The sequence below is a fragment of the Schistocerca serialis genome, chromosome 1, assembly GCF_023864345.2.
Source record: "Schistocerca serialis cubense isolate TAMUIC-IGC-003099 chromosome 1, iqSchSeri2.2, whole genome shotgun sequence".
Classification (NCBI taxonomy): Eukaryota; Metazoa; Arthropoda; class Insecta; order Orthoptera; family Acrididae; genus Schistocerca; species Schistocerca serialis.
Window position 1 is genome coordinate 1,272,550,425 of NC_064638.1, and position 72,089 is coordinate 1,272,622,513.

Here is a 72,089-nt window from a genome sequence, read left to right on the forward strand (position 1 = left end):
CACGACAGTTTGATAGCTAAGTTTTTTATCTCCGACGAGGATCGCCTCTGCCGGTCACGTGTAAACTTATACCTCGCTCCTCTTTCCGTGGTATTTCTGTCCTCTCTGACGACCGACCTGTTAGCCTATAAGACTCAGCGCAATTACAGTCAGCTCTGAAAATGTCCAACGCACCTCTGGACGAAACGTCAAAAACGAAAAAGTTTCTTGGACTACAACCATAAAACGTGGATGATTCCCAGCATTTAAAGTAATGTTTATTTTCTGAAGTTCTCGAACAGATTTGTAAGGTTAGCGCTATAAGCGAGCTAATGGAAGTGCTGCACAGAACACCGAAAAGCTTTTCTTTGATTGTGGTGGAGTAACTGGAAATTTACGTCCACCAGGTGAAAGACGGAGACAATCTACTTAATGAGCAAAGCAACTTTACACATAGTAACTATTACAAAATTTTCAAAGACTTTTTATAGCTTTGCTTTGGGATGAGGTGTAGCGCTCTACCAAAAATAAGCTGCGCCTCTCAGCCCTCTGGTGGCGGCGAGTATACAGGGCACTGCAGTGGGACCTTGAGCGTGGCGCGGTGTTCGGCCTGCCGCAGTAGTAACTCAAATTTTCTGTGTTTCATTTAAAGTTTAATGATATTTAAGCCCACTCCCTGATAGCCAAATGAAAGGAAGAGATGTTTTTGGAATATCTTAAAATTCTTTTGAAGTTTTTAATAATAATAATGCCCTCATTGATGTTTCATTTGTTACATTTAAGAACATATGTTATATATGGGTCTAAGTACACAGTTTAGAGCACTACAGACTTTGAACCAGTTAGGATCATTATAAAATAATTTTGTTGATTGTTTTATAAAGTTCTCTTAAAATATTTTAATGCTATTAAGTCACACATCAGTGGCTTCTGTAATATTTCTGGTTTTACAGCTGTCATATTCAGGTACAAGAAGCTCTTCTTAGAGCAGCTGAGAAGGCAGAGATGCCAGGATGGCGTATGTGCTGTGAGGCAGCGGTGACAGATGGTTTATTCGGTATGGGTATCGTGAGAAAGACCACCTAAATTGTGGTCCTTCTCCGCAGTTGGCTGCTTCGTTCGGAAGCTGCGCACCAATATGATAATCTTCTGTTATTAATATTAGGCAAAAAATGGTTCCAATGGCTCTGAGCACTATGGGACTTAACTTCCGAGGTCATCAGTCCCCTAGAACTACTTAAACCTAACTAACCTAAGGACGTGATACACATCCATGTCCGACGCAGGATTCGAACCTGCGACCGTAGTGGGCGCGTGGTTCCAGACTGTAGCACCTAGAACTGCTCGGCCACCACGGCCGGCAATATTAGAGAAATTAAACAGCGTATTAATTTACATTTCAAATTAAAGCATCTCTCAATAGTGTGCTATCATTCCATTATTTCACAAATATTTATAACCAGTAGAATAATAAACAACTGCTAAACAAAAAGACCGTCAAACCACTTCGGACATCTACGGATCGCGCCTAACTTGGATGGCGGGCGAAGTGGTTCGGCTGTTAAGATCAGAGCTCGTCCGCCAGTGTCGGAGTACAAACATGTTGTCTATCGCGGTCGGTGCCAGTTAAGATTTTATTAGCACTATATGGATATTTGGACATATAGTTGACAACAATGTGATAGTAATTACGGAAGTACGCAGTTCATTATTTTATTGAAGAATGGAAACTGTGACTCTAAACTGGAATGTAATTGTGCAGTCTCTCGTGTTCTGCCAATAAAAAGCGAATGGCATTCCATACAAACACACTAACTTGAAGTTTAATCATCCACATGATATCAATTCTTAACTAGGAGTTTCTTACAGCCTCAAGATAACTTGTTCACGACCTCGTGCTGTTTTCCGCTCAGGGGACAACAACTGTAGAAGACTGCAGGTTGGCGAACATTTAACAGAGCTTACGCATTCCACTCAGGGCGGTGGAAGCAAATAGGCACCTCACGTGTGCTGCTATCTTAGTACAAATGAGACCAGTGGCACGTCATATATATATATATATATATATACGAGGGGCGTTCAGAAAGTAAGCTCCGATCGGTCGCGAAATGGAAACGACTATGAAAATCCGATAAAGCTTTGCACAGATGTGTTGGGTAGTGTCTCTAGTATAACCCCAGTTAGCATCAGGTCGCTCTTCTCATTTTTGAGCTCGCAGTGAGTGCGTAAAGATGTCTAGAAAATAGTGTCTGCCGCCAAGTACGAGGGCCTGGTGAGAAATTTCGCCTGAAGCTATGCAGCTAACATTACATAACTGTCGTGCTGTTTCTTCTTCAAGACAATTCTCAGACGCATTCTGCAGGGGCAATGAAGATGCTCCTGCATCGTTTTCAAATGGAAATGTGAGATTACCCACAATACAGTCCGCAATTGTCTCCCCCTGATTTTCATCTCTGGTCACATGAACTGCTGTCTTTGAAGACAACATGTTGACACAGACAACGAGGTGTAGGCCAGCGTGGAGAATTGGCGGAAAGCACTGGCGGCTGCCTTCTATGATGAGGCTATTGAAAAGTTGGTACAACGCTATGACAAAAATCTAAGTCAGAACGGCGACTACTTAGAGAAGTAGCTGAAAGGTGTAGCTAATTGTTACAAGAAAAACATTTCTGATGTTCACTGTGGTTTCAATTTGGCAATCAATCGGAGCTTATTTTCTGAACAGGCCTCGTATATCCCTCTCTCTGTTTCAACTTGCCATCAAGTTTCTTAATTTTTTTTAACGCAACATGCTAGTTTACCACTAGTTATGAAAGTGAACATTCATTTTCACATTAGACTGGTTACACTGTAACTGTAACGAATGGTACGTTGCACAAATTTGTATTATGGCTAATTCTTAGGAATATTCAAGCTTTCTAAACTTAAAACCATTTCTAATTTTGCACCAACTGTAACTATAAACTAATTTTTTGTAAGATTTGTGAAGCTGGGCACCTGGCCCGAGACTGGTCATATATAAATAAATGAAAGCGTGAAACTTCTTTGTGTTTACTTAAAATGCTGAGTGCAACTGAACCTACTGTCTCGTTATTTAATTTTATCATTTCAATACTGACCTACGGAATTTTCCCTGACAAACGCAACATAAACTTATCCTATTCATTTATTAACCACAATATACAAGCCCAGCGCAATCTCACTGCTCTACAATGACAACATGACTTCAAATAACTAACACAAAAGAATGGCCCTGAATTGGAAGAAATCCTAACGATAACCCATACTTTTCATAAGTCACTTACCTCACAGGAAATCTTTATAACATGGGCTACAGCAATTACAGCAAGCAGCAGCTACAGCCAGCTAAATAAAAAGATTCTAACTACTATAGGCTCTAACTCCTAGGGGGCATATGGTCAGCAAGAGAAAGATTTTGTTGAAGAGCAAACAATGTATTTAGCAGATTTTTACCTTATTCATGTGACATCCAGTAACAAAAATTGTATAGTTGTCAATAATTCTGCTACCCAAAAATTACCAACTGCATCCATCATCATGTTCTACCAACACTGAGTCTCCAAGCAGGACACACGTCAAAGCCGTCCGCTCGCTAGCTGCTAACTGCTAGTCCGTCCAACCACAGAGTCTCTTGCCTACGTCGGATAGTGCTGTCAGCGATATTAATACAATCTATAGTTCTGCCAACATACAAATATACACTCCTGGAAATGGAAAAAAGAACACATTGACACCGGTGTGTCAGACCCACCATACTTGCTCCGGACACTGCGAGAGGGCTGTACAAGCAATGATCACACGCACGGCACAGTGGACACACCAGGAACCGCGGTGTTGGCCGTCGAATGGCGCTAGCTGCGCAGCATTTGTGCACCGCCGCCGTCAGTGTCAGCCAGTTTGCCGTGGCATACGGAGCTCCATCGCAGTCTTTAACACTGGCAGCATGCCGCGACAGCGTGGACGTGAACCGTATGTGCAGTTGACGGACTTTGAGCGAGGGCGTATAGTGGGCATGCGGGAGGCCGGGTGTACGTACCGCCGAATTGCTCAACACGTGGGGCGTGAGGTCTCCACAGTACATCGATGTTGTCGCCAGTGGTCGGCGGAAGGTGCACGTGCCCGTCGACCTGGGACCGGACCGCAGCGACGCACGGATGCACGCCAAGACCGTAGGATCCTACGCAGTGCCGTAGGGGACCGCACCGCCACTTCCCAGCAAATTAGGGACACTGTTGCTCCTGGGGTATCGGCGAGGACCATTCGCAACCGTCTCCATGAAGCTGGGCTACGGTCCCGCACACCGTTAGGCCGTCTTCCGCTCACGCCCCAACATCGTGCAGCCCGCCTCCAGTGGTGTCGCGACAGGCGTGAATGGAGGGACGAATGGAGACGTGTCATCTTCAGCGATGAGAGTCGCTTCTGCCTTGGTGCCAATGATGGTCGTATGCGTGTTTGGCGCCGTGCAGGTGAGCGCCACAATCAGGACTGCATACGACCGAGGCACACAGGGCCAACACCCGGCATCATGGTGTGGGGAGCGACCTCCTACACTGGCCGTACACCACTGGTGATCGTCGAGGGGACACTGAATAGTGCACGGTACATCCAAACCGTCATCGAACCCATCGTTCTACCATTCCTAGACCGGCAAGGGAACTTGCTGTTCCAACAGGACAATGCACGTCCGCATGTATCCCGTGCCACCCAACGTGCTCTAGAAGGTGTAAGTCAACTACCCTGGCCAGCAAGATCTCCGGATCTGTCCCCCATTGAGCATGTTTGGGACTGGATGAAGCGTCGTTTCACGCGGTCTGCACGTCCAGCACGAACGCTGGTCCAACTGAGGCGCCAGGTGGAAATGGCATGGCAAGCCGTTCCACAGGACTACATCCAGCATCTCTACGATCGTCTCCATGGGAGAATAGCAGCCTGCATTGCTGCGAAAGGTGGATATACACTGTACCCAGTGCCGACATTGTGCATGCTCTGTTGCCTGTGTCTATGTGCCTGTGGTTCTGTCAGTGTGATCATGTGATGTATCTGACCCCAGGAATTTGTCAATAAAGCTTCCCCTTCCTGGGACAATGAATTCACGGTGTTCTTATTTCAATTTCCAGGAGTGTATAAACGGGCTACTTACAAGCGATCTGGAGGCCTAATTTGGACTTGTTTTTTAAATCTTTAACCCGCAAATACTGAAGGTATGAGTGGACCTGAGTCAGACAAACGTAAGTTTCGCTTTAACCTGCCAATGAAACAATGCATTATCTACAATGGACTCTATGAGATCTTTTCACTACATACCTTCAGACATTATCACTTTGTATGGCAAGACTGGCTCCAGCCGTGTCTCACTTGTCCTTTACTCATAGGTCACTACGGATTTACCGTTCAAGAAGCACAGAACTATGCATTTCACTGCATTTATATCTAGTTACCTAGTTGAAAATCCCCAAGACTTGGCGGAAGGCAAATATAGTAGCTATACCAAAACCTGGAAAAAACCCCACAGACCCTAAAAATTTTCGGCCTATCTCCCTGCTTTGTCAGCTCTATAAGGTCTTAGAAAGAATGATCCTTAACCGCATCTCAGAACATTAGACAAGAATATAATTAAAGAGCAAGCACGATTCCGCCCAGGAAGGTCATGCTGTGGACAAATCCTCAACCTTACACAGTACATAGAAGATGGATACGAGCGGAAACAAATTACAGGTGCAGCCTTTATCGACCTTACAGCAGCTTACGACACCATAAACCACGGTAAGTTAATATCAAAAATATATAACACCACAAAAGACTACCGACTGGCGCAATTCATCCAGTGCCTGTTGCAGAATAGACGGTATTTTGTCACGCTGCAGTCGAAGAAGAGCCGATGGCGGACCCAGAGAAACGGCCTACCTCGAGGTAGCGTCCTCGCCCCATTGCTGTATAATATTTATACCAATGACCAACCGATCAGCATGGACGCTCGCTCCTTCATCTATGCAGACGATACAGTCGTTGCCACCCAGGGAAAAACCTTTGAAGAGGTAGAAAGTAAATTAACTTTAGCGATTGAAAAGCTGGGTGACTATTATGATAATAACCACCTCAAGCCAAACCCAGCAAAAACCCAGGTCTGTGCTTTTCACCTACGTAATAAGGAAGCAAGGAGGAAATTCAACATAAGCTGGAAGGGACAACATCTATCTCACTGCGACACACCAAAATATCTTGGGATTAAACTTGACCGTGCTCTCACCTACAAGGAACACTGTTTGGCCACAAGGATGAAAGTGAGTGCCAGGAACAACATCACCCGCAAGCTAACAAATAGCAGATGGGGAGCGCAACCTACAGTTCTCCGCACGTCAGCTTTAGCTTTATGTTTCTCCACTGCGGAGTACTCGGCACCCGTTTGGCAAAATTCCACCCACGCTGAACAAGTAAATATAGCATTGAATGACACTGGACGCATCGTGACAGGATGCCTCCGCCCAACTCCCACAAAGCAGCTGTACCACCTCATGGGCATAGCCCCGCCAGACATTAGAAGGACTGCCGCAGAAATCGAGAAACATAAACAGGAGACAGATCCCAGGCATTAAATGTTGGATACAATCTTCAACCTCGCCGACTTAAATCAAGGAAGAGTTTCCTACGAACAACTGAAGCAACTCTTTTATCGCCTAGAGCACGACGAGAAGAGCTGTGGTACAATGTGGACCCAGGAAGACCAGGGAATAGCCGCAGGGAAGAACCCACAGCTGGCTCTGAACTCCCATATACGACCTGGAAAGCCCTGAATAGACTACGAACAGGCGTATCAAGATGGAGAGCAAACTTGGAAAAATGGGGCTACATCAGTGCAGACGAGCCCTGCGAGCGTGGAGAACAGCAAGACCCACAACACCTACTGGTCTGCAGGAAACTAAACAACCCGTGTTCGACTCAAGACCTATTTGTTGAAGCTAATGACAAGGGTATTCAAGCTGCAGTGTATTGGGCTGCACGGGGGATATGAAAATCGCTCTGTTTCGCATCCTTAGCGCTTATCATTATATGTTACATACTTTTCTATATTATTGTAGTTAATTTACCTTATAACCATGTATTATTGTATTATAACTGCTTCTCTTGCATTGTAATATAATCTTTTTTGTAAAATGGTGATGTCTTGGATACGATAAATAAATAAAACCAGTGTTTGCAGTAATTCGATATGTTATTGACATCTAACTGGATACTAATGCAATTTTTACTGGATAAAATCTCATCATAGGTAAGTCTGCAAGAAGAAAAAGATTGCAACTTCCAAACTGATATTTTAATGGGTACTGTGAACAGCAACGGTGCTGCTACAATCTCCTGGGACACAGCAAACATTACTCGAGCGTTATAGAAGAATATAGACTAGGCATATATTAAGAAATGAAGGAATGCCAAAGAGAGATTTGGAAGGAACAAGGAACAGTGGAAGGAGAAAATAGCAGAGGACGGCCTAGGCTTAGGTGCATCGCCCAAGTAGTAAAGGACAAAGGCTGCAATAGCAGCTGAAGGCACTGCCCCCCGACAGATCACGCTGGAGAACGGCTACAGCGAAGCTACCTGCGGGATGATGAGGAGCAAGGTTTTGGGGGACTCGCTCTCAGGAACGTAAAGGGTGCGCATCGTACGTCATGTAAACAAAGGCTTCGTCAGTAGGCCAAACAGAGAACTCACTCACAAGAGTCGAGCGAAGCTGACTGATGGGAAGAGCGGAAGGCAGCCACGTGTGTCCGGCCAGCAAGCATCTGGAAGCAGAAGCAGGTGAGCGTAGCACGGTCTGCTTGCCGCGGCAGATGGAGGCCCTCTTTAGGCCTCGTGTGTGCAGCCTGCAGCCTCAGCTGGAGTCGGCTGCACTGCACGCGTGGCTAGACCCGCGCGCTGTTCTCTAGCTCAGGCGGCGAGTTGTCTATGCCTACGCGTATCACACACCTGCTTCGTTCTTGCGCGACCACGCGTCCGGCAGGCTGCGAGTCTCCGCTGGCGCGAGCAGGTGGCAGGGAATATATGCTGCTCCTGTCACAGAGGCGGCCGCGTGTCTTAGGCCAGTAGCTTCACAGACGTCGCTGATTTCAGAGAGCAGGAGCTGGAGCTGGGGGTAGAATTGCACTACGACTCCATACACTGTCCGCCCCTGGTAGCTGAGACGGCCTCTCTGGGGCACTTGCGTCTTGGGACTTTAGTCAAGCTTTTGATAGTGTTGACCATTCGTTCCTTACGGCCGTTCTCCACCATATGGTGGTAGTGATGCGCCTTCTGCGGGGCATCTCATCCAGGATTATGTACAATGGCAGACTCACTCTGTAAGTAGGCTGTTTAGGTTTTTATGTTGGTGACGCCACGTAGCGCTGTATATGAAAATCACTGGCTGTGCTGTGTGCAGTCTGTGGCTGGTTGGCATTGTTGTGATATTCGCTAGTGTAGTGTTGGGCAGTTGGATGCGAACAGCGCGTAGCGTTCAGCGTTGCCAATTTAGCGACTTTGCCGCTAGAAATGGCGACTTTTGCCTTCGTCTTAGCGACAAAAAAAACTTTTTAGCGACAAAAGTTATTTAGCGACTTATCTGGCGACTTTTGGAGTACTGACGACTCAAAACTATTTTTGGCCAGTATTTTCATTAACAAAACTAAGATTTTGACTATAGAAATTGTCTGAGTCAAGTTTGTCTCAACAAAATAAAGTTTATTTGAAGAAGAGATGCATTCAGTTTAGCCTGAAACTCATAAAAGAAATTCAACAAAGACTGCCAAGTAAAGTTACGATCCTGAAAAAAAGTCAATGCTGAATGTTGAAGAAACACTAAAAGTGAATAAAAATAATGCTGTAGCGGATGTAGCCAAGGAAAAGGGTTTTAGTAGCGATTTCATAGACTGTATGTTGCAAGAATGACATAATATCAACTTCATTAGGTGGAATAACACTACTAATACTGTTCGATTTTGGAGTGAGGTTTTGCTGTATGAAAATGCCGCAGGGGAGAATCCTTTTTCTTTGATTTCACTGCTAGCAATGACTGTTCTATGCCTACCGCCTTAAAATGCAGAAATGGAAAGAATATTCAGTTCTATGAACATTATAAAAATTAACAACGTAACAGATTATCATTAAAGACAATTAATGCTTTGATCATATTGAGAGACCAGCTGAAGAAACAAAATAAAGATTGTGCAGCTTTTGACATACCGTCAGACGTATTGGAGCTTGTTGGAACGAACAAAAGTTACCCTTTTGCGACAAAACCAGTCGAACTGCATCATCTGTTGAGCGACGTTCAACCTTCTACATCAACTACAGTTCTGTCAGAGCATGAAACAGAAGAGTTATTCGATCTTCTGAGTGACGACGATGAATAGCTCACATACCGGTATGTATATACTTTGTAACTTAATTTGTTTTCTTGCTTTCTTTTGTTACAAATATAGTTGTATATTTCTAGTATATTTGACTACTGTGATTGAAACAACAATTTATGTGTTGCATCAATTATGATAACAAGTTTAATTAAACGTTAGCGTATTTTATATATATGTTGTTGCAAGCGATACGTCATTTAATTAAGACAATATAGCAATTACGTATGAGAGCTTTTATTAATATTCCCCCCCCCCCACTCCTCCACTGGCTTATTGCACCAGTCACAGCACGAAATTTTCAGTACACCCCTAGTAAAATCAGTTTTAGCGACTTTCTAGCGACTTTTGATATTGAATCTAGCGACTCGGATTTTTTAGAGTTGGCAACACTGGTAGCGTTGCGCAGTTGGAGGTGAGCCGCCAGCAGTGGTGGATGTGGGGAGAGAGATGGCGGAATTTTGAGGGCGGATAATCTGGCCGTGTGTCCATCGGAGAGAGTAAATTTGTAAGACTGGATGTCATGAACTTATATATATATATATATATATATATATATATATATATATATATATATATATATATATATGACATTTGAACACTATTAAGGTAAATACATTGTTTGTTCTTTATCAAAATCTTTCATTTGCTAACTATGCCTATCAGTAGTTAGTCACTTCAGTAGTTAGACTCTTTTATTTAGCTGGCAGTATTGGCGCTCGTTGTATTGCAGTAGTTTGAGTAACGAAGATTTTTGTGAGGTAAGAGATTCATGAAAGGTATAGGTTATTGTTAGTCAGGGCCATTCTTCCGTAGGGATTATTGAAAGTCAGATTGCGTTGCGCTAAAAATATTGAGTGTCAGTTTAAGCAAAGTCATTTAAAATTTTTCTAAGGGGATGTTACAACTCCTCCGATAAAAATAGGTCGATCCGTACGTCAAGGTTGCCCTCTATCAGCGATTTTGTACGCCTTTTCCTTGGAATCCTTGCTATGTGGACTAAGACAGCGTTTGGTAGGGTTGTCCATAGATCGCTACCGATTCTGTTGCACGGCTTGTGCTGACGATGTAGTCATCTGTTTACGTAATGCCGACGATGTTCGAGCTGTTTTGACGTGGGTAGCGACCTATGGTGAGGCGTCGGGTAGCTATTTAAACGCACGTAAGTCACAAGTTATGTTCATTGCCACGGGACTTCCCGTGGAGTGCGTGAGACCTCTCACCACCGTTGATACCATTCGCTGTTTGGGAATAGATTTTTCATCTGATCTCCGGCGTTCAGCCACCATCAACTGCCGACGCCTCCTTTTAATGATCAGAGCAGGTCTTATGGACCATCGTCTTCGATCCCTAGATATTTTGCAACGAGCTCGATATGTCAATATATATATCGCATCCCGAGTTCACCATGTAGCACAAGTTCTACCTTTCCCGCTTACTGTGGCACGTCGCATGTTGCCAGCGATGGCGTCTTCCGTCAGCTCTGGGCTGTTGTTCAAAGTTAACTATGCAACCCTTACTCTTCCCCGTGACCGAGTTGGGATAGGTCTGTTTCACTTGCCGGATAGAGCTCGCGCCCTATTCGTCAGCTCCCAGATGACGACGGTATGGACACGTTGCCCAACGAGCCTCACTGGTCTCCTCCTGTCGGCATATTCGCCGGTCTCACTGTCAGCCCCAGTGATGATCTCGGATGTTCCGGCCCAGTTCCATTATATACGATACTTCTTTCTTGTACTCAGTTATGTACGCCTCACCTTACCAACACAGCTTTTACTCAAGACAAAGGCAGTATACAATGTCCTCCAATTAGGTCGTCCACCTAACCCGATTGAACAAAAGTTCCCCGAGGTTGACTGGCGTCATCTATGGCGCGCGGTGTTCGCCTGTTACCTTGCACGAATGTTCAATCTGTCTGGTACCTAACTGTCAATGGTAAGCAAATCAACCAATCTCGCCTTCATCGTGTCCACCTCGCCCAATCACCTCTATGTTCCACGTGTGGAGTGCCAGACAATGACGAACATCGTTTTGTTTGCGGACCGGTGGTGGAGGTTTGGCAATTGATTCGTCGTATTGTAGCTTTTCTAACGCGGGACATTCCGGATCGGATTACTCCCCTTTCATTATTATTTCCGGAACGTGACTATTTTCCTCGGACAGAGACCAATGCTGTGTATTGGATTCGCGGACATGCCATTCACTACCTATTTGGACAAACTGTTGACTCTGTACTCGATTTTTGGACATACCTCAATGACCGTCATTATGTCGTTGTCCGTCACTCAAAATACAGACAATTTTTCTCGAACTTCCTTGGGAGTGCTTTCCACGACCCGCCTGGCAGCTGGAATGTGTTAAGCCAAGAGAGAAGAAGGTTTCCTGTTTGAACCAGTGAACATTTCTGAACAATTGAACGGAACACATCAATTTCGAGAAGACGTGACTCAACATATTACCAGCGTGGCGCAGAGGCCTCTGATCAATTACACAACAAAAATAAACAAAAAATAAATAAAATAAAAAAATAAGAATAAAAATAAAAATTCAGAAAAAGGAAGATTTTGTTTTGTTTGTAAGGATAGCCCTAACCTTGATTTCCCATATTTCCCCTGGTATACAGGCAGCTCTCTGGGGTAAGTTTAGTCAGGAGCCAACGCCTGAAGTGGACCAGATTTTTTTGTTGGAGGATGAAAAGTGGCGGAGGCACTTAGTTTTTTTAGTTCCATTTTAAAAGAAAAAGCAGAGAAAGGAAAAACGAAAAAATAAAACAAAAAGCAGGAAAGAAGTGGTCAGCGCTACGGAATGTCATACCTAACGGCCCGGGTTCGATTCCCGGCTGGGTTGGAGATTTTCTCCGCTCAGGGACTGGGTGTTGTGTTGTCCTAATCATCATCATTTCATCCCCATCGACGCGCAGGTCGCCGAAGTGGCGTCAACTCGAAAGAGGTGCACCAGGCGAGCGGTCTACCCGACGGGAGGCCCTAGCCACACGGGATTTCCGTTTTCCACTCCACACACTCAATAGATATGAATGACTGACGAGGTCCTTGGAGCTGGAGCTAGTGCAGAACCAAGTGCGGCTGCATCTAGCAGACAGGGTCGCTAATCCTGCTAGCCTTTCAAAATCATTTTGCCGGAGCAATGGTGACAAATGCGTCATGGAGACAGCTCATTCTATGGGGACGTCGCATTCCATGGGCATCCATAGCAATGTCTGTTGCCGTCTGCTGTGCACTGTCCGCAGTGGTATAGCTATTATAATCGCTGGCTGGTGACGTGCGGGACGTGGTTCGATTCCCGCCTGCTGAAACTGCTTATAATTTGAGGTCCGTAAGTCCTGGAAGCCTTACGAATCACCTTTCTTTATGGAGTACTGTAATTTAATACAACATCCTCCGTTTATATTGAAAATTACCACAGCAGTAGCTGCAACAGTTCAAAGGTTCCCACAGTTGCTTGTAGTTATTGTGACGACCGGATTTTCATCCACGCGGCTTTTTGTGCATATGGCTGACATAGAGCTTTGGTAGCTGGTGCAATGAACTTCATTTGACAGTTTCACATAATCTGATGATGACTTACCGCGTTGAAACGCTTTATATTTAAATAAAAATAACGTTTCCAACCGTGACTGTTTCATTTTTAACATAACCCTGAAAACTGGTTGCTGTATCAGTCAGCCTACAATGGACTGGAATCAATACTACGAAGGTTGTCCAGAAAGTAATGCACCGCATATTTTTTATTCAACAATACTTTATTGAACACAATGAGAATTACACATATGAAAGAATGGTGTTTTATCTACACATCCTTTTTTTTCATGTAATCTCCATCCCTTTTTATGGCCTTCCTCCAGCGCGAAACAAGGGCATGTATGCCCAGTCGGTATCAAACGCTGTCCTGGTGGCGAAGCCAGTGCGTCGCTGTGTGAACTTCCTTTGCTGATTGACAGTTGCAGAGCCAACAGCCGAGTCGTAATGCGTCTGTGCTCTCGAATGACAACATCAGCTCGCCGCGACATGTCTTGTGTGACGAGCAATAAACAGCACGAGCAGCGACGATGCCTGGAAAAGAGTATGTGGCCGGGGATGGGGGTGAGGCACACTCAGGGTCGTGGTAAGGGACGTGGGGGAAACTCTGCAACACCTGCGAAGCCTCGATTAACGAAGTTTGTACACGTGTTACCTACTGCCAGGATAAAGTCATTGTTTCAAAAATTACTTAGGAGAAGGAGCCATTGTTTCAACGGTTGGATTTTGAAAGTCGTACTTGGTGTCATAAACGAGATGGTAGACTCATAGACAAGTTTTTCTCAACGATAGACAAGTGAAATGTACCTTTTTTGCCATATTCTTCAATCCATGAATAATTTCTGATTTCATAGTCGGAGGAATACTAGTAGCAAGAAAATCTGAAATTGTCTCAGATTCTTGTTGGACGATAAATAACGGATCATTTATTCCTTCCCTTTGGCTACAGGACAGGATGAAAGGCCGAATTTATGGAACCACCCAATTAACTGCAATATTTCCAGTAATAATAAGGCATCAATTTAGAGAATGTAATTTAGAGAAAATAAGATCTTGCGATTTCTGATTTGTGGCACTGACGCCCATTCAACTTACCTTAGAGTATTTTTAGCACATTTACTAACGCAATAGCCATAAAAGAATCACTCCTAATTAATTCTTTTCTTTTGGTTGGATTAATTTCCTCATATGTTTATAACGAGGGAACGACGACAATGATAATTTTACTTCATAACATTAAATTCTAACATAAGAAAATTCAAAAATCAAAAATCGTTCAGAATATGGGAATTATGGTAACCGTGGTGACTCTCCATCCACCACATTGCTAAACTGCATTGGTCATTTTAAGTTTTATTGATGCAATAAGAATTTAATAATTTACAGTACTCAATTAATTGTCGAGTGGGATATTTGACAGCGAAGTCTTTCACAGTTGCCTTACACGTCCTTCTGTACTCTTCCCCCTTCATATGGTCGTTCCGCTTAAAATCGCGGTGGACAGAAACTGCCACATACTTTAATGTAACGACAGACTAGTCAGATAATATCGTATGTGTTGATCTCTGACCGAGCATTACACTGTACTTCTGCACTCTTAAGGTACGTTCACAAGGGCCATAGATATTGCACTGTGACGACAATATGGCCCGCACCATTGTCCAACAGTATGGTCGAGCAACTGAATTGCAGCCACATCATTGGCAGCATTTCCGGTCACCTTTGCACAGCAAATGTTTGCGGCAATACATTTCCGTTTTTATACAGGCTACAGTATTGACGTGGAATCAAGGTTGCGGCTGTAAAGGCTGTAAAATATGGGCCGCGCAAAATGACCTTTAGAATCAGCTACGTTGTGTGCTTCAGGAATGGGAAAATTCCATTAGAAATGACCCAAGAACTTAACCTGTGACTCCTAGTAAACACGTGCCCTACCTTCTTAGGGCTTGCAGACCACTCAGTGCCAGATCACATAATCAGCAATCAGGTTGTATTCGGATATGGACTGAATACAGAATGTCACATCCAGTCGATAGCGAACATCGCGTCTACCATGTTCCACACTGATTTAAGAGAACCGAGAAACAAAGTGGAAGGCAATGAAAGTCAAACTGCACACATCAAAAAAAGTTTTGCATCATTCCGGTTCCCAGAACTCCTGAAGATAGATGTTGACTGTGGACACTGTGTCACAGACACAGTGATTTTGACTGTTCAGAGGTATCACTAAACCCGCCCAAAGACTTAAACAACCTTGCATGAGCAGCGGCTATTAGACGGAGGGGGTGCGACAGCCGATCAGTTCCAGTCATTCCACCAGGAAGCAGGTACACGGCTCGTGTTGTCTGCAGTTCAACCATGCCTAGACGGTCAATACCGCGGTTCGGCCCCGTCCGCATTGTTACTTTGTGCCAGGAAGGACTCTCAACAAGGGACGTGTCCAGGCGTCTCGCAGTGAACCAAAGCGATGTTGTTCGGACATGGAGGAGATACAGAGAGACAGGAACTGTCGATGACATTCCTCGCTCAGGTTGCCCAAGGGCTACTACTGCAGTGGATCACAGCTACCTTCGGGTTATGGCTCGGAGGAACCCTGACAGCAACGCCACCATGTTGAATAATGCTTTTTGTACAGCCACAGGAAGTTCAAAATGGTTCAAATGGCTCTGAGCACTATGGGACTTAACAGCTGTGGTCATCAGTCCCCTAGAACTAAGAACTACTTAAACCTAACTAACCTAAGGACATCACACACATACATGCCCGAGGCAGCGACCGTAGCAGTCGTACGGTTCCGGACTGCGCGCCTAGAACCGCGAGACCACCGCGGCCGGCACACACAGGAAGTCATGTTACGACTCAAACATTCCGCAATGGGCTGCATGATGCAAAACTTCACTCCAGACGTCCACGGCGAAGTCCATCTTTGCAACCACGACACCATGCAGCGCGATACACATGGGCCTAACAACATGCCGAATGGACCGCTCAAGATTGGGACGACTCAGTCTTGTTGCCAATGTGACGAACGAGGAGACTATTCCTGATTTTACGAAACAAGGCAACGCAGCAGAAACTTTGCAGTCTTGGTATACAAAATGCACATTGACATAAACCAGGTTCGTATTCCTCTGAAGCAGTCCCTCCTCGATTGGTCAGCCTCTCCGCACAAACACGGCGATGGGGATGACTTATTCGATTGGATACCCATAAATTTTCCCAGACTTTCCCAGTCTAGTCTGTAGGCGCCACGGTGTTCCATCCTTTGACGTACGTACAGAAATGTCATGCTCAGTAATTCTCTGGGGATAGCAGTGGTGACACGGCGTCCTCTGCCCTGTACGAGGGCAGTTGCCAGCTTCCGCCGATAAAAGCATGGAGCCGACTGCAGCCCAAGTTCAGCGAAAACTTACCAACCCCTCGGAGATGCTCGCTCCTTCTAATGAGATTCAATGACCGCCTTCTGCCGACAAACAGGGACTGATACCACACCAGGAGTGCACCTTTCTAGTAAGAAAAATGAAAAAAACCTTTCCTTCTAGGCACACATGTCCAGTACCTTCAGTCAAGTAACCACTGAATAGTATCAGGAAATGAAACAATACTCCATAGCAATATGTAAGAATTGTCACACATTGTTGATGGTGTACTAACACGATATCCATCAGGAGGGTTAAGGGGCTCCGGAACGCCCTATACTTGCAATGTTAAAATAACGCTTATAAATTATATCTTTCCTCACAAAGTATTTGAGGTGGGAAGTTGAACTTTTTACAGATTATTTATTGGAATATGGGCTACAACTTAATACAGGGATTTTACAAAATTTTAGTTCAGTTATTAAAGATGATTTTTTTCCAATTGTAATGAAAATTCACAACATTTTTTTGCAATTTTTTATTTATATATTCAAAAATATACAGTTTTTTGGAAAAAGGCTGCGTTAAATTATGCAGAAGGTACTGTGTAACATTTACTGAAAGTTTGAAACAAATATGTTTGGAAGATCCTTAGAAAACATGTAATTATTATGAGAAAATAAAAGTTTTGGGAATCGAGCGACAAAGATTGGATTAACTTTTTAGTGCATTCCAGGTCCATAGGATGGATTATCTTCATCCTCTGCAAACTCCTCCTCCAGCTTCCTCTTGTTCCTCCTCCTGTTTACTCTTGGTTGTATTTCTAGACTCTTTACAGCCCTGTCTGCAGCCCGAAGGCGTTCCTTGTCTAAAGCAAGCATCGCTCGTTGTTGTATTCGTAGATTTTGCTACCATTTTCTTCAGTTGCAGTTACTGCAACACTGTTCCAAAAAGTGGTCATGTATGAACACTTATCACATTTCAGTTGTATTTCACTAGCAAGTCCTACGTGCTTTATTATGGAGAGTTCCAGACCAACTTCACTACAAAGAATACATCTTACACAGTTTGAAAAAATTCCTTTGAGAACCGACATATCAAATATTTCATTCACATCCGATTCGCCCATAAAACATTCATAGTTTTCACTCATTGAACGAAGCTTCTTCTGTGAAGTATTTTCTTTCCCACTTTGACTGCTATGGGCAGGTGTACTTGAGAGGTTAGGTTCACTCACTTGGTTATCGTCTTTATTGTTTACAGTAATAACACATACCTTTGGCTTTCCAACATTTCTCCTTTTCTTGAAAGCCTTCAGAGGATTTCTAATAACTTAACTTTTACTCATTATTATACTTCAACAAAACAGAGACTCAAGAAACAGAATTAATTACGAATATTTTCGAGATAACGACAGAGTAAATAAGCATGAAACAATCGACAATCACACCAGCGATATATATTGAACCATCACAGGTTAGCCACAACACATACTTTATCTCACATCACTAAAATGTACCTGATGAACACGGACGTTAATAATAACACCATTTGGCATCAGTTTAACAGCGCCACAGTGGGTCACGCCCATGTAGAACACATTTCAAAAAAAATTTAAAAATATTTGTAGTCTTCGGAATTGAATAAATTATATATCTATTAAAAGGTAATAGCCTGCAGATTCAGAAAACGCAAAAAAGTAAAAATTGAACTTTTCATGATTTTGAGCCTTTCCGGAGCCCCTTAATGTATTGTGACGTCAGTGAAGGAGACGGTCTCGGAGACGGCGCCAGCGCCCTCGCACTGTGGAGCAGCGGCGGCTGAGGACATCCACCTGCGCCGCGCACACGTGAGGGCGAGAGCCTTTCCGGTGGTCGGCTGCGCCCCGGCCCGGCGCGGACGATGACTGCAATTAAAGCTGCGTGGCCCGTGGCCCGTGCCGCGCCTAACGGCAGCCCGCAACCCTTGGCCGGCCATCCGCCGCGGACGTTGCCTGCCTCCCTCCTGCCTCCCTCCACGCCAGCAGCATCTGCACACGGCCGGCGCCGTTACGCACATCCCGCGTGGCAGCCGGCGGGCCACGGCAGGTCGTTACCCCAGCCACCTGCTCATCGCAGCCTCCCACCTCACACTACTCTGTACTGTGCAAGCCAGCTTATGGCGTCTGGGGGTGTCGCCGAGGGCACATCGTCCACCACCGTCACTTCACCCCTTTCCTCTTCCGTTCGAAGTATCGCGTGATTTATAATTAAACTGCAACTACTCACGGAGGTCCACTGTGGGCTGTATTTCTCTTATGACAGCGAAACTTGGTAGATATTCTTATGCATTAATATGGAACACATTTATTCTGTAAAAAAATATAAAAAAATTAGGTCGAATTTTGACCACCATGTGAAAATGTGGCGCTGTTGATCCAACAAAGGCGCACAGAAATATTTCCTTCCACAATGGATTAGGAACTGCACGTGGGCAGGAAAGCTGAAGCGAGAAAGGCATAACGTTGGTTTCACACTGCAGCGCCAAAGACACTGGTACACCGCCTGATATTGTGTAGGGCCCACGTGAGCTCGCAGAAGTGGCGCAAGACGACGTGGCATGGACTCTACTCTTGTCTGAAGTAGTGATGGAGGGAACGGACACCACGAATCCTGCAGGACTGTACACAAATCTGTAAGAGTACGAGGGGGTGGAGATCTCTTCTGAATAGCACGTTGCAAGGCATCCACGATATGTTCAATAATGTTCATGTCTGGCGAATTTGGTGGCAGACGGAGGTGTCTAAACTCAGAAGAATGCTCCTGGAGCCACTCCGAAGCAATTCTGGACATAGCCCAAGTCCGTCGGAATGCACAATGGACATGAATTGACGCAGGTGATCAGCCAGGATGCTTACCTACGAATCACTTGTCAGAGTCGTATCTAGAGGTATCAGGGATCCCGTATCACTCAAACTGCACACGCCCTACACCATTACAGAGCCTCCTGCAGCTTGAACAGTCTCCTGATGACATGCATGGTCCATGGATTCATTAGGTCGTCCCATTACCCGTACACATCCATCCGCTCGATACATTTGAAACGAGACTCGTCCGACCAGGCGACATGTTTCCAGCCATAAGCAGCCCGATGTGGGTATTGACGTTACCAGGCGAGGGGTAAAACTTTGTACCGTGCAGTTATCAAGGTTACACGAGTGGGTCTTCGGCTCTGAAAGCCTATATAGCTAATGTTTCGTCGAATGACTGGCGCGCTGACACTTGCTGATGAACCAGCATTGAAATCTGCACCAATTTGCGAAAGGGTTGCGCTTCTATCACGCTGAACGATTCTCTTCAGTCATCGTTGGTCGCGTTCTTGAAAGATCTTTTTCCGGCTGCAGCGATGTCGGAGATATGATGTTTTACCGGATTCCTGATATTCACTGAACACTCGTGAAATGGTAGTACACTCCGCTGCAGAGTGAAAATCTCAATCTGGAAACCTCTCCCAGGCTGTGGCTAAGCCATGTCTCCGCAGTATCCTTTCTTTCAGAAGTGCTAGTTCTGCAAGGTTCGCAGGAGAGCTTCTGTAAAGTTTGGAAGGCAGGAGACGAGATACTGGCAGAAGTAAAGCTGTGAGTAGCGGGCGTGAGTCGTGCTTCGGTAGCTCAGATGGTAGAGCACTTGCCCGCGAAAGGCAAAGGTCTCGAGTTCGAGTCTCGGTCGGGCACACAGTTTTAATCTGTTGTTATATAATTTGTTCAATATCAGCACTGGAGAGTTCGACGAGATGATATAAAGCAGGGATAATCAGTCTTTTTGTCTACCGTGACCTCTACGTCTCTGTTAATAGTAAAATTTTGTAACCACCCTATTCTCATGGTGATTTATAAAGTTACGTGGGGAAGAAACTTCAGCTTAAGAAGTTTAAGAAGCAGGAGTTGTAGCATATAATAATAATTACTTACCAAATACTTTGTGAAAAAGTTTTGAAGACCCAATGAAAATGTTTTTAAAACTCCTACTGCGTGCCGCCCACCATGAAAGCTGGAACCCCCACTAGTGTCCGGTGGGTACGAGGTTGACTGCCACTGCCGTACAGCACCAGATTTACAATTTCTTTTCCCCAGCCTTGCACATGGACGCATTAGCATATTTACGAAATTTCGCTGCCATGTGATAACTACAACCCGTGTGAGTAGCTGCATTTTCTATCTATCTATCTATCTACATGGATACTCTGCAAATCACATTTAAGTGCCTGGCAGAGGGTAATTTTAATTACAACCATCAGGGAAGATTGTTGGTAACCGCTCCACGTAAGCTCTAGTGCTTCCTCAGTGTTGCTTTCGCGAGGAATACATCCGAGGGTGCTACTCGTTGGTGGCTCTTCCAGGATCGTACGCTCTCGGAACTTTAACAGCAAACCACCCTGAAATGCACAGCGCCACTGAAATTGGCTGAGCATCTGTATGACGCGTGTCCGGTTTATCCTTGGATCATTCAAGTGACTTTTAGAGAAGATTTTGTTTCCATGCGGATTCTTAGATTCTAATTGTTTGATATAAGAATACACTGTCGGTTGTAGGTTGTATTGTGCTTTATTAAAACCGTCGTATTAGCTAATTTCGGCCGCGCGTGATAATGGATGACCGCCGAAGTTAATTAACAGCACTGTTTTAATGAAGCACAGTTCAGCCTGCAACGGACTATGTATTTTTTATACTAAACTTTTAGAGACGTTTGAAAAAGACATTCTTGCTCATGGTATTTCAACGAAGCTCACAACCTGCAGCACTGTTTCCAGAAGTACGCACTTACGCAAGAAAAAGAGGCACCACGAAGGAATTACCCGAATGGGACGGAAATCGATAGATGTGATGTGCAGCTACAGACAAAAAATTAAATGCTCTGTTCAAGGGAAAAAGCTTCACGAATTGAGCAAGTCAGTAACGCGTTGGTCCACCTCTGGCGCTCTTGTAAGCTGTTATACGGTTTGACTCAGATTGATAGACTTATTGGATGTCCTCTTGAGGGATATCGTAGAAAATTCTGTCTAACTGGTGCTTCAAAATGTCCTCTGTTAGCGAGGATACATGCATCCACCCTCCGTCGCATGGAATCCCTGATGCGCCGATGCAGCCCTGGAGAATGGCGTATTGTTTCACAGCCGTCCACAATACGAGCACGAGGAGTCTCTACATTTGGTACCGGGGTTGCGTAGACAAGAGCTTTCAAATGCCCCCATAAATGAAAGTCAAGAGGGTTGAGGTCAGGAGAGCGTGGGGGCCATGGAATTGGTCCGCCTCTACCAATCCATCGGTCACCGAATCTGTTGTTGAGAAGCGTACGAACACTTCGACTGAAATGTGCAGGAGCTCCATCGTGCATGAACCACATGTTGTGTCGTACTTGTAAAAGCACATGTTCTCGCAGCACAGGTAGAGTATCCCGTATGAAATCATGATAACGTGCCCCATTGAGCGTAGTTGGAAGAACATGGGGGCCAATCACGACATCACCAACAATGCCTGCCCAAACGTTCACAGAAAATCTGTGTTGATGACGTGATTGCACAATTGCGTGCGGATTCTCGTCAGCCCACACATGTTGATTGTGAAAATTTACAATTTGATCACGTTGGAGTACATACTGACGAAACTAAAATGAGCTCTAACATGGAAATTAAACATTTCCGGACACATGTCCACATAACATTTTTTCTTTATTTGTGTTTGAGGAATGTTTCCTGAAAGTTTGGCCGTACCTTTTTGTAACACCCTGTATAATTAAACCGCTTTCGACAGAACGCCCAACTCTTCCTCCACCCCTTCCTGTGTTGACTCTCTGTCCTTTTAATTTTTGGTAAAGGAATGGCTTCAGAACAAAGTTTTTAACGGGCTGTTTTCTCTGGTACCGCCCGAGATAGAACATGATAGAAGACTGCAATCAAAACTGATCGCAATATCCTGTTTTACTATAAGGGTGAACTGTCTATCTCGTTGCATCAATGGTGACAGCGACGGTACGAAGGCTGCCTGTTGTGTGCAAGTATGGCCCTTAATATACGGTCGCTCGTGGTTCATAGTCTAGAAACCACTTGTTCCAGTGCTTCTCAAGTATTAAGAAGGTGATTCGTTTTACTGTTCTTGGTGGTGTTGAATCTTCTGATTTATGCATAATGTCCTAATTTAAGTTTTCATTTTTGGTGCTATGTGTGGTTGAATTAAGCCTTTATTTCCACGAATATTATGACTGTAAAACATTCTTTGCTGGATGGTGATTTCTGATTATCAAAACTGATGGAAATAGGAAAGGTTTTTACAGCTTATGATGCTGATGGAGGTGCAACATCATTTTTGAGGAATAAATATTTACGCCGGTCGGAATGGCCGAGCGGTTCTAGGCGCTACAGTCTGGAACCACGCGACCACTACGGTCGCAGGTTCGAATCCTGCCTCGGGCATGGATGTGCGTGATGTCTAGGGGACTGATGACCTCCGCTGTTAACTCCCATAGTGCTTAGAGCAATTTGAACCATTTGAACCAGCCTCAGCACTACTTTATCGCCAGGGTCATTCCGCAGTCGAATTATTATAACACAGACGCCCGAAGGGTGGGGAGCTATTCTTATATACCAGTGACTGCTGAGTGGCAGTGCTCGAGGCCGGGGTGGCCTAGATGATAAGAACGTGCAGATGATGATGACACCGAAATACAACTAGCACAACTGCCTGACAACCGGATTACGAGAACGACAAAAAAGTGGCGATGCTGATCGTGGGGCGCTGGTGGCGGGGGGTGATGGGGTGGTGTGCTTGTAGCTGGATGTGGTTCCTGAAACGACCTAGGAGATAAGGAAGTTCTAATGATGATGTGAGTGGAATACGACATGCGCAACCGCGTCAGCTCTGATATGACACCACAGGTAAAGAAGTGCTGATGTCAGCAAATTCCTGGCTCATCTGCCCAGTGACCCACTACTAACACATTTCTGAAGTGCTTTTGTGGAAAGTTCCAACACCAACGTTTAGAAGCAACATACAATGATTGGCACGAAAAATGCAACACATAATAAAAAATCTTTGATTATCCATTTAGACGAAGTGTAGCACTTTATCCTGTATTTTAAGGGCGTATATGTTATTGGCGCGTTATTGGCATTTTTTGCGAGCAGACAATGATGCATCGAGTGTTTAGTGTACTAGCCTGAATCTTTTTTCCCGCGCTACCCGAAAACGATATCAATTGGTGTGAGGTAGCAGTGACTTCCTGCTCTTGTAGCACTCGTTGTTGTACCTTGCATTGTTCCCACTTACTTTGCGCTTGTTTGCAAGTTGTTTGCATGATTAGCTCAATCGGCTTTCTGGAGCAAACATATTTTTAAGTCCGGAAGACGTCGCAAAAATTGTTGTTTCGGTGGAAGATGGGGCAGCGTGCATTACGTAGCACACATGTTGAGAGCTACACCTTCCACGATTTCCAGAGCTATGATAAGGTTCAGGTAACCTGGAGTCTGTGCAATGAAACCAGGATCAGGACTGGTAAGAGCAACATTGGCAAGAGATGACCACTTATTCCAACTGCAAATTCTTCCCAGCCACCACACCACACCGTTGAAACACGAAATCGACTCCACCAAGTTCGAGAAGGCCCGTATTAGTGAGGGAACTGCCGAAGAAGATTGGAAGAAGTCCGGAAGATCTGCTGTAAGTCCATAACTCACCAGAGAGCAACTTCCCTGGAGGCAGTATTCCCCTTGTATATTCTCATCCAGGGTCCTTATCAGCATGGTTCTCTGGTGGTGTGGTCAGCAATCGGTATGACTGCAAGGACAGATTTCGTCTTCGTGAAGCATGAGAGTCTGTGGAGGGGATCCTTTTGTAGCATATTGCGCCTTTCGCTCCATTTATTGGTGATAGCCTTACACTAATGCTTGACAATGTACACTCACATGTTGCGAGGATGGCGGAAGAGTTGAACCGGAGGTTGATGCTATGGCTTGGCCTAGTCGAATAGCTGATTTGAATCCCATTGAGAATTTATAAGACTAGCTGGGAAGAATGGCTCATCAACACTATCCAGAGACCCTACAAGCGCCTATGAGAAGCCCTCCTGAAAGAATCGGAGATGATTTCCTCAGGAGGACTTTGCAGCAACAAGCTGAAGCATGTGATTGGTGCCAGAGCTGGTAATCCATGTTCTTGAAGATGCAAAGAAAGGTCTGTGAAGTGAATTGTGACGTGTAGGAAACCTAACAAAGGTCAATTTCCTTTATGAGCTTCCTCAAGCTATACTAGAAGCGTGAATCCACTGGTGTTACACTTGCATACTCTAGAAAGGAAACAGGAGTAATTTGCTGAGTTACAGACCCATGTCATCAACGTCGATTTGAAGTAGGATCTTGGAACATATATTGTGCTCGAACATTATGAATCACCTCGAAGGAAACGAGTTGTTGTCAAATAGCCAACACTTATTCAGAAAATATCGCTCTTGTCAAAAACAACTAGCTCTTTATTCTCGTAAAGTAATGAGTGCTGCCTACGGAGGACTTTAAATTGAGTCTACATTTTTAGATTTATGGAAGGCTTTGGACACCGTTCCTGACAAGCGACTTTTCATTAAATTGTGTGCCTATGAAGTATCGTCTCATTTATGTTAGTGGATTTGGGATTTCAGGAAGGTCGCAGACCATAGAGATCAACGGAGAGACTTCGAATGAAACAGGAGTAATATCTGGCGTTTTCCAAGGAAGTGTTATAGGCCCTCTATTGTTCCTGAAGGAGGCCGTGGTCTAGGGGTAGCGTCTTTGATTCATAATCAAATTTTGATAAATAATCAGCATTGGCGGCCGAAGACTTCCGGCATAAGAAGTTAGCCTCATTCTGCCAACGGTCTTGTCAAAGAGGGCGGAGGAGCGGAAAGAGGTTCAGGACACTCTCTTGCCCTAGGGGTGGGAAATTGCCCCTAAAGGCGGAAGAATCAGCAATGATCAACGACATGAGGATGCAGAAGGCAATGGAAACCACTGCATTAAAGACACGTAACGTGTATCCACAGGACATGTGGCCTGTAATTGAAGAAGTGTCATGATGATCTCTCCATTGGCAAAAGATTCCGGAATAGTCCCCCATTCGGATCTCCAGGAGGGGACTGCCAAGGGGGAGGTTACCATGAGAAAAAGATTGAATAATCTACGAAAGGATAACGTTCTACGAGTCGGGGCGTGGAATGTCAGAAGCTTGAACGAGGTAGGGAAACTAGAAAATCTGAAAAGGGAAATGCAAAGGCTCAATCTAGATATAGTAGGGGTCAGTGAAGTGAAGTGGAAGGAAGACAAGGATTTCTGGTCAGATGAGTATCGAGTAATATCAACAGCAGCAGAAAATCGTATAACAGGTGTAGGATTCGTTATGAATAGGAAGGTAGGGCAGAGGGTGTGTTACTGTGAACAGTTCAGTGACCGGGTTGTTCTAATCAGAATCGACAGCAGACCAACACCGACAACGATAGTTCAGGTATACATGCCGACGTTGCAAGCTGAAGATGAACAGATAGAGAAAGTGTATGAGGATGTTGAAAGGGTAATGCAGTATGTAAAGGGGGACGAAAATCTAATAGTCATGGGCGACTGGAATGCAGTTGTAGGAGAAGGAGTAGAAGAAAAAGTTACAGGAGAATATGGGCTTGGGACAAGGAATGAAAGAGGAGAAAGACTAATTGAGTTCTGTAACAAGTTTCAGCTAGTAATAGCGAATACCCTGTTCAAGAATCACAAGAGGAGGAGGTATACTTGGAGAAGGCGGGGAGATACGGAAAAATTTCAATTAGATTACATCATGGTCAGACAGAGATTCCGAAATCAGATACTGGATTGTAGGCGTACCCAGGAGCAGATATAGACTCAGATCACAATATAGTAGCGATGAAGAGTAGGCTGAAGTTCAAGACATTAGTCAGGAAGAATCAATACGCAAAGAAGTGGGATACGGAAGTACTAAGGAATGACGAGATACGTTTGAAAGTCTCTAACGCTATAGATACAGCAATAAGGAATAGCGCAGTAGGCAGTATAGTTGAAGAGGAATGGACATCTCTAAAAAGGGCCATCACAGAATTTGGGTAGGAAAACATAGGTAAAAAGAAGGTAGCTGCGAAGAAACCATGGGTAACAGAAGAAATACTTCAGTTGATTGATGAAAGGAGGAAGTACAAACATGTTCCGGGAAAATCAGGAATACAGAAATACAAGTCGCTGAGGAATGAAATAAATAGGAAGTGCAGGGAAGCTAAGACGAAATGGCTGCACGAAAAATGTGAAGACATCGAAAAAGATATGATTGTCGGAAGGACAGACTCAGCATACAGGAAAGTCAAAACAACCTTTGGTGACACTAAAAGCAACGTGGTAACATTAAAAGTGCAACGGGAATTCCACTGTTAAATGCAGAGGAGAGAGGAGATAGGTGGAAAAAATACATTGAAAGCCTCTATGAGGGTGAAGGTTTGTCTGATGTGATAGAAGAAGAAACAGGAGTCGATTTAGAAGAGATAGGGGATCCAGTACTAGAATCGGAATTTAAAAGAGCTTTGGAGGACTTACGGTCAAATAAGGCAGAAGGGATAGATAACATTCCATCAGAATTTCTAAAATCATTGGGGGAAGTGGCAACTAAACGACTATTCACGTTGGTGTGTAGAATATATGAGTCTGGCGAAATACCATCTGACTTTCGGAAAAGCGTCATCCACACAATTCCGAAGACGGCAAGAGCTGACAAGTGCAAGAATTATCGCACAATCAGCTTAACAGCTCATGCATCGAAGCTGCTTACAAGAATAATATACAGAAGAATGGAAAAGAAAATTGAGAATGCGCTAGGTGACGATCAGTTTGGCTTTAGGAAAAGTAAAGGGACGAGGGAGGCAATTCTGACGTTACGGCTAATAATGGAAGCAAGACTAAAGAAAAATCAAGACACTTTCATAGGATTTGTCGACCTGGAAAAAGCGTTCGACAATATAAAATGGTGCAAACTCTTCGAGATTCTGAAAAAAATAATAAGAGTGGACGATCAAGAACGAAGTGCTCGTATTAAGAAGGGTGTAAGACAAGGCTGTAGCCTTTCGCCCCTACTCTTCAATCTGTACATCGAGGAAGCAATGATGGAAACAAAAGAAAGGTTCAGGAGTGGAATTAAAATACAAGGTGAAAGGATATCAATGATACGATTCGCTGATGACATTGCTATCCTGAGTGAAAGTGATGAAGAATTAAATGATCTGCTGAACGGAATGAACAGTCTAATGAGTACACAATATGGTTTGAGAGTAAATCGAAGAAAGACGAAGATAATGAGAACTAGTAGAAATGAGAACAGCGAGAAACTTAACATCAGGATTGATGGTCACGAAGTCAATGAAGTTATGGAATTCTGCTACCTAGGCAGTAAAATAACCAATGACGGACGGAGCAAGGAGGACATCAAAAGCAGACTCGCTATGGCAAAAAAGGCATTTCTGGCCAGGAGAATTCTACCAATATCAAATACCGGCCTTAATTTGAGGAAGAAATTTCTGAGGATGTACGTCTTGAGTACAGCATTGTATGGTAGTTAAACCTGGACTGTGGGAAAGCCGAGATTCGAAGCATTTTAGATGTGGTGCTATAGACGAATGTTGAAAATTAGGTGGACTGATAAGGTAAGGAATGAGGAGGTTCTACGTAGAATCGGAGAGGAAAGAAATATGTGGAAAACACTGATAAGGAGAAGGGACAGGATGATAGGACATCTGCTAAGACATGAGGGAATGACTTCCATGGTACTAGAGGGAGCTGTAGAGGGCAAATACTGTATAGGAAGGCAGAGATAGGAATACGTCAAGCAAATAATTGAGGACGTAGGTTGCAAGTGCTACTCTGAGATGAAGAGGTTAGCACAGGAAAGGAATTCGTGGCGGGCCGCATCAAACCAGTCAGTAGACTGATGACCAAAAAAGAAAAAAAATTGTTCCTGAGCTACATAAACGATTTGGGAGATAGTCTGAGCAGCCCTCTTGGATTGTTTACAGATGATGCTGTCATTCACCGTCATGTAAAGTCGTCAGATGATCAAAACCAATTAAGAAATAACTTACACAAGATATCTGTATGGTGCAAAACGTGGCCATTGGTTACAGATCAAGAAAAGCGTGAAGTTGTCCACATGAGCACTAAAAATAATCGACGAAATTTCACTTAGACGCTACATCGCACAAATCTAAAGGCTGTAGACACAACTAAATACTTCGGGATTACAATTGAGAATAAATTAGAACGACTACATAGATAATGTTGTGGGTAAAGCGAATCAAAGAGTGCGATTTACTGCCAAACACTTAGAAAATATAACACGTCTACTAAAGAGATTGCTGATACTACGCTTGTCCACCCAATTCTGGAATACTGCTGTGCGGAGCGAAAAAGTTCGAAGAAGGGCAGAACGTTTTGTATTATCGCGAAATAACGGAGAGTGTGGGACGGATATGATATACGAATTGGGGTGGCAGTCATTAAATTTTTTCTCTGTGGCAGGACCTTCTCATGAAACTTCAGTCAATAACTTTCTGCTCAGAGTGCGAAAATATTTTGTTGCCGCCCACCTACATAGGCAGACACGATCATTATGAGAAAATAAATCAGAGATCGCACGGAAAGATTTAAGGGTTCGTTTTTCCTGCGAGATGTGGAACGGTAGAGAAGTAGCTTGAAGGTGGTTCGATGAACTCTCCCACAGGCACTTAATTGTGAATTGCATGTCGATGTAGATATTAATGTAGATGTAGATGAGGTTTGTTTCTAATCGTCTTTTGTTTCATTATTTGACACATAGATGGACCATAAAACAGTATTTTACCTTAAAATAGTATATTAGGGTCTTAAAAGTGAATAGAATTTAATATAAAATACTTACAATAACTTTTTTTTGTAAGAATTTAAAGTGTTGCGTTTTTCGTGCCGTTGAGTGGTATCACTCTACTCGACTTTTGCTGGGCTTCCTAAACCTGTAAAAAATGTATATCTTTCAACTTAAAAAACCCATAGATGCTTCAAGTCTCAGTTAGTTTGAGTGCTAAGAGCATTAAACATTCAATAAAGTTACGTGACACTCGGTGGCCTTTAATTTTCCAAAACCTCTTTTGTGTATCTTGAACCAGTAACGGAATAAAAGAAAAGATACGTTCTGCGATAACACCTCAGTATTGCTTGCGTTTCTCATGTCTTTGTCATTTTATTGTCACTTCGATTGCGTCCTATAAAAAGACTAGGTATATACTAATATTATTGTTTTCATGGTTAGAAGGATGTTACGCTCTTGGCACAGAAACGTGGAGTATTAAAAGATTTAGATTTTCTTACATTTCGTCACAAAAAGATTCAGTAATTATAACTGCAAAAGTTTTGAAATTTCGTTTGTTTGAATCATCTCATTTTTCGCTATAGTAAACGAGCAGTCTCAAGCCAGGTTAGGCCCATAACTTTTTTTCAGTTTCAACATTTCACTGACCCAGAAGCATCCAACTTTTTAATCTTTCATGAAGCGTTTATTAACGACCTGTTACAGTTGCAGCACATATACTTGGCGACTAGAATCGAACCAGCTGAATCATTTTCTAGCATGGCCTACCGAGGCTGAATTGAAAGTGCCAGATCTTAATAACGAGTATCAAAATGGCATGAATGGTTTGTAGAATGTTGGCAGATGACTGTCACGCTGAACATGTGACTCAAAGCAAGTCAGTCGTTTGATTCTGACTGGGATAGAGGCGCATGTTGAATGCGACAGTCATCTGCGAACATTTAATAATGGATGTATTGTCATTTTGATGAATGTAATTAAGAGCAGTCACTTTCAGGCTTGAAAATGGATCTGCTGGTTCGAAACAAGTTGCCAAATATACTTACTGTAACTGTGACAGATTCTTAATAAACGCTCCATGCCTTTTTAGTCAAGGTCTAAAAATATTTTTCATTTGTCCTTTAGAACTGACAAAGGTTTTCCTCATTATTTAACGCTTTACAGGATTTTCCTAAGGTTATATCGACCTGATATTTTCTATCCGTCAACTGATAGAAAAAAGTTGGGAGTATAACAAAAGGGTGATAATGGTTTTTATAGACATAGAAAAGGCATATGACTCAGTTAACAGGGAGAGACTGTGAAGAAATGAAGAAGATAGGTATAGAAGATGGATACATTAATGTAATAAAGACAATGTACAGAGGACACAATTGTAGAATTAGAACACCACTGGGGAACTCTGAATACTTCGAAATAAGACAAGGACGTAAGCAAGGGAGTATTCTATCTCCTGCACTTTTTAATCTTGGAGGGAGTGAATAGGGCAGTTAAAGATATAGTAAAAGAAAAAAAACAAAAAGATGATTTTTGCAGATGATATGGTAATATGGGGTGATAAAGAGGTAGATGTACAGTTACAACTTGATGCGTGGAAGGAAATAATGAAAAGGTATGGATTAAAAATAAATAAAGATGAGAGTGAAGTAATGGGATTTGGAAGAGAGAAAGGGATCAACGGAAATATTACCTTGAATGGAGAACCCCTCAAAGTGGTAGAAAGTTTCAATTATTTAGGGAGTGAAATATCTAGGGATGTAAGAATAACTAAAGAAATTAATTGGGGGTTAAAGAAGGGAGGCAATTTCTACCAAACAATAAAACACCTGATTTGGAATAAGGAAGTTTTAGAAAAAGCAAAACTCCTTGTGTATAAGAATTATTACTTCCCTATTGTCACCTATGGTGGAGAAACATGGACAACGACAGAAAGGGACTGGAATAGATTGCAAGCAGGGGAAATGAAATTTCTCGGAGCAGTTAATGGAAAAACAAGAATGGACAGAGTAAGGAATGTAGAGATTAGAAAGGACCTTAAACAAGAAAGTATGAAAAAAAATTGGAAAAAAATCGAGATTAAGATGGTATGGGCATGTTAAGAGGATGCATGGGCAGAGACTCCCCAGAATTATGGAAGAACTAAAGATGGATGGGAAAAGACCTAGAGGGGGCCCAAGAACACGGTGGAAAATGGGAGTGAGAATATCTGTGGAAAGGAGAGGTGTGGCCTGGCAGCAAGTGGAGGAAGGAAAGTGGTGGGAGGACCGAGCCAAATGGAGAGGACTCGTCAGCACCCAGACCCGGCAGTAGCTGGAGCGGGATTCGGATATAGACAGATATACTGTATGGGTTCCGGATCGAGTTTTCAATACTGGCATTGCTATTTAGCGCATGACGCAAAGTTATCTACAAGATAAACTCGTGTAAGTGGTGAAGTATCAGCGAAAGGTTTTTTGACAATGGTCTCAATTCTTTCCATTATACGCTTCATAAAATCACGTTAGCCCTTACGATGGTTTGGACTGGTGTTAGAACACAGTTAAACATTTTTCCCAAAGTAATAATTATCGTTAAAGTAATTTTTAAATCAGTAACACTTTTATTAAAAATTATCATCTATATAGTGTTAAAGTGTAACTTTACTAGCGTTTTCGTGTACTTAGCTTTCGCGTCTGTAACAGTTCAAGGATGTAGCAAGATCTCGGAAGTTAGCAGACGCTTCTTGACAATTAGGAGGAAAGAGTTAAAATAATAAAGAAGTTAGGTGAAAGGCGTCGTTAGAGCGCCTTACGTGACTCGCGTTGTACCGGGTGATCAAAAAGTCAGTATAAATTTGAAAACTTAATAAACCACGGAATAATGTAGATAGAGAGGTAAAAATTGACACACATGCTTGGAATGACATGGGGTTTTATTAGAACCACCCCATATTGCTAGACGCATGAAAGATCTCTTGCGCGCGTCGTTTGGTGATGATCGTGTGCTCAGCCGCCACTTTCGTCATGCTTGGCCTCCCAGGTCCCCAGACCTCAGTCCGTGCGATTATTGGCTTTGGGGTTACCTGAAGTCGAAAGTGTATCATGATCGACCGATATCTCTAGGGATGCTGAAAGACAACATCTGACGCCAATGCCTCACCGTAACTACAGACATGCTTTACAGTGCTGTTCACAACATTATTCCTCGACTACAGCTATTGTTGAGGAATAATGGTGGACATATTGAGCATTTCCTGTAAAGAACATCATCTTTGCTTTGTCTTACTTTGTTATGCTAATTATTGCTATTCTGATCAGATGAAGCGCCATCTGTAGGACATTTTTTGAACTTTTGTATTTTTTTGGTTGTAATAAAACCCCATGTCATTCCAAGCATGTGTGTCAATTTGTACCTCTCTATCTACATTATTCCGCGATTTATTCAGTTTTCAAATTTATACTGACTTTTTGATCACCTGGTATGTAACAACAGAAATGGTCCGTAAACTGGGCCTTGTGGAACATGCAGCCTGACAGCTGGGGGCTTCACTGCCTGCGCGGCGAACGTGTCTGAGCCGAACACCTGGCCAGTGCTTAAAATAGACCAACGGTTACCCCATAAGGAAGCACCATAAAGCTCTCCGTGCGCTATCCGCAACACTGACTTGTGTACGGAGCGTAAGGCCCACGGGCGCAGGCAAGAATGCGATACGGCGTGCGATGGCGGCCGGCGCGGCACGGCGAGTGGGCGGATTAGGGGGGGGGGGGGAGGTGGGGGCGGTAGTAAGGGATAGCACGGGGATAGCGATCACACCGTAGCCAGCCGCGCAAGGGTCAGGGCCGCATCGCATTCCGCCCTTAATGAGGATTCGCCGGGGTAAGACTGGGGAGCTAGCTTTGACAATCGAATAACACCGTGTAATCTAATAAAGGCGGGGCAATATGTTCATAGCGGCGCGCGATTTTAATAACAGATAGCCGCGCCGGGGGAACATCTGCGCCGTGGATTCGGAGCGGCGCGGCGGCCGGCACGAATTCCTATTTCTTTCTTGTTTTAGCTCGCGCCGCGCCGCCGCAACAAAAAGGCGCACTTATCGGGTTTTTCGCCGCGCCTTAATACAAATACGTTTAACTAAATGGCTCGTGGTGAGGGCGGCCGTAGATTTGTGATCGGGATAGCGCTAACTGCGAAATAAGCAAATTGCGCCGCGCCGGTGGCAGCCGGAAGATAAGCTCGTAATGCGCTCTATAATTGGATAAAAGAGGCAGCAACAGCAACAGCAACAGCAAACAGCCGACAGCCTCCCCGAGCCGCCGCTCCCCGCGCGGGGGGCAGCACCTGCCGCTGCGCGTAACAACTCACTGCTCCACAGACTGCGACACCCATATCGTCGTCGCCCGCCTGCATCTGCACAGGAGTGGGGCCTATCCTGACAGGCGCACGCGGCGAGGTTGCAGCCGCTGCAGAAAGTCGCATGCCGTGTCCAAGACATTAGTGGCGACAGTACTCGAGGTTGTTCTTTTCGTCCTAATGAGTAATATTGTCGGCATTTCATTGTTTTCGAACAAAGGAACTCCTCAAAGTCTCAGGGTCCAATTAGAGATACTGTGGACGAATTTAGTTCACGGCTGCACAGTCGGATTTAACTGATGTGTGGATAGCGCGAGAAGCGTATATTTTTGCCCACAGTTACAAATCAATAGACTGTTACGTGTGCCACAAAAAGTTTGTTTACCTTGCGAATTTGTTGGTATCTCGAAGGCCATTAAATTCTGCCAAAACCTTTTTTCCAACAATCACTTAATAGTATCCGATTGTCGAAGTGGTCAAGACTGTGCATGTATCCCCCACTGGATCAATAGGACAATTAAGGGGGAACGACAAGCAGACGGACGAAAATATTGCTCAAATTCAGGATTTTTTCTCAGCAGTGGAATGTATTTTATACAAAAGGGATTCGCTGCAATGGATAAAGCATACATCGAAGTTTTCTTCTGGAATTTTTTCATAGAGAAATATTAATATCTTCACTGTTTAGTCGACTGGAGTGGCCGAGCGGTTCTAGGCGCTTCAGTCTGGAACCGCGGGACCACTACTGTCGCAGGTTCGAAATCTGCCTCGGGCATGGATGTGTGTGATGTCCTTAGGTTAGTTAGGTTTAAGTAGTTCTAAGTTCTAGGGGACTGATGACCTCAGCAGTTAAGTCCCATAGTGCTCAGAGCCATTTGGACCATTTCACTGTTTAATCGGGCTTTTCCCGAGGCAGCTCTGAAAGGAGGTAGATCGACGGTTGTCGCTGTAACTCCAGTTGTGGTTATCTGAAACATGAAACTAACGTATCACCCTGATACTTAGAGATGTAATTTTAGTTCATCGTAGGGATTTGCAAAAAAATTTTTTGGCGAAATTATAGATATGTGAAAACATGGTTAGTTTTGGACGTTTCTTTTTTGGCCCGAAAAGAATACTAAACATCAACATAAGAAAAATCTGCTAGAATGAACTGAAGATAAATCAGTTTCTTTCAAGAGAGATCAAAAAGTCATTAAAATCGGGTGGAAATTGTAGCATGGGTGACAACAACCACGCCGAAAAACATAAATTTGAGAAAAACTCGTTTAAAGTTTGAAAAATATTTATCGTATAAAAAATGGAAAATCCAGGATGGAATGCAACAACACCAGAGAAGGAAAGTTGCAACCCACCACATAGCGGAGATGCTGAGTCGCGATAGACACAACAAAAAGATTCACACACTCATAGCTTCCGGCCATTGGGGCCTTTGTCAGCAGTAGACACACATACACACACGCACACACACAATCACGCAAACGCAACTTGCACACACGTCTGCAGTCTCAGAGAACTGAAACTACACTGGGCAGTGTAGTTACAGCTCTCTGAGACTGCAGACGTGTGTGCAAGTTGCGTTTGCGTGAGTGTGTGGGTGTGTGTATGTGCGCGCGCGCGCGCGTATGTGTGTATATGAGTCTACTGCTGACAAAAGCCCCAATGGCCGGAAACTGTGAGTGTGTGAATGTTTTTGTTGTGCCTATCGCGGCTCAGCATCTCCGCTATGTGGTGGGTTGCAACTTTCCTTCCCTGGTATTGTATCATATAAAAAAGGGAGAAAGCTTGAACTTACGGGAGATCATCGATGCGTGGTCCATAATAACTATCTCCCCTGTCAGTGGATGGCCGCTTTCTGCTACTTTGACCCGATAACCTCTGATTTATCGTCCTCAAAGCCCTTTTCGTCGCTGGGCGCGCATCGCCGCTGGTGTCTCTGTCTCCACAGAATCAGCGCAGTTGATCGCCGATTTTGGTTTGAAGGGCATCCGCCACGTGCATTAATGCAGTATGGCCTACATTGAATAGACATACGACCAAATTTGAAGCAATAGTGACCATTTCGCTTCGGCTGGATGCTATGTTTGGAGCGCATCTCCAAATGAGAGTATTGAAACTTTCTTTCTCATTTTGAGTAAAACCGCACTAAGAACGCTCCAGCAAATCAGGTTTACTCAAAACCCTGAACATCTCACGGACGCAACGAAAGGAGCGTCAGCGCGGAACCGGTTCTGTAACTCCGAGGCGTGCTGTGCACGCTCGGCTTCAAACACTCGCAGAATCGTTAGTTGCTGTAGTTCGCGCATAGTATTTTGGGAAATAATTCTTCAATGTATACGCATTCGAATTCCGTAATTAAAAAATTTCTAGTTTTTTCGAACGCCACCCTATCGTTCCCCCGTAAGTGCTATATTTAACACTACCCACCTCCCGTGTGGTCTGGAACTCCTGATGTTGCAGTACGATAAGTAAGTCCTTCGCTTAATACTATCAGACTCTTGAAGCGATCTGCAATCCACATGGAACGCCAAATGGAGGAACAACAGGACAAATAAACACATCAGGCAAATTCCTGCAACTAGCAACGAAAGTGGTAAGTGAGGCACAATCGTTTCGTTCATTTAATCAAAGGCATACTCTGGCTATCGAAGGGAATAAGCCGATGAATGATGCTACTGCAAACGACTTGTACTGTGCACAGAACGTCGTTTACAGAATTTAATCGCATTATAGAAAAGAGACAGAGAGAGAGCGGCGGTCTCTGATTCTCGAGAGGAATGGAACTTCACATCTTGCTTCTAGGAAACTCACCTTATGTTCGAAACACAGCTCTGCCTCACCTCCGTTAATTACCATAAAAAGAGAATATCCACGATTATCGCCTCGTATTCGAATATGACAGTTTATCTACGCCTCAGCTCGCTATTTATTTGTTGGATCCCATCCCTCCCCAATTGCAACTGCGACAGTAATTCGAGGGGAGGTATCAACATTATTATTTTCGCTAGCAGTGCACAGAGAAGTATTTCTACGTAAACTAGTGAAGACCGACGTTCCTCATTCAACTTTCATCTAGCCTCTCCTGTGTAGCAACAATCGACAAACTTGCGCCGGCCGGGGTAGCCGAGCGGTTCTAGGCGCTACAGTCTGGAACCACGCTACCGCTACGGTCGCAGGTTCGAATCCTGCCTCGGGCATGGGTGTGTGTGATGTTCTTAGGTTAGTTAGGTTTAAGTAGTTCTAAGTTCTAGGGGACTGATGACCTCAGAAGGTAAGTCCCATAGTGTTCAGAGCCATTTGAACCATTTTTGACAAACTTGTCCGAAGACTGGTTTGATGCAGCTTTCCATGCCGTTCCACCTTGTGCAAGCCTGTTCATCTCTAAATAACTACTGCAACCTGCATCCTTCTGAATCTGCTTACTGTATTCATTACTTCGTTTCCCTCTACGATTTTGTACCCACCACACTTCCTTCCAATACTAAATTGGTTATCCCTTCGCGTCTCAGAATGTGTTCTACCTGCCAGTCCCTTCTTCTAGTCAGGTAGCGTCACAAATTTCTTTTATCAACAACTCTATTCAATATCTCGTCATTAGTTAAGTGATCTAGCCATCTAAGCTTTAACATTCTTCTGTAGCACCACATTTCAGAAGCTTCACTCCACTTCCTGTCTAAACTGTTAATCTCCACATTTCACTTCCATACATATCTACACTCCATACAAATACGTTCAGAAAAGACTCCCTGACTCTTAAATATATATTCGATGTAGCCAAATGTCTCTTCTTCAAAACCACTTTTCTTGAAATTGGTATTCTACATTTTATATCCTCTCTACCTCGGCCATTATCAGTTATTTTATTACCCGAAATAGCAAAACTCATCTACTTCTTCGAGAGTCTCGTTACCTAATCGAAATCCCTCAGCATCAGGTGATTTAATTCGGCCACATTCCATTATCCTTGTTTTACTTTTGTTCGTAAACATCTTATATGTCCCTTTCAACACACGAGTCATTCCATTCAAATGCTCTACCAAGTTCTTTGCTATCTTTGACAGAATTAGGATGTCATCAGAAAACCTCAAAGTTTTTGATTTCTTCTCCCCGAATTTTAATTCCTACTACAATTTTTTCTTTGGTTACCTATACTGCTTGCTCAGTATACAGACCATATAACGGGGATAAGGTACCATCCGGTCTCACTCCTTTCTCAATCACTGCTTCCTTTTCATGCCCCTCAATCTTATAGCTGCCGTCTGGTATCGGTACAAGTTGTAAGTAGTCTTCTCCACCTCTATTTCACTCCTGATATCTTCAGAATTTCAAAGCGAGTGTTCCAGCTGACACTGTCAGAACCTTTCCTAAGTCTACACATTCTATAAAGGTATGTTTGCTTTTCCTTAACCTGTTGTCTGTTTCAGCTAATAACAGCCAATACTCTTCAAGAATGGCAAGAGGAAGAAGTATACTTGGAAAATGCTAGAAATACGGGAAGATTTTAGTTACATTACATCATGGTTAGACAGAGATTCCGAAATCAAACACTGGATTGTAAGGCGTATCCAGGAGCAGATATAGACTCAGGTCACAATGTAGAAGTGATAAAGAGTAAGCTGAGGTTTAGACATTAGTCAGGAAGCGTCAGTACGCAAAGAAGTGGGATACAGAAGTATTAAGGAATAACGAGATACGCTTGAAGTTCTCTAAAACTACAAATACAGCAATTACGAATAGTTCAGAAGACAGCACAGTTGAAGAGGAATGAACATCTCTAAAAAGGACATCCACAGAATTTGGAAGGAAAAACAATGTACAAAGAAAACAGATGTGAAGAAACCATGGGTAACACAAGAAATACTTCAGTGATCGATGAAAGAAGGAACTACAAAAGTGTTCAGAGAAGTACAGGAATACAGAAATATAAGTCGCTGAGCAAAGAAACAAATGGGAAGTGTAGGGAAGCTACGATGAAAAGGGTGCAGGAAAAATGTGAAGACATCGAAAAAGAAATGACTGTCGGAAGGACAGACTCGGCATACAGGAAAGTCAAAACAATCTTTGATGAAATTAGAAGCAAGGGTAGTAACATTAAGAGCGCAACGGGAGGAGAGACCGGATGGGCGGAAAGAGTATAAAAAAATGGCTCTGAGCACTATGGGACTTAACATCTATTGTCATCAGTCCCCTAGAACTTAGAACTACTTAAACCTAACTAACCGAAGGACAGCACACAACACCCAGCCATCACGAGGCAGAGAAAATCCCTGACCCCGCCGGGAATCGAAGACGGGAACCCGGGCGTGGGAAGCGAGGACGCTACCGCACGACCACGAGATGCGGGCGAAAGAGTACATTGAAGGCTTTTATAGAGGGGGAAAAGTTGTCTGATGTGATAGAAACATGAGTCGATTTAGAAGAGATAGGGGATCCAGTGTTAGAATCAGAATTTAAGAGAGCTTTCGAGGACTTAAGATCAAATAAGGCAGAATGGACAGATAACATTCCATCAGAATTTCTTAAATCATTGGGGGAAGTGGCAACAGAACAATTATTCACATCCATGTGTGGAATGTATAAGTTTGGTGTCATACCATCTGAATTATGGAAAAATATCAAGTGCGAGAATTACCGCACAATCAGCTTAACACCTCATACATCCAACTTGCTTACGTGAATAACATACATACGAATGTAAAAGAAAACTGAGAGTGTGTTAGATGACGATTAGTTTGGCTTTGAGGAAGGTAAGGGCACCAGAGAGGCAATTCTGACGTTGCTGTTGGTAACGGAAGCAACACTAAAGAAAAATCTAGACACGTTCATAAAATTCATAACCCTGGAAAAAGCGCTCGACAATGTAAAACGGTGCAATATGTTAGAAATTCTGAGCAAAATAAGGGGTAAGCTATAGGGAGACAAGGGGGAATAATAATAGTGGAGCCAAGAGGGAATAATAATAGCGGATGACCAAGAACGAAGTGCTCGCATGAGAAAGGGTGTAAGACAGGGGTTTAGTCTTCCGCCCCTACTGTTCAATCTGTACTTCGAAGAAGCAGTGATGGAAATAAAAGAAAGGTTCAGGAGTGGAAATAAAATTCAAAGTGAAAGGCTATCAACGATACTATTCGCTGATGATATTGCTATCCTGAGTGAAAGTTATGAAGAATTACATTATCTGCTGAACGGAATGAACAACCTAATGAGTACAGAATATGGATTAAGAGTAGATCGAAGAAATACGAAAGTAATGAGAAGTAGCGGAAATGATAACTGCAAGAAACTTAACATTAGCAGATGAAGTTAAGGAATTGTACTACCGAGGCAGAAAAATAATCAATCACGAACAGAGCATGGAGAACTTCAAACGTAGACTGGCAGTGGCATAAAAGGGCATTCCTGGTCAAGAGAAGTCTACTAGTATCAAACGTAGGCGTTAATTTGAGGAAGAAATTTGTGAGAATGTACAACGCACAGCATTGTATGCTAGTGAAAGACGGACTGTGAAGTGATGACTGGGTGTTGTGTGCTACCCTTAGGTTAGTTAGGTTTAAGTAGTTCTAAGTTCTAGAGGACTGATGACCATAGATGTTAAGTCCCATAGTGCTCAGAGCCATTTGAACCAATTTTTTGAACGGACTGTGAAAAACTGGAACATACGGAAATCGAAGCATTTGAGATGTGGTGTTAGAGAAGAATGTTGAAAATTACGTGGACTGATAAGGCAAGGAATGAGGAGATTCTGAGCAGAATCGGAGAGGAAAAGAATATATGGAAAACACTGACAAGGAATAGGGACAGGGCTCAAATGGTTCAAATGGCTCTGAGCACTATGGGACTTAACTTCTGAGGTCATCAGTCCCCTAGAACTTAAAACTACTTAAAGCTAACTAACCTAAGGACATCACATACATCCATGCCCGAGGCACGATTCGAACCTGCGACCGTAGCAGTCGCGCGGTTCCAGACTGTAGCGCCTAGAACCGCTCGGTCACTCCGGCCGGCTAGGGACAGGGAATGACTTCCATGGTATTAGAGAGATGTAGAGGACAAAAACTGTAGAGGAAGTCAGAAATTGGAATACATCTAGCAATAATTGAGAACGTAGGCTGTAAGTGCTACTCTAAGATGAAGAGGTTAGCACATGCGAGGAATTCGTGGCGGACCGCATCAAACCAGTCAGAAGACTGACGAATCAAAAGAAAAAAAAGAATATCGTCTAGGAGAAGTCTTAGGATTTCCAGAAATCGTTTGACACGCTGCCCCATAGTAGACTGTTAACGAAGGTCCGAGTACTCGACAGGTTCCCAGATATGTGAGTAGTTCAAAAACGTCTTACGTAACATAACTCAGTATGTTTTCCTGAGTGGCCAGTATTTGCCAGAGACGAGGATATCATCAGGGGTGCTCCAGAGAACTGTGATAGGACCGCTCTTATTTGCTGCGTACATAAACGATCTGACGAATAGGGTAAGGAACAATATGAGATTGTTTGCTGGTGATGCTGTAGGTATGGGAAAGTGTCGTCGTTGAGTGACTGTTTGAGGATGTTGGGTGACTTAAACAAAATGTCTATCTGGTGTGACGAAAAGCACCTTGCTCTAAATGTGTGAAAACGTAAATTAATGTAAACGAGTAGGAAACATTATCGTGTAATGTTCGACAATATTAGTGGCGTGCTTCTTGACACAGTTAGGTCGCTAAGATACTTGGTGTAACGTTGCAAAGTGATATGAAATGGAACGTGCACATAACGTTGGTAGCAGGCTATGCAAATGGTGGACTTCGGTTTATTGGCACAATTTCGGGAAAGTGTATTCATCTATAAAGGAGAGGCAAGTGCGATCGGCTCTTGAGTCCAGCACGAGTGCGTCTGATCCACGACGGGTCGGATTAAAGGAACACGTCGAAGAAATTCAGAAGCGAACTACCAGATTTGTTACCCGTGGGTTCCATCAACACACGGGTATTACACAGATGCCCTTTGAACTCAAATAAGAATATCTGGAAAGAAGACGCTGTTCGTTTCACGAAACATTGTTGAGAAAATTTAGAAAATCAGCATTTGCGGCTGACTGCAGACCGATTCTATTACCGCCAACATAAGTTTAGCGTACGCACTGCAAGAACAATATAAGATAGATAAGGGCTCGTACAGAGATGTATAGAGAGTCATTTTTCTCTTGCTCCATTTACAAGTGAAACAGGAAAACGAGTGGGTGGTGGTGGTAGAGGGAACCCTCCGCCAAGCACCATATGTTGTATGTAAGTAGATGTAGATGCAGACCGCTAACGTGTGTAGTAGTTTTTTCATTAAGTCGATCGGCAGCCTCCTTGCATTTTACTACAGCTTATTAGTAATGCCCATAGTTTGTTGACATATAATCGTTCTATCCTTATGAGCTACACGTTTTTCACAAGTAATGACATTCTAAATATTTTGGCTACAGAAATGCAAATTTAATTTTGCGTTTTTCCTCATGTAGATATCGTGTTTTATTTAAATCTTCAAGGATGATGCCATTTTTAAGATTTCACTTCATTTTTACATATTTATCTTTAACCTCCATTTATAACAGAAATTTTCATTGCTTTAAAATTGGCAAGAATGAACAATACATGCGCGTCTAGGGAAAAACAAACTATTATGCTCAAGAATGTATTCGTATATGTTGCAAACCTGCTTATTGTCATTGACCCATCACTTAGTGTTGTTAACTTGCACCAGGTATGCGTCTTAAAATAAAAAATTCGATATTTAATACCGATATTGTATCAAAGGTAATGCGCATTTGTGAAATAACTATATTCGTGTGTATAATTTTTTTTATATTCTTTTTTGAAGCTAAAGGAAGATATCTAAGTACCCACTTCAATTGGCTCAGCAAATGTTGAAAGATATTCTAATTACAAGGACGTGTTGTCGGTTAACAATCGTTCCCCTGTCTTCGACAACCGCTGCATGCTGAATTTCACATATAGTAATAGCTTTAAGATGTTTGTACAACAATTTTCCTACATATTCAAAGAATAAGGTTTCTTAAAGAAAACATAGATATTTTACACTAATTATACATTTTATAATTTTCTGTTCAAACCTCTTATAAAGTTTGTAATTAGTCTAGTTAGTTCTGTAACTAACTTTACGTATATTTTATATAATTTTTATGTCATTTTATAGATATCTTCCGGCAATTTCAGTGATAGTTTTCCAGGTATTTTAGGTCACAAAAATTTTGACTTTGTGATTAAAGGCCCTTTTTTCATATTCGCAAACTAAATGAATTCTCACCAGGGGCAGGTGCTCCCACTACCCCTTCCTGTGGGCGCCGGTACTGGCAGAATACGCACGACACCTTACAGGTATGCAACGCTGCAGAACGCGCATTGCGTGTCACTTCCAGCTCTCGTGTGTGCACATCAAAACATTCACGCCAAATATTGCTTCGCAGAGGTCATCTCCTCCACAGTAGAAATCAGCAAAACATGGTTCGCGATGGGAGTGTGAGGGGATACCCAAGTTATATAGCATGGGCTGGACACATAGTGAAATTATTCGTTTGATTCCTGGTGCACACATTGCATAAACGCTGATGATTTATACATCACTCACAATAGGCGTCACGTAACTTCAAGCAACATATATCAAGGCACCTCACAAAGTTTTTCGGATGGAATCTTCCATCCCAAATGCGGTCGTATCCCCATCAAAGGAACCAGCACTACGTTCAAGATCACTTACAGAAACAAATGACACCCTAAACATCGAAAATGAGCGCCGAATGAATATCACGTTACGAAATTACAATGACTCTAAACTAAGACGTACGACTTCCGGCCAGTTTTCCATATTGAAGAAAACTACATGACCTACGAGTAATGAATTTGGGTGTTTTCATGTACGGGGCTGGAAATCTTATTAGAAAATAGTAACGTGAACTATTTTTTATCTAAAACCTAAACCACACAATGTTCCAGAAAACCCACACTCGATGCCAGGTTATTTTGTTTTTTATGTAATCAGTCTTCTGAGTGATTTGATGCGGCCCACCATGAATTTCCTTCCTGTCACAACCTCTTCATCTCAGAGCAACACTTGCAACCAACGTCCTCAATTACTTGCTGGATGTATTCCAGTCTCTGTTTTCCTCTATAGTTTTTGCCCTCTACATCTCTGTCTAGTACCGTGGAAGTCATTCCCTGACGTCTTAATAGATGTCCTATCATCCTGTCCCTTCTCCTTGTCAGTGTTTTCCACATATTCCTTTCGTCTCTAGTTCTGCGCAAGACCTCCTCATTCCTTACCTCACTAGTCCACCTAATTTTCAACATTCGTCTTTAGCACCACATTTCAGATGCTTCGATTCTCATCTGTTTTGGTTGCCCCACAATCCATGTTGCACATCCATATAATGCTGTGCTCCAAACGTACATTTTCAGAAATTTCTTCCTCAGATGAAGGCCAGTTTGATACTAGGACACTTCTCTTAGCCAGGAATGCCCCTTTTGCCAGTGCTAGTTTGCCTTTGATGTCCTGCTTGCAACCGGTCGTCATCTGTTATTTTGCTTCCTAGGTAGCAGAATTCCTTAACTTCATTTACTTCATGACCGTCAATTTTGATGTCAAGTTGCCCGCTGTTCTCATTTCTGCTACTTCTCATTGCCTTCATCTTTCTTAGATTTACTCTAAGTCCCTATTCTGTACTCATTAGAGCGTTCACTGTATTCAACATATCACGTATCTTCTTCACTTTCACTCAGGATAGCTATGTCATCAGCGAATCGTATGATTGATATCCTTTCACTTTGACTTTTAATTGCACCCCTGTACCTTTGTTTTATTTCCATCATTGCTTCTTCGATGCACAGATTGAACAGTAGGGGCGAAAGACTATATTCCTGTCTTACACCCTTTTTCATTCGAGCATTTCGTTCTTGATCGTCCGCTCTTATTATTCCCTCTTAACTCTTGTACATATTGTACATTACCCGTCTCTCCCTACAACTTACCCGTATTTTTGTTGGAATTTCGAATATCTTGCACCATTTTACATTGTCGGAGGCTTTTTCGAGGTTGACAAATCGTAAGAATATGTCTTGATTTTTCTTTAGTCTTGCTTTCATTAAAAACCGCAACGTCACAGTTACTTCTCTGGTGCCTTTACCTTTCCTAAAGCCAAACTGATCGTCATCGAACACACTCTAAGTTTTCTTTTCCATTCTTATGCATGTTGTTCTTGTAAGCAAGTTGGATGCATGAGTTGTTACTCTGATTGTGCGATAACTCTCGCACTTGTCATCTCTTGCAGTCTTCGGAATTGTGTGGATGATATTTTTCCGAAAGTCAGTTGCTTTGTCGCCAGACCCATACGTTCTACACATCAACGAGAATAGTCGTTTTGTTGCCACGTCCCCCAATTTTTTTTTTAAATTATGAAGGAATATTAACTATCCATTCTGCCTTATTTGCTCTTAAGTCCTTCAAAACTCTCTTAAATTCTGATTCTAATACTCCTTCTAAATCGACTCCTGTTTCTTCTTCTATCACAGTAGACAAATCTTCCCCCTATACAGAGGCCTTCAATGTACTCTTTCCACCAATCCGCTCTCTCCTCTGCATTTAACAGTGTTATGAGGTTACAAATGCGCCTGTGGTATTGATAGACCACAATAGATGTGGTCAAAGCACGATCTAATGCGGTGGCTTTAGTCATTATCACAGGGTCAGTCGCGCACCATTGCTTGAAAGCCCATACATTTAATAGAGAATTAATCCTTAATCACTCTACATAAACAGATAGCACAACAAAAAATGCATATGTAAAATGACTAGGTGAATCCCACAACATTAATGATGCTGGCTAATTAAAAATTTAGTGAATTATATTTCCGCATGTGTGAATTGTGACTTCAGACTCAAAGTAACAAAAAGTCAGTTTATCAATAATTAATGTATGTAGAGCATCCAATATAGAAATACGTACGATGAAAGTTAATTTATCTGCATATTGATTCATAAAAATCAATAACAAACACTCAAAGTCTGAAAGGGCTGTTCCCTGAGGTCAGTTGTGGAGTATAATAGCGTAAGACCTCCTGAATACAAACGAACACAAATATCAACTGCAGCAAATAATTATGGTTCACAGGTGCCAAAACACCACTCGCCCTTAAATACTTTCTGTGACATCACATATTACTGAAGCCAAATTAGAAACTTAAATAATAACCACCATTCAAATTTAAAGCTAACTACATACTTACAACACACTACAATACCGTAAATTTATCGTAGACCTTTCTTGAACACTCATTAAAGTAGCAAACACAGTATTTAACAAATTATTAATAAAAATTCCTCTATTCCATCGTGGTGTGGTGATGCAGTAAACTTATTATTACTAATATTAAAAATAGTCGTCGATTGCACAAGGCTCTTTATTAAATCAAGAACGAGACGTTTCACCCGGGTAGGCCATCATCTTTTTTTTTTTTTTTAATATGAGGAGAGGACTACATTGTAATTAATCCGGCATGGTCCTATCTGGACTATTATGACAGCAAAGTGAGTACCAGAAAAAGTGGTCGAATTAAATGGCATATCAAAATTCCCGTTACAAAGGGGAGTGAGTACATAATATTTTTAATAGGATCCCGTGTCCGGAAACGTACCGTTTCCGTTCTACGACGGTTTCAGTTCAGAAGCGTAACGCGTCCACACCTGCTGAGGGAAAAAGATAAGTCTCAGAGTTGCCTATCCTGGTATGCAATAGGCTAGACAGGGTGACGTGTACTACGTCAGACGGTAACCTGACGTAACTTAAGGTGTGCCCTGCAGTCGCACCTGTTCAGTGCCCATGCGTCTCCGATACAGTACACAAGGGTCGGTATACGTTTTCAAAATACACAGACGTGCTCCTTGTGTATTGTGAAGCTCGAGGTAACGGTAGAGCTGGTAGTCGGCTGTATCACAAACGTTTTCGCAATGTAGCATGCCACAGCACAAACTTTCTGCAGCTGCTTCGAGAAACAGTTACCTTCACCGTGAGGAGACAGGATTGTGGTGATCTACGGCGGCAGATGTGGTCCAACTGCGTGGCCGCCCCTATCGCCGGATTTAACTCCTACGGACAACGTTTTGTCAGGTCGAATGCAAAGTTTAATTTACGAGACTCCTGTAGACACAGAGAAAGATCTGCTGGAACGAGTTCTCGCTGCTCCACTAGGAACTGAAGAGACACCAGGTCGAAAGCAGAGCGTGTACCAGAACACGCTTCGTAGGTACTAGGTCTGTAACTACGTTGGTGCTCGCCACATTGCGACCTAACATTCCAAAGATGTTCGAGCTCACATGCAGTTCCCTTCATCGAAACGTCTTGGCTCAAACTCTTCTAGGGGTTGAACCTACGTCTCGCATTACACGCCCTAAATTACACCGTTGTGACCCTTTGGTTAAATCATTTGGCAGATGGCAAATTTCCGGAATTGTATGAAACATACAACGTTAATATAGTATATAATGACAGTAATAATAATATCGGAAGTTAAAATAACGACCCATAAATGTTGTGGGCCACGCAGTTGCGATTTGGTTAGAATAATGTTTATTCAGAAAGCAAACTAATAGCGAAAGTGTTCGTATTCAGAGTTTTGACACAGTTCGATCATTCACAATCTCATCGCGAAACACAAGTCCGATACTCCACCTCGTCATTTACACGAAAAGTTACGAGTTCACACCAGGTGCGTGGCTGCCCACCGCTCAAAGACTAAGTCCCGCGATACCACACAACGCGGAATTTTGGAATTCACTTCACTTCCTAGCTACCTGAAGACCAACCGTTCGCTTTCGCGTCTCCACCACCACTGTACCCTTTGGTCAGCTTATTCTACATTATTTTACATTTTAACACGTTTAAATGATCAAAGCTTGACCACTTTCACGTTCTAAATAGAGTAACAATAATATCCATTACATAATAAACGTTAATTCTTTTACATAAAACCAATACAATTTCCTACATACGATACAATACAACTCTGGATGTGACGGCCAGTAGCCTTTGCACCAATGTGCTTTCTGATAAATAAATATAGAACAAAAGTAACTATTATGCACTAAACTTTACAACAAATATTCTGTTACTTAATGATTCAATAAGGTGTCACGTTCAATGTGTTTTGTGTGGAGGAAATGATGATCTGATGCTTAACTGAAAATACTGATAATTTAAATTTACTATATCTTTTAAACAAATAAAGTTACAGAGTTGTCATATACAACATTTGTCACTTTAATGATGCGTTCCTATATGAAATGTCGATCGTTAAGACCGACCAAAGTGTTCAGATTTTAGCATTCAGGTCTTCGATGCAATACTTGTTAATTTCACTTTACCAGTAAATCCTAAAATAATACAGATATGATCAATATTCAAGTTTTATTGGGATCACCATGAAATTTTCGAAGGATGGTACTCGTAGATTAAAATTACTGTGGCTTCATTCCCTCAATTACTACAGAATTAAATAACTTTCCTAAATGTTTCCCTTTATGTCCGATCTTAGCTCCGTTTCCCCGGCCAGAAACAGCTTCCACGGGGTTTCCCTATGACGTAGGTCCTCGTCTGTCTCTCTCGCACACTACAGCGCTTAGTCCTCATTCAGCACGATGGACGCCTGTGAATTTCCCCGTCTCGTGGCGAATCTGCGCTTCGTTTCACAATTCCTGAAGGCTGGCTCTTTCATTCATATACTTAAATGAGAGCGAAATACTCATTAACTCACAACATCGAGACGCTTTTTTAACGCATCAGTACTGTTCTGTATGTACAGTATGCTAGGTTCTTTTTTGTTTTGGAATATTAGAAAAATGTAATGATTAAGTGTTAATATAAACAAATGTGCTTAATTGATAAATGGATGTTTTGTTATGTTTTCTTTCGAATTGTTACCAGATAATTGTTTAGTCACACCTAATTCAATTTCTCGAGAAGAATTGGATGATTTAAACTTCTGAACGGTACGTTTCCTGACATGGGTACGTATACAAAATATTATGTGCTCGTTCCCCTCTACAAGTACCAGAAGTTTGTTACTGGAACTTCCGAACACTCTTTGAATGACAGCTCACGTAAAAAAAAAATGTATAAAGTTACTGCCAAGAAGCATGTGTCAGTTATAGGTACGATACTAGATGGAGTAAAGTGAGGAAAAAAACCATTAAAAACAGACTTGGAGACAACCACGGGGAACAGGGAGCAGTGTAGAGCAAAATGAGAAAACGAGACAGCAGAGTTACCTCACGAACTCGGAGCAACACCACGAGCGCAAACTGTAAATGTTGCCCAAACCAGAATAGCACCGGAGGCAAAGGGATGCAGTGTAAAAACAGCAAAAGATCGTAAAGTAATAATGAACAGATTGACAAAAAAATGTAAACCATACTAGAGTAAAAGTAGAAATATATGTAGTTCAGAACGTACAGGATCAACAACTATGTGTGGAGGCATAAACAGAAAGACTCAGAGGAGCAAACGCAGTACCTTAAAGTAAAACTTCCTAAAAGCAATAACAAATGAAAACATTGCCAACAAAATAAAGCTAAAATGAAGCAAAAAAATGGTTCAAATGGCTCTGAGCACTATGGGACTTAACTTCTGAGGTCATTAGTCCCCTAGAACTTAGAACTACTTAAACCTAACTAACCTAAGGACATCACACACATCCATGCCCGAGTCAGGATTCGAACCTGCGACCGTAGCGGTCGCGCGGTTCCAGACTGTAGCGCCTTTAACCGCTTGGCCACCACGGCCGGTCTAAAATGAAGCAATGAACATATAAACGAAGTACAAGAAAACATACACTATATGATCAAACGTATCCGGACAGCCCCAAAAACATACGTCTTACATATTAGGTGCTTTGTGCTGCCACCTACTGCCAATTACCCCATATCAGCGACGTCAGTAGTCATTATAAATCGTGAGTGTGCAGAATGGGGTGTTCCGCGGAACTCACGGACATTGAACGTGGTCAGGTGATTGGGTGTCACTTGCTTCATACTTCTGTACGCGAGATTTCCACACTCCTAAACATCCCTAGGTCCACCGTTTCCAATGTGATAGTGAAGTGGAAACGTGAAGGGACACGTACAGCACAAAAGCGTACAGGCCGACCTCGTCTGTTGACTCACAGAGACTGCTGACAGTCGAAGAGGATCGTAATATGTAATATGCAGACATCTATCCAGACCATCACACAGGAATTCCAAACTGCATCAGGATCCACTGCAGGTACAATAGCAGTTAGGCGGGAGGTGAGAAAACTTGGATTTCATGGTCGAGCGGCTGCTCATAAGCCATACATCACGCCGGTCAACGCAAAACGACACCTCGCTTGGCGTAAGGAGCGTAAACATTGGACGATTGAACAGTGGGAAAACGTTGTGTGGAATGACGAATCACGGTACACAATGTCGCGATCCGATGGCAGGATGTGCGTATGGCGAATGCCCGGCGAACGTTATGTGCCAGCGTGTGTAGTGCCAACAGTAAAATGTGGAGATGTTGGTGTTATGGTGTGGTCGTTTTTTCGTGGAGGGGACTTGCATCCCTTATTGTTTCGCGTGGCACTATCACAGCATAGGCCAACATTGATGTTTTAAGCACTTTCCTGCTTCCTACTCTTGAAGAGGAATTCGGGGATGGCGACTGCATCTTTCAACACGATTGCGCACCTGTTCGTAAAGCACGGCCTGTGGCGGAGTGGTTGCACGACAATAATACTCCTGTAATGGACTGGCCTGCACAGAGTCCTGACCTGAATCCTATAGAACAACTTTGGGATGTTTTAGAACGCCGACTTCGCGCCAGGCCTCACCACCCGAAATCGATACCTGTCGTCAGTGCAGCACTCCGTGAAGAATGGGCTGCCATTGCCCAAGAAATCTTCCAGCACCTAATTGAACGTATGCCTGCAAGACTGGAAGCTGTCATCAAGGCTAAGGTTGGGCCAACACCATATTGAATTGCAGCATTACCGACGGAGGGCGCCACGAACTTGTAAGTAATTTTCAGCCAGGTGTCCGGATACTTTTGATCACATAGCGCATAAGTAACACATGTCTTGATCGTAAAGAACAAGAGGAACTAAAACGTCGTAAATTCTTTAAAAGTGAGGAACATTGAAACATACAAGAGTTGATTTTTATTGGCCAACTATGGCAGCAGGCGATCGATGTAAGTGCCTTTGTTAATAGCACGACATCGCCCTCGGCGCCTCCTCTGCTCATGTCCATGACGATTGGTCCCTAGACTTCTGGAAAACCGTGGCGTGGTCAGGTGAGTCGCGATTTCAGTTGGCAAGAGCTGATGGTAGGGACCCAAATTATCAACAAGGAACCGTGTAAGCTGGCGGTGACTTCATAATGGTCTTCTTGGAATAGGCTGAGTTGTCTGGATGTTCGGCTACTTGGAGACCGTTTGCAGCCATTCGTGGACGTCATGTTCCCAAACGACGATAGATTTTTTTATGTATGACAATGCGCCATGTCACTAGGTCTCAATTGTCCGTGACTGGTTTTGAAGAACAAACCGGACAATTCGAGCGAATGATTTGGTCACCTAGATCGCCCGACATGAATCCCATCGAATATTTATCGGACTTAATGGAGAGGTCACTTCGTGCACAACATTCTGCCCACCGGCAACACTTTCGCAATTATGGACAGCTACAGAGACAGCATGGTTCAATATTCCTGCAGGAGAATACCAACGACTTGTGGTCCGGGTCCATATTTGCAGCTTGTGCGCTATTTTCTTGTTCTGCGCCGTTCTCTCCTTTCGTTCTCCTCCGCTCCCTGTTCCCGGTGGTTCTCTCCAGTCTGTTTTTTAATGGCTTGTTTTTCAGTTTGTTCCATTTAATGCCTCGCCTGGATTAACACATGCTTCTTGGCAGTAACTTTATATAAATGTCTTACGTGAGTTATCTTTATATGTTTCTATGCCATTTCATTCGCCCTGTTTTCTGGTTCTCGTTTGGCTGTCATGGTAGTCCGGGATAGGACCACGCTGGGTTAATTGTAGTGTAGCCCTCCCCTTATATTACTATACAATTTGATGATGTTTCACCTTGGCGAAATGCGTCGTCTTGAATTAATAAAGAACACTGTGCAACGTACGACTGTTTTTGATATTAGTTGTTAACAAAGCTCAGAGTGAGTGTCTATATCTGGTTTCACAATATGACAAAATGTACGTAAAATCATAAATATATATAAAGTAATAAATTGTGGGCACTCATCTAGTAGTAACAAATAACTGTAAATGTGCAAACTCGTGCTGCCGTCTTATTACGTTTAACTGTGTAGGTTTTAGGATACTGGAACATTTGCATATCAGCCTTGAACTAATTCGTAAATAAATTTTTACACACATCCTTCACCATAATAGTGGTATTTAATGACACTTTGTACACCATACATCATATTGGTCCAGTGGTTCAGTTGCTATTAATATCATAATATAATGTAATAAATGCAACTTTAATTTTCTTAGTGTTTATCCCGGGATCATGCATCGAGACTTTTCTGGTACATTTGATTTTCTCTATCATGTTTTAGGGTCTATAGTGCAGCTTCTCTAGAAACATGATATTCTGCTTTCATTCCAACGACCTTATCTGCCACTGAGTGGTCTCTTCAGCCAAGCGCATAACCCTCCAGTCGGGGGAAAACCCGCACCTCGCGCTCAGTCCTCAACTTAGCTGCATTCCTCGCCCACTTGGCTAGCTGCTGCAAGCTGTCAAAACATTCACCAATGCCTCTCGTCCCACGAGCCGGCTTCTCGTAATGTCGTAGTGTACAAATAAAAATTCATGAACAGTGTGCAAAAAGGCGTTTCCAGCAGCCTTAGCAGTGGAACATTAACTTTCACTAACGGGGAAAATACAGGTTTCGATGATATATGGCAATTATAAATAAAACAAAAACCAGTCACAAAAGTGGTTTATAGGTACATGTCTGCTTAAGGAAATAACTGCTGATGTTTTTAAATGTCTAAACACGTATCCTATTCTTTCAGCTGAAGGCAGTGTGTAGAATTAGTGCATCACCTTCATCAAGAACATATATAACAGATTTTATTTCTGTCACTAGCATTGCAAGGCCCTTAATTTTGCGACCTCTATTTTTTTTAAAAAAAAAAAAAAAGGACGGACAGTCACTTATAATAACTTTTTCAGTGTCCGTACTGTTCGATGTTAAATTATACTACCCTCCGTTTTCCAAAACCTTTGTTAGTCTAAGATCGGCTAGAAGTACCCAGTATTCGACTAATCGAATGCTTCGGACGGAAAGCTTAAACTTTCAAGCAATGAAAGTTTTTATGTTGTAACATAGAAGATAGTTTTATCTATGACGTAAAATTTCTTGAAATTTTCTCTTTTCATGCTGGCGTTTTACTTATTTATTGGTAAATTTCCTGAAAGAGTCTGAGATAACTGTGGATATGTTCTGAATAAAGGTCTCTAGATCGCTTAACATACGAGTATTTCTTTAATTATAACGTCATTTCGGTTACTTGTGTTATCAATACCGTAATTCAATTTGAAGGGACATAAGAATGGGGCCTGTTTATACGTTATCAGGCAGGAAAACATAAAACATGAAAAGGTTGAAAATTTAAAAAATTCACTCATTAAAACCTAGAATTTGTAAAAAAAAAAAAAATGTCATAAATTTAAGAAAAAAATTATTCGTGCAGATGGATAAGAGAATACTGTTACCACGAAGAAGTCCAAGAAGGTTAAACACAATCTAACTTCTTCACCGCTGATTCAGAAAACATCGCCCACAGTTTCAAGAATGCTGATATTAGTGTAGGCTTCAAACCAGAGCTAGCACGGGAACTAGTTTAGGTCATAAAATTAGGTAAAAATGCCACTATTTCAGTCACTCAAGAGTGAAGCAAACAAACTTTTATTAAAGTGTTAAATGTTATTCAGTAGGGTAGTCCGTGCATTTGTCTTACGCATTCTGCTACAGCTGGCCGAGGTGGCCGAGCGGTTCTAGGCGCTACGGTCGCAGGTTCGAATCCTGCCTCGGGCGTGGATGTGTGTGATGTCCTTAGGTTAGTTAGGTTTAAGTAGTTCTAAATTCTAGGGGACTGATGACCTCAGAAGTTAAGTCCCATAGTGCTCAGAGCCATTTATACTACTGCACAAACAAATTACCTTGACTATATTCATCCAGTATTTGAGAATGACAGCACTTAGCGATTTCCAGCGGACTTCACACGTAATTTCAAACCTTTACAAAACTTCTTTCCATTGACACCCCCAAAACATTGGTGAAAGGAAATAGTTTATCGATTACTGCACTTTTACTTTTCTTGTTTGACTTTAAAATATAAGCGAGAAAAGGTTTGGAATAGGTTTGAAATTATGTTTAAAGTTTGTTGGAAGTCGGTATGTGCTCTCATTATGAAACACTGGATGAATATAGTCTGGGTTCTTTGTACTCCATTTGAATCAATAGCAAGTTTCTTCAGCATCTCAATGTTTATGACGTCATATCTTCTGAACTTTGTGTCGTACAATGACATAATTTTGCTGATACATTCAGCGGTATTTATGAATGCTCTCTGCCAAATATGTTGTGAATAGAACTAGTAGTAAAGAAGTAATAAATTAAAACGTAGTGGCTATTACTGAAGTTTTTTTACCAACCAGATACAACAGCACTGTGTTAATGACCACCTCTCATGCGACATTTAGCGCTGGCACATACCGAAACATAGGATTTCAGCTCTTTCCCACAGCGCGATTCGAATTTCTGTTACCAGAAACAATGACGTATAGCAGAAAAAGTTGAAAGACGCATTCATTCTCTGCTATAATTCAATCAACATAGTCTAAAATGTATCGATCTGCAAGAAACGATAACAGTATGTGAACGATGGTGTGTCATAGTAACTAGAATATGTCATCTGTTAACTTCTCGGATATACGTTAAGGGCTAGGCAGAAAGGCGTTGAGGGAAAGCAGACTACGTGATTTTTGACTTTAATTTCTAGTGGCACATTCTATGAAACTACGTGAATTACATCGTTTTCAGTGTTACAAAATAGTTAAAAGAATCCCTCCTACAGTGGTGTTGACTAGCTCTTCGTTACCTCAGTGGAAGCTGGATATTTACGTTCTTCATAAAAATTAGCTTTAACTGTGAACTTCCAGCATGCTGGAGTAACTTGGGTCAGCAGCTTCCGTTAATCAATAGAACGAAAAACCAGTCCAAGTTGCAAATATTTTATTTTTTATTCGATGACCAGTTTCGGGCCGAGACCCATTTTCAAAGCAACATAACATAGTCGAAAATGGCATTTCCGAAGATGTCAACAAAATGTGTAAAGTATAATAAATGAAAAGCAAACTGGTGCTTTTCATTTATTATTATAATGTTGTTCTACCAAGAACCGACGGAAGATTCTGTTAATATATGTAAAGTACATTCACAGTACATTCAGATAGTTATCTGTATGTACTGTGAATAGTTATCTGTATGCACTGTGAATGTACATTACACATTTTGTTGACATCTTCGGAAGTGCCATTTTTGACTGTGTTATGTTGATCTGAAAATGGTTCTCAGCCCGAAACTAGTCATCGAATGAAAAATAAAATATTTGCGACTTGGGCTGACTGTTCGTTCAATAGCTTTAACTGTGCTAAGGAAGTAGTACTTCCTGAGTATATTCAGGCACTGCCAGTTGTAACATTATGTGATTGCCTTATCATTTTAAATCATTCACTAATCGAGCAGTCGCTAAGCAACAGCTACAGTTAGCAAATAATGTTGCGAGAATGTAAAAGGTGATCGTCGTGTGACGTAACTTGTTTATTGTCGAAGCTCCGTCAGAGACGCAGTGAGTTACTGACTTTGAAAACCGCGGCGCGAAAAACGGACAGAAGAAGAACACTTTTACACATTTTTTTGTTGATGTACGAGATATTCTCGATGAACAGTTACTCATTCTTCTCTTGTCTCTTGTAACGTGTGTCGGACGCGCATGTCTTGCCGCCGTATTATTATCGTTAAAAAAATTTTATTTTGGTGTAAAGTAAAAGTGCAATACTAAAGGTGCAGTACTGCATAGCAGTAGATTTAATGTGCGACGTGTATGTGAAAACGTCAAAGGAATTATTTTGATTACGAGAAGTGCCAGTCAAAACGGCATCCATGTTAAATCCTTCATTGCAGTGTAAGTTCATCTATTAACTGCCATAAATTCAGAGTTAAATGGAACTGGTGTATGGACTATTTATTTACTATAGAATCTATGTCTCACTCCTTCATGAAGTTATTTAATTTTCTTTGTGTTTCTGCCAAATAGAAAGTTAAGAGTCACGAATTCTTTCTTCGAAATCGGACGGAAGTTGCATGCCGCGAAATATTTTCTCCGCGCCATATTCTACTGGTAAATGCATGATAAACTACGGTCCCATAGGAAATTCATGTTGAGCTATCCAAAAATAATTATATTTTGAACAGGCATTTACTCTCCTCTGCAATGCGACTCCCGACTGATCAGACGATCCAGCAAGAAACAGCCGCACACTGTCGGCGTTCGCAGATATATTTTCACCGCTGATTACAGCTAGATGTTACAGCACAAAAGTAAACATATTGTTACAATTAGCGACTACGAACGGGGACATTTACAACTGTATGTTTGTGTATACACATTACGTAAACATATCGTTATACTGTTGAGAAGCCACCCACAACATCATAAACTTGCAACAGCTGTTTCCAATCACCCGATACATAGTGTAGAATGTCGCTTTCGGAGGACGCTGCTCATCTGAAACACCGCGTGTAATTGCAGTGATTATCTGCACTGTCAACACGTGACAGTTTCAAAGTGTTTACACGCTCGCACGGTGTAGCTGCGGGTGTCCTGGGTGCGACGCCCTGGAGAGGCGACTGGCTTCGCGACTGCCGGGCCGCCCTGTGGCCGCTCATTGTGCAGGCCGTATTGCATCGCATTGTGTGGCCAGGCCGGGCATAAATAATTAATGGAAAGGACGGCGGCCGCCGCTGGAATCCCGCTCCCATCCGACGAGCGCTAAACGCTGCGGCCACGGGTTCACAGCCACCGCCGCGCCGGCAGTCCGGTCGGCTGAGCGAGGTCACGCTTGTCTCATCTGCTTGCAATCTACGTATCATTCCCAGCTCCTCTTATTCTAACTTCTAGGATGTGGTGCATCACTGTTTTCCACATCTAACTTTCACTACATTTAATATCAATACAATTATTAACAGATAAGCTACAACGTACAGATTAAAAACATCGTTTCACAAAACTTTGAGAAAGTAGAAGTAACACTAATATCCTTACCTGAAATTAATGGAATTATGTTGTTGTTGTTGTTGTTGTTGTTGTAGTCTTCAGTCCTGAGACTGGTTTGATGCAGCTCTCCATGCTACTCTATCCTGCGCAAGCTTCTTCATCTCCCAGTACCTACTGCAGCCTACATCCTTCTGAATCTGCTTAGTGTATTCATCTCTTGGTCTCCCTCTACGATTTTTACCCTCCACGCTGCCCTCCAGTACTAAATTGGTGATCCCTTGATGCCTCAGAACATGTTCTACCAACCGATCTTTTCTTCTCGTCAAGTTGTGCCACAAACTCCTCGTCTCGCCAATTCTATTCAATACCTCCTCATTAGTTACGTGATCTACACATCTAATCCTCAGCATTCTTCTGTAGCACCACATTTCGAAAACTTCTATTCTCTTCTTTTCTAAACTATTTATCGTCCATGTTTCACTTCCATGCATGGTTACACTTCATATAAATACTTTCAGAAACGACTTCCTGACACTTAAATCTATACTCGATGTTAACAAATTTCTCTTCTTCAGAAACGCTTTCCTTGCCATTGCCAGTCTACATTTTATATCCTCTCTACTTCCACCATCATCAGGTATTTTGCTCCCTAAATAGCAAAACTCCTTTACTATTTTAAGACACTCATTTCCTAATCTAATTCCCTCAGCATCGCCCGACTTAATTCGACTACATTCCATTATCCTCGTTTTGTTTATATCCTCCTTTCAAGACATTGTCCATTCCGTTCAACTGCCCCTCCAAGTCCCTTGCTGTCTCTGACAGAATTATAATATCGTCGGCGAACCTCAAAGTTTTTATTTCTTCTCCATGGATTTTAATACCTACTCCGAACTTTTCTTTTGTTTCCTTTACTGCTTGCTCAATATACAGATTGAATAGCATCGGGGAGAGGCTACAACCCTGTCTCACTCCCTTCCCAACCACTGCTTCCCTCTCATGTCCCTCGACTCTTATAACTGCCATCTGGTTTCTGTACAAATTGTAAATAGCCTTTCGCTCCCTGTGTTTTACCCCTGCCACCTTCAGAATTTGAAAGAGAGCATTCCAGTCAACATTGTGAAAAGCTTTCTCTAAGTCTACAAATGCTAGAAACATAGGCTTGCCTTTCGTTAATCTTAATCTTTCTTCTAAGATAAGTCGTAGGGTCAGTATTGCCTCACGTGTTCCAACATTTCTACGGAATCCAAATCGATCTTCCCAGAGGTCGGCTTCTACCAGTTTTTCCATTCGTCTGTAGAGAATTCGCGTTAGTATTTTGCAGCTGTGACTTATTAAACTGATTGTTCGGCAATTTTCACATCTGTCAACACGTGCTTTTTTTGGGACTGGAATTATTATATTCGTCTTGAAGTCTGAGGGAATTTCGCCTGTCTCATACATCTTGCTCACCAGACGGTAGAGTTTTGTCAGGACTGGCCCTCCCAAGGCTGTCGGTAGTTCTAATGGAATAGAATTCTAAAGATTCTAAAAGACAAAAACTTATGTGACGTTGATGAAATTTCAAACATAATTGTGAAAAAACTGTTCCAACGTAATAAGTAATGTCCTTGGTGATATTGTACTTCATCATGGCACAGGGAGTTTTTCCAGCCAGGCTAAAATGTACAGCTGTCAACCTTATTCCTAAGGAAATCAACGAGACAGACTTACACGTTTATGATCTCGTCTCCTTACTGATATATTTTTCCAAAATATTCGAAAAAGTATTGTGCTTAAGAATAGCCTCACACACCAGTAGAAACAATTTATTCGGCATATAAGAATTTGGATTCCAGAAGGGAGAATGCTATTTACACATTCACTCATCAAATAGTGCAAGACTTAATATAATATCGCCATTTGGTGTCTTTTGTGATCTTTCCAAGGCGTTTGATTGTGTAGATAATGTTACTCTTAAAGAAACTAAAGTTTTATGGAATACATGGTTTCACACTCAGCTGGTCCCAATCATAGTTAAATACAAGGCAAAAAGTTGTGCAGAATAATTCAAAAAATGTTGGAATTGAAGAAAATTTTAGTGATTGGGGAGGAATCACGAAGAGAGCCCCATAGTGTTAGTTTTGGATCCACTGTTATTTCTTATATATGTATGTGTGACCTTCTACTTGACATCCAATGAGCAGAAGCGCTCTTTTTTTTTGCAGACGATACTAGTGCTATTTTCTAAAAAATAATTATATAACGGTTTTCACAAAATGGACACTCCCTAAACTTTGAAAAAACACACAGTATTCACTTCTGCACAACAAATGGAGTCATACTAACAACTGATATAGCACATGAGCAGGAGTCAGTAAATAAGGCAGAAAGTGTCTACATATTTATGATGAAGACTTGAACTGGTGCATATTACTAAGCTTCTCAAGCAAATAAGTTACTCATCGTATAGTTGCTAATCTCGGAAATAAACGAATTAGCCTCTAGAGATATGTTACATATTTCTCCTAAATAATTTCGTACGGAAAAATTTTCTGGGGTAACTGACAAAATATAAACTGTTGATTTGCACAAAAGCGAGAAGTAGAATAATGTGTGATGTTCACCCGTGGTCATAATGTAGGTACCATTTCAAGTGTACGCACGACACCATTTGAAACGAGACTCTTCCGACCAGGCCAGTGTCGGTGTTGATGGGGCTAGGCGAGGCGTGAAGCTTTGTGTCGTGCAGTCACCAGAAGTACACGAGTGAACCTTCGACTCCGAAAGCCCATATCGATGATGTTTCGTTGAATGGTTCTAACGCTGACACTTGTTGATCGTCCAGTACTGAAATCTGGAGAAATTTGCGTAAGGGTTGCACTTCTGTCACGCTGAACGATTCTCTTCAGTCATCTTTGGTCCCGTTCCTGCAAATCTTTTTCTACCTTCAGCGATGTGGGAGACTTTATGTTTTACCGGATTCCTAATATTCACGGTACACTCGTGAAATGGGGAAATCCCCAATTCATCGCTACCTCGGAGATGCTATGTCCCATCCCTTGTGCGTTCAGACTCGCTTAAATCTTGATAACCTGCCAGTGTAGCAGCAGTAACCGATCTGACAACTGCCCCAGACACCTGTTGTCCTATATAGGCGTTGCCGACCGCAGCGACGTGTTCTGCCTGTTTACATATCTCTGTATTTCAATACACATGCCTATACCAGTTTCTTTGGCACTTCAGTGTATTACGTGTAAAAGAATGATTGATGTTTGAATGGAAACACAAACTCACCACTTTTCCATTTTGCCCTCTACAAATGTTTTATGAGTGCTCCTCTAGTCAAAACACACTCGCCCAAGCGGTAATCAGGTTCGTATCTTTTGTAGCAACATGCTCTCAATGGTCATCAAACCAGCATTGATGCGTTCTCTTAGCTGTTCGACATTAAGGGGGAGGGGGGGGGGGGGAGTGGGGAGGCGAGAGAACAGAGCCACGTCGTCTTCACCACTAGGCTCGATGCAACGATTCCGAAGTCCGTCGTTCAGGTAGCGGCAAACATCGACGCTCCGGTGAGTGTCTGATTCGTCTTGGTGGAAGACGAAATTCTCGGAATCAGCAGTCAGTTGTGGAAGCAACGACAGCTGCAATATCTCAAGGTAAGAAGTACCCGTCACAGTCATCTCACAGAAGAGAAACGACTCATACGGCTTCGTCGTTGGCATTGTACAGAAAACATTAACCTTCTGCGACTCTCGTTCATGTGCCACAATTTCGAGAGAATTTTGAGTGCCCCACTCTACCACACTGAGGCGATGAGCAGTCCCAGACAAATGGAAGGTTGCTTCGTCGCTGAATATCAGCTTGTAGGCAAAATCTTCAGCCTGAAGCTTTGTTGTCATTTTATCAAGGCGCTGTACTCGTACGACCAAATGGTGCTCTCAATGCAAAATCGGTGGTTTTACAGTTCTGTTTATGTATCACTCACATTTGTACGTGCAGTACTTCGCAAAACATAGACCTCTGAAAACGAATGAATCATTTATAGTATTCCTGCACTTTCTGCAGCTGTCGCATTTACAGTGATACTCCGTGAGGCGCCTTACCACGTGTTGGGGACGGTACTTCATGCAGTGTTATCAACATCGGCTTCCTGTACCGTCTGCGCGTCGTGCGCAAGTTGAAGGACTGTCGTCCGTCGACACGAGAACAAATACGTCCTCCGTGAGGTGTTACAACGCCCTGAGCTGAACAACGTCTTTTGCGGTTGCTTACTTTGGGCGCGTGCCAGCGTCCGTGTCGTTAAAGTGGCGTCTAGAGCTGCGTTCTGCCGCGAGCAGTCGGGTCGGAACAAGCATTCGAATGAGAGCCAAGTAGAGTGCAGAATGTTACGGTCGTGTGTCGGTGGAAGTCCAATAAGAATACCGAACAGTGATTTGCAAGTGGTAGACGTTTCCAAGATTGAAGCATTCATGAAAGTTGAAGTTTTATTCAAATTTCGAGGCACAGTTTTGTTACTATAATTCAATTATTCGTTCCATGCAAAGAATATAATAAACTAATAATGACATTTCACTTAACTGTGTTTTATGAACTTCATCGAACCGTTCATTACATGATGGCGATTAAGAAACAATCAGTAATCGACCAGGAGAGGAAGTGAACTCACAAATGGGGAGGATTTTGTCGGCCGACGATTTCATCGCTATCTTCGGAGACGGCGGATGCAGCAGAATTGCAGTAAAGGGTGAATGGACATCATCCTGTAATGCTACCATTGCTGCTTCAAAGAGTGATACGAGAACAAGTATGTACATCTTCTGAGAAGTGGCGACTCGTGGAAATGAGTGGTAATTTGTGACCTACTAACTGTGAATAGGTGTGACGTTTACAGACAATAGGCCACGTGCTGTCGTTAACAATGAGCGGTACGGTGAGTGTAGGAGATATCAGTCTGCAGGACAATTCAGTAGCAAAATGTTGTTTGTAAAATAGGTTCGGGAATTTTGTTAAATACAAGATTAAATTTTGATACTAACGAGCTTGGGGAACTGCTATTCAGCTTAACAATGTAAGTTACCACATCAGCTGTTAGCCAAGAACCAATACGGTTTGGAGTTTCAGCTGTTTGAGTACATCAAGGTCATGAATAATGATATTCACCATTGTACTGACGACATGATATAGAAAATTAAACCGGGTGAAGGATAAAGCCAAAAGAATCCACTAGAGTTTCGAGAGCTAGTGGAAACGTCCTGAAAAGAAGTGATCGTTTTCTTCACGGGAAAGCTGAATGGACTTGCTTGCGTAGCGGATTTATGATGGAGCGATCCAAACTCAAATTTGAAACTGAAGCATTAAAACTAACAAGACGAAGATCAGGCGCACATTAAAATCGCACTCGATCAGGTAGAAGAATAAATTAAATGAACACAGCTCGGAGATCGCGGTAGCGAAGAATGATTTTTCACAGCGTAAACAGTCACTCATTAAAATGGTAGCTGGAGTAAAACAATCCACGGACCTGGCCGCAGAACTTGAAAATCTGCAGCAAAACGCTTAAGACGAACACACCTCAGTAGGCAAAAAAATATCAATAATACAGTACACGATAAATACACCGAGTGTAAAGCCGGACTTAATTGTTGATATCAGTACAGGTGCACGCAACTTTCACGAGTTCAGACCAACTGAAGGGTTACATCTCGTCGCTTTTGTGCACCAGTTAGAGCACGATTTCTCGACAAATCATTCTGGCAAACAAGAAAAATAGAGATTCTGTGTGAGCAGTTTGAATGACAGTACACACACTTTGGCCATAACAGCAGCTCATAGTTATCACAAATTCAGTGAATTTCAGACTACATTTTTAAAAATACATTTTGGTTTTTCGGCTAACAGTAGGCAGCCGCAGTCAAGATACTACTCGAGAATTTTTGCAGAGGTATTTGGACCGTAACATACATTTGTATCAGCCTGCCAGCGACGCAAACCTCATCCAGATCATTATACAACGGCCACCATTGACTGCTCATAAGAAATTAGGCCTGCAATGTACAATCGCATCGATGATATACAAATGATTTTCGATCGAAATGAAGCTCTCGACACGGAAAGAAGGTGGCGTTGCAACGATCGTTCTGGCGTAAGGAACAGAGACAGTGAAGCATGGCCAAATGTGATTCGTAAAGGACGAAACCTTGGGGCACCGAATCGGTGTAATGATCGCAACGAACCAAGAAGATATTAACGTCCGCAGGCAGCAGTAAGAAAGACGGTAGAGATATGGTCGTAAATGTCAGAGGAACGACGATCTCCGGATATACCATCCATCACCATAACGTAGAAGAAATGACGGGACTGTTGCACTTGGCGATCCGCAGGCAAGCTGATTTGAAATTCCGGTGCTATGCGTTCCAAAACTGAATGTGCGGACACGGTGTCATCTACAGCAGTCCAAGTTATACACATAGTCAACGGATGCAACGTTGTTAAATACTTATTAAGGACGTATGAGCAATGTACTAAGGACCCCGCCAACCAGATTATTATAGCAGAATTATGCGGAGATAATGTTGATGTCTTATTGGTTTTCGGCTCGTAGGTGAGCGGAGTAACGGGGAAATTACACTGAAAGAAAAAAAATCTCAGCACTAAGAAGAGGTTGTGCGACATAAACAAAAGTCAGTAGGCATATTTCTAGATCTGAAGAATGATGTCTAAAAAGATTTCGCAGCAGTCGCATAAGAATGGCCTAGAAGCACCAGTATGTGAATGCAAGTCGGGTTTGCTTTAAGTACTCGCTGTAACGGTCGAAGTCTTTAGTTATCTTGAGACTGGGCTTGGTGGGTTGATATTAGTAACGAATGCCTTTAAGGCGACAAAGACACCATTAACAGCACCTCAGTGAGTTTGAACGAGGTCATGCAACAGAGATACGAGAAGCTGGATGTTGCTTCTGCGATGTTGCGAAAAGACTTGATAGGAATGTAGTCACTGTACATGATTGCTGTCAGCGGTGGTCATCAGAATGTAAGGCCACGTAGCACCGCCGAGAGGGAAGACCATCGTGTTCGACGCATGACTCTGGAGCACCGCACCGCACCTGCAGCAGCCATCTGAGCAGCAGTTGCGTCTTAGAGACACACTTAGAAGATGCGACAAGTCCACTAAAGAGACAGCTTGCACTACACTCGTTCGTCCTCTGTTAGAATACTGCTGCGCGGTGTGGGATCCTTACCAGGTGGGATTGACGGAGGACATCGAAAGGGTGCAAAAAAGGGCAGCTCGTTTTGTATTATCATGTAATAGGGGAGAGAGTGTGGCAGATATGATACGCGAGTTGGGGTGGAAGTCATTAAAGCAAAGACGTTTTTTCGTCGCGGCGAGATCTATTTACGAAATCTCAGTCACCAACTTTCTCTTCCGAATGCGAAAATATTTTCTTGAGCCCAATCGACATAGGTAGGAATGATCATCAAAATAAAATAAGAGAAATCAGAGCTCGAACAGAAAGGTTTAGGTGTTCGTTTTTCCCGCGCGCTTTTCGGGAGTGGAATGGTAGGGGGTAGTATGATGGTTGTTCGATGAACCCTCTGCCAAGCACTTAAATGTGAACTGCAGAGTAATCATGTAGATGTAGAAGAACCGTTACAAATCGGTTACTTCAAGGACAGCTCCGAGACACACTCTCTTTAGTTTACGTTCCATTGACTCCAAATCACCGCCATTTGCGAGGGAGAGCTCATTGTAGAACAGGGTAGAGTCTGTTGTGTTTTGTGTTGACGGTTGGTTCTGCCTTCGTGCCAGTGATATACTGGCGTTGGTTACAAGAACGCCAGTTGAGGGCCTGCATTGAAACTGTCTGCATGCTAGATACACTACACCTGAATTATAGTCTAGGGTGCGATTTCGTATGACACCAGGAGCACTCGTGTGGTTATCCCAAACACCCTTACTGCAAATTTGTTCTTCAGTGTGGTAATTCGACCTGTTTTGCCGTCATTCATGAAGAGCATCGCAGGGGTTGTTTTCCAACAGGAGAACGCTCACCCACACACGCTGATGTAGCCCAAAATGTTCTACAGAGTGTTGACATATTGCGTTGTCCTGCTCGATCACCAGATCTGTCTCCAATCGAGCACATGCGGGACATCACGAACGACAAGTCCAGCGTCATTCACAAGCAGCATTAACGCCCCCTGTATTGACCGACCAACTGCAACAGGCGCAGAACTCCATCCCACAGTCTGACTTCCAGTACCTGTACAGCACAATGAATGCAAGTCTGCTAACATTCTGACGGCTACACCGGCCATTACTGTACCACCATTTCAGATTTGCAATGGCTTATCTCATCCTTACATTAACATGAGATCCTACAGTGTTAATCACTTAAATAAGTTAGCTAGACAAATGTGTTCTCAAAATTTCATTATTCTATACCAGTTATTTTTTGGAGTTGTGATTTTTTTCCGTCGGTGTACTTCAAGAGTTCATTTAAGGCGTAAAGGTGCCTACCTTTCCAGTAAATGCAGAATTGTAATGGCAGCTGGAAATCGAAGCAAGCACTCAGAAACAAATTCTGTTGAAATATTTAAATGTGGGAGAAAACTTTAAGCAGCATTTTTTGTCTTCAGTTTTTGAGAGTTGGAAGAGCATTCGGTACAGACTAAATAACAGAAAGTTCCTGCCGATTAAATTTTGTTGAACGATGTGCTCATGTAGAAAAGATCAGGAAGAAAAGATGAAGATTTGCTTTAAAGGAATTGTACAGGGCTATTACAAATGATTGAAGCGATTTCATAAATTCACTGTAGCTCTCCATTCATTGACGTATGGTCACGACACACTACAGATACGTAGAAAAACTCAAAGTTTTGTTCGCCTGAAGCCGCACTTCAGGTTTCTGCCGCCAGAGCGCTCGAGAGCGCAGTGAGACAAAATGGCGACAGGAGCCGAGAAAGCGTATGTCGTGCTTGAAATGCACTCACATCAGTCAGTCATAACAGTGCAACGACACTTCAGGACGAAGTTCAACAAAGATCCACCAACTGCTAACTCCATTCGGCGATGGTATGCCCAGTTTAAAGCTTCTGGATGCCTCTGTAAGGGGAAATAAACGGGTCGGCCTGCAGTGAGCGAAGAAACGGTTGAACGCGTGCGGGCAAATTTCACGCGTAGCCCGCGGAAGTCGACGAATAAAGCAAGCAGGGAGCTAAACGTACCACAGCCGACGGTTTGGAAAATCTTACGGAAAAGGCTAAAGCCTTACCGTTTACAATTGCTACAAGCCCTGACACTCGATGTCAAAGTCAAACGCTTTGAATTTTCGGCGCGGCTGCAACAGCTCATGGAAGAGGATTCGTTCAGTGCGAAACTTGTTTTCAGTGATGAAGCAACATTTTTTTTTAATGGTGAAGTGAACAGACACAATGTGCGAATCTGGGCGGTAGAGAATCCTCACGCATTCGTGCAGCAAATTCGCAATTCACCAAAAGTTAACGTGTTTTGTGCAATCTCACGGTTTAAAGTTTACGGCCCCTTTTTCTTCTGCGAAACAAACGTTACAGGACACGTGTATCTGGACATGCTGGAAAATTGGCTCATGCCACAACTGGAGACCGACAGCACAGAATTCATCTTTCAACAGAATGCTGCTCCACCGCACTTCCATCATGATGTTCGTCATTTCTTAAACAGGAGATTGGAAAACCGATGGATCGGTCGTGGTGGAGATCATGATCAGCAATTCATGTCATGGCCTCCACACTCTCCCGACTTAACCCCATGCGATTTCTTTCTGTGGGGTTATGTGAAAGATTCAGTGTTTAAACCTCCTCTACCAAGAAACCTGCCAGAACTGCGAGCTCGCATCAACGATGCTTTCGAACTCATTGATGGGGACATGCTGCGCCGAGTGTGGGAGGAACTTGATTATCGGCTTGATGTCTGCTGAATCACTAAAGGGGCACATATCGAACATTTGTGAATGCCTAAAAAAACATTGAGTTTTTGTATGTGTGTGCAAAGCATTGTGAAAATATCTCAAATAATAAAGTTATTGTAGAGCTGTGTAATCGCTTCAATCATTTGTAGTAACCCTGTACACGAAGAATGTGAAAGCACCGCTCCGGGTGTGTACCTTTGTTTTATTAGCAGGAAAGATATGGGAGTTGTGATTCCGCAATTTGGAGGGAAAAATAAAGTCGTGAAGACGCTGGAGGGTGTTGAATGGCGCTGCTGCAGATAATCAAACAAAACTAAGTAAGTTAACATAACTATGTTCACTAAATAAGTGGACATCAAAAAGAAGAGTTGAGACAGATACTGTGATATCTTCACGATGTATTTTCGTTCCACGTCGGAGTAATGAAGGGAAGTGTTTGCATATTAAAAAGTAAAATTTCGTAAAGGGTTTCGTATAAGATCTTGCTCTGTGTCATCAGCCAAGAATCCTTTCGAGTGACGATTTATGATTTTTACTTATTTAGTGTTGATTTATTCTTCAAAGGTGTGATAATGACAGGGTGTATATGTTAACATTGTTCCATTCATACATATTTTAAGATTCTTAGAAAAGTTTGCAGATATTATTTTATCATTTTTCTATTTTTCTTGAATTTTGATTGGATTAAGGAAACTTATTTAGCTTACATAGTTTCATTTATTTATATTCACACCATTATGTTTTGTGGTACATTGTAATGGAAAGTTTATTGTCCTCTGTGTGAATGTGATGATGGTGTCTCGATTTTCAACAGTTTCAAACAGCACATTTGTCATAGGGTTTAGTCAAGGTCCCAGTTAATTTTTCATCTTTACCATTGATAGCAAGCTCCTAATTTTCTTTGCACTACTGATAATGTACTATATGTGGCGACAAAAAGAACTAAGTTGCAGGGTTAGAGCAACCATGATATTTTAATCGTGTGCTATGTGGAACATCTGAATATAATGGATAAAAAAATAACAGTCTAAAGCACAATTTCTTTTCTATCTATTGATGGTATCTTGTTTCGATTATCACATGATCTGAACAAGTTGTTGGTAGCAACGTTTTGGCAGTGTAAAGCAGTTCCTCATGTCCTCTAAGTGAATTAATTGGCATAGATGATGATTATGATAACCAAGACGGCTCGCCATCAATAGAAACAAAAGAAATTGTTATGTAGACTATTACTTTTGTTCTTATTTAGAGTAAAAACTTCTTAAAAACAAGTGTCTGCTAATTCTGCTGGTTTACATGAAAGTGGACAAGAGATAATTATTAATATAATGGACTTATCATTGTTTTTAAACTCTTGATGTGTAATGAAAAATATTTTTTGTTGTTAAGCAATTTTGGGAAGGTTCCATAGATCATGAATATGACACATTGTAGTGATTTTAAATGTGTCAGATTAACAGAAGGTTGTTTACAAGCAATACTTCAAAGGCTGTTTCTTTAGCTGTAAGATTACTAACTTATGCTTACATTTATATTCAAAAATGTAAAAATTCGTCTGTTGAGTAGTAGGAGTTGTCGTTCAGAATTCTTTTAATTTGTTTTTAAATGTTGGTTGGCTGTCTGTCAGACTATTGATGTTACTTGGTTAATGACCAAAGCTTTTTGTGGCAGCATAATTCACCCCTTTCTGTGCCAATGTTATATCTAATCCAAAGTAGTGAAGATCAGCCTTTATCCTGTTGTTGTAGCTGTCCACATTACTATTGGTTTTGAAGTGCTGCTACAGTGGCGGGTTATCAAGATTTAAGTGAGTCTGAACGTGGTGTTATAGCCGGCACACGAGCTTTGGGACACAGCGTCTCTGAGGTAGCGATGAAGCGGGGATTTTCCAGCACGACTATTTCAGAGTGTATTGTGAATATCAGGAATACGATAAAACATATCTCCGACATCGCTGCAGTCGGAAAAAGATCCTGCAAGAACGCGACCAACGACTATTGAAGAGAATCGTTCAGCGTGACAGAAGTGCAACCCTTCCGCAAATTGCCGCAGATTTCAGTGCTGGGCCATCAAAAAGTGTCAGCGTGCGAACCATTCGACGAAACATCATCTATACGGGCTTTCGGAGCCGAAGGCCCACTTGTGTACCCTTGATGACTGCACGACACAAAGCTTTATGCCCCGACTGGGCCCCTGGAAACATGTTGCCTGCTCAGACGAGTCTCGTTTCAAATTGTATCGAGCGGATGAACGTGAACGGGTATGGAGACGACCTCATGAATTCAAGGATCCTGCATTCAGCAGGGACTATTCAGGTTGGTGGAGGCTCTGTAATGGTGTGGTGCTTGTGCAGTTTGAGTGATATGGGACCCCTGATACGTCTAGTTACGATTCTGACAGGTGACACGTACGTAAGCATCCTGTCTGCTCACCTGCATCCATTTATGTCCATTGTGCATTCCGACGGACTTGGGAACTCCAGCATGACAATGTGACACCCCACATGTCCAGAATTGCTACAGAGTGGCTACAGGAACACTCTCCTGAGTTTAAACACTTCCGCCGGCCAGCAAATTCCCCAGACATGAAAGTTGTTGAGAATAAATGGAATACCTTGCAACCTGCTGTTAGAAGAGAACACCATGGGGTCAGTTCCCCTTAGTACTACTTTCAGACATTAATCGAGTCCATGCCACGTCGTGTTGCGGCACTTCTGCGTGTTCACGGGGGCAGGTGTACCAGTTTCTTTGGCTCTTTAGCGACGCTACTGTAATATCCCTGGTTTCTTAAATGAATGTCCGCAAGATGACCTTGGCTGGGCTCCAGCTATTATTCTGATTTCACACTTTTGTGCAATGAATACTTTGCTCCTTAATGATGAATTTTCCGAAAATATGATGTCATACGAAAGCAGTGAGCACTGAATGAAAACAGGCATAGTAAGCTATTTTACTTACACGTTTATCATAAAAATTTGCGCCAACCCTAAAAGCATAAGTACAATCAAACATTTCATCAGGTCATCAATGTGTTTCTTCTAGTTCAATCTCTCATCAATGCCCATACCCAAAAATTTGGATTATTCTGCCTTAGCTAGAGACTTCTGTTGAAACTCTATATTTATCATGGTATTTTGCCATTTACTTTACAGAACTGTATATATTGTGTTTTATCAAAATTTAATGAGAGACCATTTGCAGAGAACCACTTACTAATTTTCTGAGAGACATTATTTCCATTTTCCTCTGCTAAGTCCTGTTTGTTGGGTATGATTACAAAACTTGTATCATCAGCAAAAAGAACTAACTTTGTGTCGTCGCGAATATGGAGTGGCAAGTCGTTATATAAAGAACAATAAGGGACCCAAGATTGAACTTTGTGGGACCCCATTCTTGATACTTCCCTAGTTTGAGGAATCCACTGATTTTTTGCACATTATATGAACTATTTATTTCAGCCTTCTGTACTCTTCCATTGAAATATAGATTAAACCATTTGTGTACTCTCCCATTCATACCACAATACTTAAGTTTATCTAGAAGAATTCCATGATTTACACAATAAATAGCCTTTGAGAGACCACAGATAATCACAATTGGTGATGTCTGGTTATTCAGAGCATTTAGGGAACAAATCATTTCATCAGTGAAAGCATACATTGCATTTTCTGTTGTAATCCCTTCTGAAAACTAGACTGGCATTTTTTTAGTATTTCATTTCTACAAAGATGTGCATCTATTCTTTCTTTTTCAATAATTTTGGACAAAGCTGTCAGAAGTGAGATTGGGTGTAGTTTTGGCATCACACCTACTCCACTTTTCATGCAATGTTTTAACAAAACATATTTCAGTCTATCAAGGAAATCGCCTTGTTTTCGTGAGCTACTACAATCGTGGCTGAGAATCCGACTTCTCTGTTGGGAACAAGCTTTTAGTACTATGTTGGAGATGCCATCAATTCCATGTAAGTTTTTAGTTTAAATGAGTTTGTAATTTTCATAACTGCAGAAGAAGAGGTGGTTAGAATTTCATTATATCAAATTGTATACGTATTGCTTATCCATATAGAGATTTTGCCTTTTATAATGAACATCTGGAACATATTTTCTCCACAACATTTAAAAAATGATTATTAAAATTATTTTCAACCTCTAATTTTTTGTTAACAAATTCAGTTTGATGTTAATACCATCTTCCTGTGCTCTTGGTTGCCCTGTTTCCCTTTCATCAATATTCCAAATAGCTTTTATCTTATTGTCGAAGTTGTTAACTCAGATATACAGTACACTACTTTTTATAATATTTGACTGTTTTTGGGTCGTTACTCTTTCTTTCTATTAAATACATTTCCCTTTTGCGATCACAAATACCTTTATCTCTTTAGTAAGCCAGGCTCTTTGCATGGTTTCTTACAATTACATTTCACTAGGTTTCTTAAGGCAAATGTTTTCAAAACTGCTCACAAACGTATCATGAAATAAGTGATATTTCACTTTACCATCAGGTTCCCAGTACACTCGTCCCAGTCTAGCTTCTACAAGCTTTTCCTAAAATTTGGAATCGTTAGATCGTTAATTGAACACATTATTTTGGAGGATTGTTTTGCATTGCTGTGTGAAGCTATGCCATACATTGTAACTAGCTGTGTCTCATGATCAGAAAGATCATTCTTAATGGGATGAATGTTAATTTGTTTAAATTTATCTTGGTCTTCCCTGTACTACCTGAGTAGGAAAATCAATAACAGAAGCCAAATTGAATGAACCGAGTAATACTTCAAGAACATTCTTCCTATCAGACTGTTCCAGAAAATCTACATTGAAAACCCATAAATAACAACTTACTTTCCTCTGTTTGACAGACAGCACAACAAGGAATCCAAATTTTTCAGAAATAGTCGTAAATTTCTCAGTGGGGACCTACACATAGTTACAATTATAAAATTACCATTACTTAATTGAAGCTCAGAGGCACATGCTTCTGTACGTTGTTCTACACAAAATTCTTTTAGTTTCTAAATTTTTCACACTATGATAACTTTGAACATATAAGGCAACTTCTCCTTGTTGCATACTGTCTCTACTTACATGATCTGAAAGCTTATATCCTTATACATTTACCTTTTCCATCTCTTTGGCTAAGTGATGTTCAGACAGGGGTAGCACATCTATTGTATTCCCTGTTTTAAATCTTCCAAACAAACAAAAAGAAATGAGATGAGCTGTTGCCTGAAACTGGTAATTCACTTCAATATGAAGCCATTGTGACGTACTTTAATTACAAGATTTTAAACATGGCTGCAACAGCAACTGTTGAATTTC